The 72089-nt window shown below is 46.5% G+C and overlaps 1 protein-coding gene across 1 annotated transcript; it reads left to right on the forward strand.

The window, feature by feature from the left end:
• The first annotated feature begins 19157 nt into the window (after nt 1-19157).
• On the forward strand, nt 19158-27504 carry LOC123124612 (uncharacterized). Its single transcript, XM_044545199.1, has 6 exons — nt 19158-19206; nt 19321-19391; nt 20083-20131; nt 20213-20319; nt 27181-27260; nt 27345-27504. The coding sequence occupies exons 1-6, from the start codon at nt 19158-19160 to the stop codon at nt 27502-27504; spliced, it is 516 nt and encodes a 171-aa protein (XP_044401134.1).
• The last annotated feature ends 44585 nt before the right edge of the window (nt 27505-72089 follow it).

Consider the following 72089-nt stretch of genomic DNA (forward strand, 5'->3'; position numbering starts at 1 on the left):
ATCGAAGCATCGTTGTCGTCTCGCCAACTATTGCTTCTATGAATATCACTACCGCTTAGTGATAAAGTAAAGCAATTACATGGCGATTGCATTTCATACAATAAAGCGACAACCATATGGCTCCTGCCAGTTGCCGATAACTGTTACAAAACATGATCATCTCATACAACAATTTATATATCATCACGTCTTGACCATATCACATCACAGCAAGCCCTGCAAAAACAAGTTAGACGTCCTCTACTTTGTAGTTGCAAGTTTTACGTGGCTGCTACGGGCTTCTAGTAAGAACCGTTCTTACCTACGCATCAAAAACCACAATGATTTTTTGTCAAGTGTGTTGTTTTAACCTTCAACAAGGACCGGGCGTAGTCAAACTAGATTCAACTAAAGTTGGAGAAACAGACACCCACTAGCCACCTGTGTGCGAAGCACGGCGGTAAAACCGGTCTCATGAACGCGGTCATGTAATGTAGGTCTGGGCCGCTTCATCCAACAATACCGCCGAATCAAAGTATGACATGCTGGTAAGCAGTATGACTATTATCGCCCGCAACTCTTTGTGTTCTACTCGTGCATTTAACATCTACGCATAGACCTGGCTCGGATGCCACTGTTGGGGAACGTAGTATTTCAAAATTTTCCTATGATCCTGCAAGATCTATGTAGGAGAAGCATAGCAACGAGCATGGAGAGTGTGTCCACATACCCTCGTAGACCGAAAGCAGAAGCGTTTAGTAACGCGGTTGATGTAGTCAAACGTCTTCACGATCCAACCGATCAAAGTATCGAACGCATGGCACCTCTGCGATCAGCACACGTTCAGCTCGGTGACGTCCCTCGAACTCTTGATCCAGTTGAGGCCGAGGGAGAGTTTCATCAGCACGACGGCGTGGTGACGGTGATGATAAAGTTACCGGCGTAGGGCTTCGCCTAAGCACTACGGCGATATGACCGAGGTGTGTAACTGCGGAGGGGGGGTACCGCACATGGCTAAGAGAAACTTTGGTGTGCCTTTGGGGTGCCCCCCTCCCACGTATATAAGGGGGGAGGGAGGAGGAGATCGGCCAAGGTGTGGCGCGCCCAAGGGGGGGAGTCCTACTCCAAGTAGGATTCCCCCCTTTCCTATTCCCACAAGGAGAAGGGGGGAAGGAGGAGGAGAAGAGAAGGAAAGGGGGGCGCCCCCCCCCCCCCCAACCTAGTCCAATTCGGTTTGGGCTAGGGGGGCGCGCGCCACTCCCTGGCCTGCCTCCTCTCTTCCACCACTAGGCCCATGAGGCCCAATAACTTCCCCGGGGGGGGGGGGGTTCCGGTAACCCACGGTACTCCGAAACGACCCGAACCATTTCGGTGTCCGAATGTAACCTTCCAATATATGAATCTTTATGTCTCAACCATTTCGAGACTCCTCGTCATGTCCGTAATCTCATCCGGGACTCCGAACAAACTTCGGTACATCAAATCACATAACTCATAATACAAATCATCATTGAACGTTAAGCGTGTGGACCCTACGGGTTCGAGAACTATGTAGACATGACCGAGACACATCTCCGGTCAATAACCAATAGCGGAACCAGGATGCTCATATTGGCTCCTACATACTCTACGAAGATCTTTATCGGTCAAACCGCATAACAACATACGTTGTTCCCTTTGTCATCGGTATGTTACTTGCCCGAGATTCGATCGTCGGTATCACCATACCTAGTTCAATCTCGTTACCAGAAAGTCTCTTTACTCGTTCCTTAATGCATCATCCCGCAACTAACTCATTAGTCACATTGCTTGCAAAGCTTATAGTGATGAGCATTACAGAGAGGGCCCAGAGATACCTCTCCGATACTCGGAGTGAAAAATCCTAATCTCGATCTATGCCAACTCAACAAACACCATCGGAGACACATGTAGAGCATCTTTATAATCACCCATTTACGTTGTGACGTTTGATAGCACACTAAGTGTTCCTCCGGTATTCGGGAGTTGCATAATCTCATAGTCATAGGAACATGTATAAGTCATGAAGAAATCAATAGCAATAAACTAAACGGTCATAGTGCTAAGCTAACGGATGGGTCTTGTCCATCACATCATTCTCTAATGATGTGATCCCGTTCATCAAATGACAACACATGTCTATGGTTAGGAAACTTAACCATCTTTGATTAACGAGCTAGTCTAGTAGAGGCATACTAGGGACACTCTGTTTGTCTATGTATTCACACATGTACTAAGTTTCCGGTTAATACAATTCTACTATGAATAATAAACATTTATCATGATATAAGTAAATATAAATAACAACTTATTATTGCCTCTAGGGCAGATTTCCTTCATTATGACCCTGGAAAATCACCCTTCTGACATCCCTTCAAATTGCAGAGGCACATTGAACCATTGAAAGCCTGTATAAAGAGAAAAGAAGTAGCAGTGGCTTCGGAGCAAATGGGAATTGGGATCTTAAGGAAAGGAGATTAAGATTTGCATTAGCAACAACAACACGGACAAAATATCCATCAAAATTGGCGTTCTACAAAGCATGATTATCACCATAAGGCCGGTGAGAGTACTATGAGTCGGAACAAATAAAAAAATACAAATGTAGAGTAGTTGAGAGCCTCGTGAGCACAATTGTGCGCATCATCACTAAGAGAATGAGGGATATGAAATATGGAGTGATCATTATGGTTTGAGATACTAAAAAATTAGCAAGATTTGGTCTCATCTCCCAGCGAACAACATCGAATTGACATTCCTGCTTACAATTTCTCTAGCCAAAGAAACATTGTCCATGAGATAAGTTACCTAGTTAAGTTAGATATGGCGACAACCTTGGCACCAAAACACAGGGTTGAAGCTTGAGCTTGCAAGGGGGTGAGAGTGGATGAGCTGCTGCCTGAATCTTAATTCTGCTGAAACTTGCGTCATCAGAGTAATGAATTGAAACACCAATTCCTAGCGCCTATTGAGCCAGCAAATCCAAGGATTTTTGTTTTTCAAAAACCTTCATTCGTGATTTTTTTTGCTCATGCAATTGTAAGATATGAGTTGAGCTATTCCCCTTGAGCAGGGAGTTTATTCCTTTCCATCTCCATTAAATCCTCTGTGTGTTGAGAATGGATAGTGGAATCACCATTAATTGGTCAAGCCCATTGAACAGTACTGCAACTACGATAGCCGCAACAACATCACAAACCTGAGGAGAGAAAGCTTCTTCCTAGCAAAAATAAAATCATTTTTTACTTTCCACATGCACCGCGAGAAGTTGAAAATATTAGAAATAGATGCATGTAATATTAAGCAAAGCATGAATGACAGTTTGCGTGGATTGATGACTTTTCAAGAGCATATCAATCTTGGATCTTGATATCATCTATCTCAAGTTCCCCCTCCTCTATATTGAGGCCATGTTTGGTCTTAAAATCAACTTCAAAATGAGCGAGGTTGTGGTCTTAGGGTAGTCTGAGGCCGACCAGCTGTGGATAGCAGACAAACTGAATTGCACGTTGTCCACTTTCCCCATTGCGTATTTGGGGATGCCGTTTTCTGACTCGTTGGTTCCCTTGAGCGAGTTCAACCCGCTTTTGCGGCGCGTCTAGGGCGGAACCTTGGTGAGGTCGTTTTACATCCAAAGGAAGTAAGACCATCTTGATTGACTCCAACCTCTCTAGTCTCCCCATGTATATGATGTGGTTGTATATCCTTCCCAGGGGTGTATAGCTCGTTTGATAAAGATCTCACCCGTTTCTTCTAGCAGGCGATGGATGGCCAACAAAAATACCATATGGAAAGTGGGATGACATATGCATGCCAAAGGATCTTGGAGGGATAGGCATCTTGGCGTCACGACACATGAACGTGGCCCTTATGCTGCGCTGGGTATGGGATCATCCGAGGGGAAGGGGTTATGGTTGATCATTCGAGGGCTTAGTCACTACTTGCATATTCTTGTATGGAGGGATCGTAGTTTTGGAGATCAATCCAGTCGATCAAGTAGGAGATCCGCCTGGGCTGTCCTCCATTGGCAATGGAGGGTGAACCCTTTTTCGGCCTGACCTGTGGGTAGAGGGAGCCCTGTTATGTACGGGGTTTTCAAACTTGTTTGCCATCTGTTCGGATCCGACGGTGTTGGTCTCCACGGCTTCCCGCAATGGTCATTGGAACATCTTATTCTGACGGTCAGTTGGGCAGGCCGACACCATAGAGTGGGCTAGTTTGTGGGTTGCCCTCCTTCCGGTGCTTGCGGATTATCTGGACACTGTCTCTTGTCGTCTGACCCTTCGAGTGTCTTCTTTGTCAGCTCGACATATCATGCCCTCTGTTGACGGCCGGTTATTGCTTGGGCCTCGCCACACTAGAAAGTGCCCCGACCCTTAAAGATCAATTTTTTTATTCGACAGTTCTGCAGGATCGCCTCCCATCTGGATAGAGGTGATTAAGAAACACAGCCTCGGGAATGGGTTGTGCCCTCTTTGTGGTGCCCCGGAGTCGGGGACCAACATCCTCTTCTTCTGCATGGTGGCAAGAGTTATGTGGACTTTGTGGAAGGAGAAAACGCCTCTTCTGACTGGTGTTTGCGGCGTTATCATGAACTTTGTGGACAACGCAAAATAAGATGTGATTGAGCGGGTCTTTCTTAAGCGGCCCTCTGATTTAATCTTCAAGTTTCTTGTATTTTTGTAGCACCGACACCCGCAATCTAGACAAGGAGATCGTAATCACTTGGGCCTTATGATGGATGCTATGACTTCTACTGCGCGCCGACTTGCCTCATAGTAGCCTCCCCCCCCCCCCCAGACTACAACCACTTGGTGGTATTTCATCATGTTTGTTTTATGCAGGCGTGTTTGTGCTGATGTCCTAACGTCTATTTTACTCTACTGTATCTGAACCTCTTGTATAGATGTGATGGTGGCTTTATATTTATAAAGTGGGGCAAAATACTATCTCGAGAAAATCAGGGAGGAGTGTGTGTGATTAAGTGAGGGAGTAAGCAGAAAAAAAGGAAGAGAGTCAATTGTGCACATCTCCCACGACTCATCTGGTGGGTCCTTCTCCAGGCAGGCCCTCCCGACAAAAGTGGTTGACTATCTGGGACGAAGCGCTCTGCGTGTGGGGATCGCTGGCTCCCGCGAGCGAACACGAAGGAGTTAGAGCATCTACATCTGGACGTCCCATATCCGTTGCAAACGCCCGGGTGGCCTGCCCGGTCACTACCCGATCAAGATTTTGTCACCCAAACGGATTGGGCAAACCCGACCCAAACGCTCGGGCTGACCGGCAACCCCCATATCCAGCCCATATGTGGGGCGGATATGGGGACGCCCGGGCGAAAGCACACGGGAACCTATTGACCGGGCAGGCGTCTGCTCCAATTGTTGGTGAGGACGCATGCTTGTTGCGGTGCGATGCCACCCCACACACAACCCGAGGGACCAAGTCCGGCCATTTAAGCCGGGCAGTGGCAGCCCAACCCTAGCCCGTCCCCATTTCTACACTTTTCCTCCCCTCCACGTCGCATCCTTCTAATCCGATCACCGTCAGACGCTAGCCATGGCTCGCTCAGAGGATCACCACCTACACCGTGCTCACTCTAGAGTAGCGGTTGCAATTGCTGGAGGAGATCCGGGCCAGGCGCGAACCTCGGATCGCAGCCGGCCTGCCTGCGGATTCGCCGAAGTCCGAGGAGAAGGAGGAGGAGGAGCAGCACCAGGACGTGATCATGGAGGACACAAAGCTGAAGGAGGTGGAAGAGGCAGAAGGTTAGGCTGATCCGGTTGTGGGCTTCGCCTTGGCCAACGCGCTGGCAGAGTTCGAGATGGCCCAAGCGGAGGAGGCAATAGAGCAGCAGGCCATCCTCGACTCCATCCAGTCGGAGACGGAGGTGGAGGCCAACCGCTATCCGTGAACGCGTTCGGCCGCATCCGCGTTCATTTGGCAACTCAAAGTCGTTATATGTGGTTGTAAATGCTCTAAAGTCGCTTTCATACCGAACTTCGGCAACTCGCCAAATCTCATCTTGTGGCTAAATTGAGCGTCAGACGTACGTTCAACCTTCCCGATGAAGGAAACCTTTAACCCAAGCCTGGAACAGAGCAGCCCGCCGCACGCTACGCGGCACCGGCCCATCGTCATCCCAGCTTCCTGTGTGATTCGGCAAGGGCGGGAGTTCGATCGAGCAAGTCGGCAATGGCGACGTATTGTACGCATAGGGTTCTAAAACCACACCACGTGGTTCACGGCGCTCAAATCAAGTCTGGCATGCGTGTACTGTGTACACAGCGATCTACGCAAAGCCAGCCGTGTCTCCTCCTCTCGTATCTCGAACCCCGCCATGAGCGACCGGGAGCTTCTTCCCGACGCGCGCGAGCACACTCTCCTCCATTCTCTGCTATACCCACTCCCAGCTCAAATCTTCGCCACTGCACCAAAATGCGCGCACACATGCTGCGCGCCTCCGTCCCCACCGCGGCAACGCCCGCGCACGCGCCGGTGACCGGAGCGGCGGGCAGCGCGCAGGGCCAGCTCGGCTACGGCGTCGCCATCGCCGTCGGCGTCCTCGTGCTCGTCTCCACCGTCATGCTCGCCTCCTACATCTGCTTACGCGCCAAGGCCCGCGCCGCCGGGTCGCTTCATCGACTGGTCGACGCCGGCACCCGCCATCACCAGTCCGCCGCCGTCGTAGTGCAGGCGGGCCTCGACGGCCCCACCATCGACGTGCTCTACCCCAAGTTCTTCCTGCGCGCTGGCTCGCGTGACGGCAAATCGGGCGCGACGGTGGCAGACGGGCCGTGCGCCATCTGCCTCGGGGAGTTCGATGGCGTTGCGGCGCTCCGGCGCGGGTCCCGGTGCGCGCACTGCTTCCACGCGGGGTGCGCCGTGTTGGTGTGGCTCCTTGCCCTAGCTAGCCCTATCGTCTACCTCTCCTTCTGGACTTCTCTCCTTGGCACGCACCAAAGAAGAAACGAGGAGGAAGGAGGAGGAAGAGACACAGTTTTGTCGGCGTATTTTCTCTTGAGCACGAATTCAATCCACAGCTGAACCAGTACACAGGAGGGAGACTTATACGCGTGCGTGCACGCACAACGCCGCGCTCCACTCTCCCACGCCCACGATCCGCAAGCCCGGCGCGCCCACGACGTGCACAAACGCGTCCTACGTAGCCGGCTGCATCCGATCGCCACGCATCCTCCCGCTACTCTCGCCAACAGACTCACGCACGCACGCACACTTGCCATGGACTGGGCGCGGCCACGGACTCGCGTCCAGCACGCTCACCGCACACGCACGCACCCTTACACTAGCTGGACTAAGCCTAGACACAAGTCAGACTAACCCTAGACACCAGTCGGACTATGCCCAGACCATGGCCAAGCCATACACTAGTCGGACACAACCCAGACTATGAGACAAGTGCCCCGCCGTGGCTTATTTGCTAACAGTCACCCCCTAAGCCACGGCCTAGAGGTGGCCGGCGTCCTCGACGCCGACGTCCGCCAGAAGAGCCCGCTCTGCCGCCGCCTTCCTCGGCCTTGTGCAGTCCCGCTTGAAATGGCCGCGCTGCCCGCAGTTGTAGCAGCGGCCTCGCCTCTTCCCGCCACCACCAGATGCCATGCTCGCCGTGCCGTCGTCGTCGTGGTCGTTGAAGCCGCCACCACCCTGCTTGCGCTGCCGTGCCGCCCATTGTGCCGTAGTGTACAGCAGCTCCTCGCCGTCGCACCTGCCGCCGTCCTGCCCGCGACGCCGGGTTCGTTCGTCGAACGTCTTGAGCCGCCCCAAGGCCTCCTCGAACGCCATGTCATCCACGTCGCAGAATTGCTCTATTCCGGCGACGATGGGGTACAAGCGGTCAGGGACCGAGTCCAGCAGCTTCTTCACAAGTGCGGCGTCGTCGAGCACCTCCCCAGGCCTGCGTATCGTGCCGTCATGGCGCCGAGCTTCCCAGCGAAGCTGTCCAAGTCCTCGCCGTCCGCCATCCGCAGCCGATCAAACTCGCCGCGGAGCGACGCGAGCCGGGCCGCCCGCACCCGATCGGCACCGGCGAAGCGCACCTTGAGGGAGTCCCATACCTCCTTCGCGGTGGTCGTCATCGACACCGGCAGCAGCACCTCCTCCGACAGCGCTCCGAGCAGCAATGCCCTCGCCGTCTTGCTCTTGCCGGCGTCCACCGTCGTGCCATCCGCCGGAGCCACCGCACACCACAGCCCCTGGGCATCAAGGAGCGCCTCTACCTTGATCGCCCAGGAGATGTAGTTCGTCGTCGTCAATGGCGGGACCGGCAGCGAGAAACTGCCACCACCACCGCCGTGCGGAACAAGCGCCATGGCCGCCGGCGACCTCTCGAACCGAAGCTCTGATGCCAATTGTTGGTGTGGCTCCTTTCCCTAGCTAGCCCTCTCGTCTACCTCTCCTTCTGGACTTCTCTCCTTGGCACGCACCAAAGAAGAAACGAGGAGGAAGGAGGAAGAAGAGACACAGTTTTTGTCGGTGCACGAACACCACCGCCGCACGAACGGCGTATTTTCTCTTGAGCACGAACTCAATCCACAGCTGAACCAGTACACAGGAGGGAGACTTATACGCGTGCGCGCACGCACGACGCCGCGCTCCACTCTCCCACGCCCATGATCCGCAAGCCCGGCGCGCCCACGACGCGCACAAACGCGTCCTACGCAGCCGGCTGCACCCGATCGCCACGCAACCTCCCGCTACTCTCGCCAACAGACTCACGCACGCACGCACACTTGCCATAGACTGGGCGCGGCCACGGACTCGCGTCCAGCACGCTCACCGCACACGCACGCACCCGTACACTAACTGGACTAAGCCTAGACACAAGTCAGACTAACCCTAGACACCAGTCGGACTATGCCCAGACCATGGCCAAGCCATACACTAGTCGGACACAACCCAGACTATGAGACAAGTGCCCCGCCGTGGCTTATTTGCTAACAGTCACCCCCTAAGCCACGGCCTAGAGGAGGCCGGCGTCCTCGACGCCGACGTCCGCCAGAAGAGCCCGCTCTGCCGCCGCCTTCCTCGGCCTTGTGCAGTCCCGCTTGAAATGGCCGCGCTGCCCGCAGTTGTAGCAGCGGCCTCGCCTCTTCCCGCCACCACCAGATGCCATGCTCGCCGTGCCGTCGTCGTCGTGGTCGTTGAAGCCGCCACCACCCTGCTTGCGCTGCCGTGCCGCCCATTGTGCCGTAGTGTACAGCAGCTCCTCGCCGTCGCGCCTGCCGCCGTCCTGCCCGCGACGCCGGGTTCGTTCGTCGAACGTCTTGAGCCGCCCCAAGGCCTCCTCGAACGCCATGTCATCCACGTCGCAGAATTGCTCTATTCCGGCGACGATGGGGTACAAGCGGTCAGGGACCGAGTCCAGCAGCTTCTTCACAAGTGCGGCGTCGTCGAGCACCTCCCCAGGCCTGCGTATCGTGCCGTCATGGCGCCGAGCTTCCCAGCGAAGCTGTCCAAGTCCTCGCCGTCCGCCATCCGCAGCCGATCAAACTCGCCGCGGAGCGACGCGAGCCGGGCCGCCCGCACCCGATCGGCACCGGCGAAGCGCACCTTGAGGGAGTCCCATACCTCCTTCGCGGTGGTCGTCATCGACACCGGCAGCAGCACCTCCTCCGACAGCGCTCCGAGCAGCAATGCCCTCGCCGTCTTGCTCTTGCCGGCGTCCACCGTCGTGCCATCCGCCGGAGCCACCGCACACCACAGCCCCTGGGCATCAAGGAGCGCCTCTACCTTGATCGCCCAGGAGATGTAGTTCGTCGTCGTCAATGGCGGGACCAGCAGCGAGAAACTGCCACCACCACCGCCGTGCGGAACAAGCGCCATGGCCGCCGGCGACCTCTCGAACCGAAGCTCTGATGCCAATTGTTGGTGTGGCTCCTTTCCCTAGCTAGCCCTCTCGTCTACCTCTCCTTCTGGACTTCTCTCCTTGGCACGCACCAAAGAAGAAACGAGGAGGAAGGAGGAAGAAGAGACACAGTTTTTGTCGGTGCACGAACACCACCGCCGCACGAACGGCGTATTTTCTCTTGAGCACGAACTCAATCCACAGCTGAACCAGTACACAGGAGGGAGACTTATACGCGTGCGCGCACGCACGACGCCGCGCTCCACTCTCCCACGCCCATGATCCGCAAGCCCGGCGCGCCCACGACGCGCACAAACGCGTCCTACGCAGCCGGCTGCACCCGATCGCCACGCAACCTCCCGCTACTCTCGCCAACAGACTCACGCACGCACGCACACTTGCCATAGACTGGGCGCGGCCACGGATTCGCGTCCAGCACGCTCACCGCACACGCACGCACCCGTACACTAGCTGGACTAAGCCTAGACACAAGTCAGACTAACCCTAGACACCAGTCGGACTATGCCCAGACCATGGCCAAGCCATACACTAGTCAGACACAACCCAGACTATGGTCAGACAAGTGCCCCGTCGTGGCTTATTTGCTAACAGTCACCCCCTAAGCCACGGTCTAGAGGAGGCCGGCGTCCTCGACGCCGACGTCCGCCAGAAGAGCCCGCTCTGCCGCCGCCTTCCTCGGCCTTGTGCAGTTCGGCTTGAAATGGCCGCGCTGCCCGCAGTTGTAGCAGCGGCCTCGCCTCTTCCTGCCACCACCAGATGCCATGCTCGCCGTGCCGTCGTCGTCGTGGTCGTTGAAGCCGCCACCACCCTGCTTGCGCTGCCGTGCCGTCCATTGTGCCGCAGTGTACAGCAGCTCGGCTGCGCGTGAGCGCCACCTGCCCCGTGTGCCGCGACTGGCCCGTGCCGTCGCCGGCCGCCACAGCCCTCGCCGCGCACGCTCGGTGACACATGCGTGGCGTGGCGTGGCAGACTCCGTCGTGTGCACCAGGCAGTCCAATCAAGCCAACCCAGCCAATCCGACGGGCTGCTCATGTGTTTTGCGCCATGCGTAGTACTATCCGATCCGAGAAGACAGAAGCATTGGAAGCAGATGATTTCCCCTGTAATTTACTCTTTTTCGTTGGAAGAGTGATCGATCTAGCAAGGACAGTCTGGGGATACATTACTGCATTTGTAGCATATAGTAGGAGTAAATTTCATATTGGTACATCAGCGCGTAACACAACAGCCTCGGGGCTTAAAAAAATGCTTCAGTACAGTCCTAAAAAATACAGCAATACGTAATACATACGGTCCTGCGTAGGCCTCTCTGCAGCTGCCACGTGTCCAGTTTTTTTTCTTTCAAAATGGTCCCTCAAAATCTCATTAATCCCGCCGTGTGCCAATCCTCGTCTGTATGGCCATGAAAAGGTCAAAATGTTTCCCCCAAATCCCCATTGTCTTCCTCTCAAGCTTGAACAAACCCCAAACCCTAGCGACGATGGAAATCACAGCAACGTCGGCGGAGATGCTGCCGCAGGTGGCAGATGACGATGCAGAGAAGCCGACCAGGCTTCGTGAGATCTGTAGCCGCTTTTCGAACTTGGAGATGCTCTATGAGGAATCTGTGGGGATTGCTATGGCGGCCACGAAGGAGGAGAGGATCTGAATGATCGGAGAAGCAGCGTTGTCGGTCGGGTTTATCTATTGGGCGATGTTGGAGGCATGGGAGAGGGGATTCAGTTCAGAGAGCGCGTTGCCCCGCGTACAGGTCTTGCGCTCTGAACCCGCCGGGTCTGAAGGAGGACGCGGCGACGATGGTCATGGCGATGTCGGCGCCAGACAATCAGGCGATGCCCATAGTGTTGGATGAGACGAACCAGCGCTACTGAGAAGGAGGAGAGTGCATGCGAGGGACGTGCAGCTGCCTTGTCACTCTCCCCGCTTCCCCGCCGCTCTCCGAGGATTGTAGCCCTCGGTCGCTTTGTTGGCGAGCAATGGGGGTCACTCTGGCGGACAACCGACACCCAGTTCAAGTTTTTTGTGCTCTCCTTCTCCGTTGGATAGTTTCAAATTCCCTGTTTAGAAGTTCTGATCCAACTCCTTATGTTTACAAACATAGAGCTTGGGTGGAGGCTGTTTCTTGTTGTATTGATCAAGTAAAATATCCTAGCTTGCTCCAGATTAGTACCTTTATTTAGCTACTCCCTCCATCACATAATGTAGGACGCTTTGTGTCAAAAAGCGTCTTATTATGGGACAGAGGGAGTAGTTTTTAGTTGGGCGTAGTCTAGTTTACCCAAGTAGTCTGAAGAGAGGTTCTATATTATGGTTGATCTTGTTGGTGTGTATGACCCAAACATTTGATCTTATTCCCAAGATATACCAGTGACCATATGATGTATTTTGTGAACATGTATACTACAAGTTACGATCAAGTTATCTTGTTGTTGCTGAATTTTTCCAAGGCTGAAACATGAGAGTGATCTAATGCATGTTGTTGTTGTTGTATGACCAAACATGCCTGATATTGTTGTTGCATGACCAAAAGAAATTCAAAAATATGGTGCATATTATCTCTGATCTTCTTGGTGCATGACACAGGTAGTATGAACAATGTCTAGCCAAATAAAATACTCTAGGCCTGTTTGGAGCACATGTCTACAAAAACCAAGGAACATAGAGAAAAAGAGGAACGGGACGGGAAATTGGATGCAAAACATAGGGTTGGAAAAATAGAGGAAAGATGTATGAGGTGGTGTTCGGAACAAAGGTAGAAAGCATACATGAAAACATTCAGAGTTCTACAGGTATGGCCTAATGGGCCTCTACGTTTGTCCATACCCGTAGAACTCTGGATGTTTCCATGCATGCTTTCTACCTTTGTCCTGAACACTACCTCATATATCTTTCCTCTATTTTTTAGAGGAAAAGGGCTCCAGCCCAGGTCCCATTGCATAACAGCAAAACCACGTAGTATGATACAAGGGAGAAACTAAAAAGAATAGTGCAAGGCTGCAGAGGCAGCAAACATGTTGCCTCGGCAGAAGAAAAAAAAATTCTAAGTAGAACTAAGGTTTACACCAAAGATAAAGACAACATAACACACCCCAGCCTCTCGACATCAAAGTAGCAGCACACGTAGGCATCTAGCGACAAAAGAAGGCCGAAGATGAAGGCGCATCCACGACATCATACATGCATCATTCCACCTCCTAGGGAGAGGGAGCAGCACACTAGCTCTAACCTGGATCCAGCCACAGTAGAAGGGGGGGGGGGGGTTCTTGCACAATTTTCTCCAGTCTTGTAAGCATTTCCCTCAGTTTTTCCTTGACGGGTTCTGAGCATAGCACCTCCCATAAGGAAAGCATGTCGGCGGTTTTCCTCAAAATCACCTGCACACCAGACCAGAGCACATGGTTGAAACACATGTCATTTCTAATTTTCTAGAGAGCCCAAAGGATTGTTGTCAGAACTATTTTAGTAGCAGTATTAGAGTTATTATTCTGAAATTGAAGTAAATACATTATATTAGTAATGCCAATACTAGTAGCCAGCTCAACAACAACTCTCTGCGGTTCATTAGAAACAACACAATCAAAAAACAAATGATGCCCACTTGCCTAGTCTCAAGTTCAAAACAAAAGGACAAGTCAAATCAGGAACATTTTGACTTTTGTGCAAATTATCTCTAGTAAGCAGTTTGTTATTAGCAAGCAACTAGAGAAAGATCTGAACCCTAGGGGGGATCTTCACCTTCTAAACAACAAGGCAATTACCATTGAGGAAAACCCCTAAAATTGACAATCTTATAAAATGATTTAACAATATAAATCCCTTTAGGATCATAATTCCAAACAAGGGAATCAGAGGTATCATCAAATTTAAGGTATTAAGTGTCATTAAAGAGGTCATTCCAGGACTGAGGTATATCTAGGGAGAAACATCTCCTAAATTTGATCTTAAGATTAACTCCATCTCAGAGACCTTACTGACTAAGACTTTGGTCAATAGCAATAGAGTAAATCCCCCAATACTGAGTGGCTAGGTTGGGGGATCCACACCAGTGATCTTCCTAAAATATAACCATCTTGCCATTCCAAGTTTTCCAGAAATAGCCAAACTTAGAGGCATTGGTAGCCCACAAAACTCCCTTCCAAAAGAGGGGAGGCACCAACAACAAAGCAAGCAAAAATGTTAGGGTTATGGGTTATATATTTGGCATTAATTTGTCTCCAAATTTTCCGAGTATCTAGATGATATCTCTTAACCCAAGAGAGGCAAGCAAGCAAAGATTAAAATCAGCAATATTAGTGATCCTCAGGCCGCCATATTCTTTGTTAAGAGCCAAAGACCCCCAAGAGGCTAGATGATACTTATGGTGGCCCTCATAATCATCCCAGAAAAAAGGGCTAATTGGGAATTAATCAGGGTAATAGCCCATTTAGGAAACTTAATAATCCCCATAAGGTAGGAGGGGATATCAGCTATACAAGTTTGAACTAAAATCAGCCTTTTGCCAAAAGAAAGGAGTCTAACCCTCCATCTAGCCCCTTTTTTGATTATCTTATGAATGACTGGTTGGAGGTCCTCCTTCCTAAGCTTACAGTGATGAAGTGGAGCTCCAAGATATTTGATAGGAAAGGAGCTAAGTTTACAACCCAGAGACTAAGCAAAAACCTAAGCACTATCTCTCTCAATATTAATAGGAACTAACTCACATTTGTGGAAATTAATCCTCGTGCCTGATATTTTCTCAAAGAAAGACAGAAGCCATTTAAGGTTTTTAGCATGCTGTAAACTATGATCTAGAAAAAGGAGGTCATCTGCATATTGCATACTGACAACAACAGGATTAGATGATGGAAAAAGGCCTTCAATAAGATTGTTATTAGAGGCCTTATGTGATAGCCTGGCTTAATAGGAATGATAGACTACTCATATCAATAAGGAATTCCTTCTTTTCTGGGAGCCCATTCGAAAAGAACTCCTAAGTTAAGCGTGCTTGGCTTGGAGTAATTCTAGGATGGGTGACCGACCGGGAAGTTGGTCCCGGGTGCACACGAGTGAGGACAAAATGCGCAGGAAAGACTAGTATTGATCTATGGGGCCAGTTTCGATCCCGCCAGGGGTAACGGCCATAACCGGCGGGTGTGTCCGTTGATGTCATTTATCCTGCATTATCCAAAAGGGATTCAATTGTATTCATCCACACAGGCATATCGAACAAAAACTCCATGTTAATCATATCATAAGGTTTCTCATAGAGTCATAATCAAGTTTAAACATAAAACCAGACAAATTTTTAGTTGCTACAAAGTGAATAATTCCATGAGCAGCTACCATGCTTTCAACAATAAATCTGGCTTTTATAAAGGCAGTTTGGTTTGGAGCAATGAGATCATTGGAAATAGCATCAAAACTACTAGTAGTGCATTTAGAGAAAATTTTAAAACTACAATTAATCATAGCCAAAGGCCTAAACTTCTCCATTTGAACTGCATCAGACTCCTTGGAAACAAGGGTGAGTAAGGATAAGTTCAATCTAAATAAATCTAGGTCTCCCTTCTCCTATTCTCTAAACATAGCAAACATACAATTTTTATAATGGATCCCGTGCTATACAAGGATCTTTCCTCTATTTTTTTCAATTCTATATTTTGCACCCACTTTCTTGTCCATTCCTCTGTTTCTTTATGTTCCTTGGTTTCATAAACATGTACTCCTGCAATGTCGATCCGGGTACTAGCCACAATTTTCTTTTGAGCTAACATTCTAAACCAGCCTACATGCAAGAGGGGTCACGTATGGAAAAAGCCAGAAACGGGAGTTCTAAAAATAAATGTTGATGCATCATTTTATGCAGATAACTTCACAGGTGCTAGCGGTGTTATTAAGCGTGATGATCGTGGCAAGTTCCTGCGTGCAATAACTCATTTGATACCCCATGTGGCCAGTGTAGAATCAACAATATTGTGGCAGCTATCTTGTGTGGGCTAAACTTAGCAGCAAACCTGGGATGCGCGAAGCTGGCAATCGAGTCTAATAGTATCAACGGACTGGAGGCCATCTTTGATCCAAACACACATATGGGAACGGATGTGCCTATAATAGTTGAATGTTCCCTTTTGACATTGGAGTTTGCTAGTATCACTTTTGATCATTGTAGTAGAGAAGCTAATATGGTGGTGGATGGAGATAATTGCATCTATCATCCTTATATTTGCTGGCTAGGTCCAAAACGGTCCTCATACTCTGGAAGTGCTTCAGTACGATCCTCATACTTGAAAATATGTTGTGTATACAATCCTCAAACTTGGGAGAGCAGTCCCGAGCTTCATCGCCATGTACATATCGTGTATAGCAAGAACAACTCTCTCTCCGTCTGAGCGGGGCCCACTTGTCAGTGGGTGGCTGAAAAGAAATAAAAATGTTACTATAGCATGGAGGTTTCAAACCTGCGACCACCGGATAGAGCACGAGCAAGCTAGCCAACAAGTTTGAGGACCACCGGATAGAGCACGACCACAAGGATGGAGAGAGACTTGACTCAGCTGGCAGGTTGCGCTATACACGATGCGTACATGGCGATGAAGCTCAGGACTGCCCTTCCAAGTTTGAGGACCATATACACAACGTATTTTTAAGTACGAGGATCATATTGAAACACTTCCAAGGTATGAGGACTGTTTTGGACATAGCCACCAAGTATGAGGACGATACATGCTATTATCTCATGGTGGATGCATTAGCTAATCATTGCATTAGTATTAGCAAGTCTGAAGTGTGGGAGACAAACATCCCTGACTTTATTCTTCATCATTATGTAAACGATCTGGCCATTATTCGATGAATAAAGTTATTATGCCGAAAGAAACATGTGTTCCGAACTCCGAAGAGGTCTTTTTTTAGAGAAAAGGTCGAGACCGGACTTTAAATTAATAAAGCCATCATGGAACGAGAGTCACAACATAGCAAACATACAATTTTTATAATGGATCCCGTGCTATACAAGGATCTTTCCTCTATTTTTTTCAATTCTATATTTTGCACCCACTTTCTTGTCCATTCCTCTGTTTCTTTATGTTCCTTGGTTTCATAAACATGTACTCCTGCAATGTCGATCCGGGTACTAGCCACAATTTTCTTTTGAGCTAACATTCTAAACCAGCCTACATGCAAGAGGGGTCACGTATGGAAAAAGCCAGAAACGGGAGTTCTAAAAATAAATGTTGATGCATCATTTTATGCAGATAACTTCACAGGTGCTAGCGGTGTTATTAAGCGTGATGATCGTGGCAAGTTCCTGCGTGCAATAACTCATTTGATACCCCATGTGGCCAGTGTAGAATCAACAATATTGTGGCAGCTATCTTGTGTGGGCTAAACTTAGCAGCAAACCTGGGATGCGCGAAGCTGGCAATCGAGTCTAATAGTATCAACGGACTGGAGGCCATCTTTGATCCAAACACACATATGGGAACGGATGTGCCTATAATAGTTGAATGTTCCCTTTTGACATTGGAGTTTGCTAGTATCACTTTTGATCATTGTAGTAGAGAAGCTAATATGGTGGTGGATGGAGATAATTGCATCTATCATCCTTATATTTGCTGGCTAGGTCCAAAACGGTCCTCATACTCTGGAAGTGCTTCAGTACGATCCTCATACTTGAAAATATGTTGTGTATACAATCCTCAAACTTGGGAGAGCAGTCCCGAGCTTCATCGCCATGTACATATCGTGTATAGCAAGAACAACTCTCTCTCCGTCTGAGCGGGGCCCACTTGTCAGTGGGTGGCTGAAAAGAAATAAAAATGTTACTATAGCATGGAGGTTTCAAACCTGCGACCACCGGATAGAGCACGAGCAAGCTAGCCAACAAGTTTGAGGACCACCGGATAGAGCACGACCACAAGGATGGAGAGAGACTTGACTCAGCTGGCAGGTTGCGCTATACACGATGCGTACATGGCGATGAAGCTCAGGACTGCCCTTCCAAGTTTGAGGACCATATACACAACGTATTTTTAAGTACAAGGATCATATTGAAACACTTCCAAGGTATGAGGACTGTTTTGGACATAGCCACCAAGTATGAGGACGATACATGCTATTATCTCGTGGTGGATGCATTAGCTAATCATTGCATTAGTATTAGCAAGTCTGAAGTGTGGGAGACAAACATCCCTGACTTTATTCTTCATCATTATGTAAACGATCTGGCCATTATTCTATGAATAAAGTTATTATGCCGAAAGAAACATGTGTTCCGAACTCCGAAGAGGTCTTTTTTTAGAGAAATGGTCGAGACCGGACTTTAAATTAATAAAGCCATCATGGAACGAGAGTCACAACCAATCTAACCATACACCAACAGTATCAACCTACGGGCAAAAGAGGACGGCCACAACCGGCAACAAGGCACGCATGCCTAAGAATAACCCAAAAGGACAATCTAACTGGGGAAGACATTTTAAAAGGAAGCAACATCAGCCATGATACCCTGGCCCGATCCCTTCCAGAGAGAAAGATAGCAGTTGCACGCACATGGTAGATGAGGGCCTCCAATGCCGCCTTGTCATCCTCCTTAATCAGATATTTCCACTACTGCAAAAACATGGATAATTTGAAAATAACATTAGCCGCCGAGTTAGGGAACACCTTTTCAATAGTAAATTTGTTTCTAGTAGTCCACATGGTCTAGCACATTTTGGCAGCCATGAGAAGACTACTGCTCTTGTTGTTTTGCACATTTCATTAATACGTTCACATATGCATAGATTTTTTTGGTGTATGTACGTATGCAAGAGTATGTTTACAGATGATACATTTATGCTTTTACAATTTATATTGGCACAAAAACACCCGAACATTGCTCTTATTTGACGTGCCACTACAAAATTATTTTAATTTAGCACTTTTTTGCACTAAGATACTATCTGGCCATGTTCGGTTAATCCTCTTGCCACAGGGATTGAAGGGGATTGGGGAGGTTTGAGAAGGATTTTGACTTGCAAGGGATTTAATCCCCTTCAATCTCTTTCAAACCTCTTCAAACCCTGCCAAACCGAACAAGGCCTCTAGGGCTAGGGTTAGTATTTTAGCTGTTGGTCACCCTGGTGAGGTACACCATTTGTCTTTAAAGGGCAGTATAATTTTTGTACCAATACGATTACTAAGCTAGTAGTTTTCATTTATGCTTTTTACTGGCTTATTGATTTGGTAAGAAAAGCATTGGCGAAAGTGTATCTGATGTTGGATCTGGATCTAAATAGGGCCCAGCTGAGCTTTCGACATGTCTGGACGTGAGGTCCGTGAGTATACCAATCTCAGCGATCCTAAAGGTTCTTGATTCATCACTCTCCTGTAGCCAACAAGTTCTTACCCTTCCTTGTCTGTTAGGCATTTAAATTGGGATCATTTTGATGACATTTGGGATTTGTGCTGTGGATGTGCAGATAGGAAGTCAGGGAAGGGGAAGGACAAGATCGATGATGAGGACGTCACCTTTCAGCGCATGGTTGCAAAGGTTATCTGGATTGTATTGTTAGTTTAGTACTGTACTGCATTTGATGTATGTCTAAACACATTATTTTAAATATCTGCATATAAGATGTTATTATATCAAGTCTTACTTTTCTGCCATTTATCCTATTTTTGTAAGAGACAATTTCATTAGCTGCTAAAATATAATTTAAAATTCAACAAAGAAGAGGTTAAATTTGGCCAAAATAATACTTTTGATGTCTGAATGAATGGATTTGCTAAGTTTTGCACTTATGTGGTGTCAATCTGGCATAGCGTTGAATGTGCTGGAGTGGTGATTTTCTTCTTACATGTTGCTGTGCTAGAATATGCATTATATATGGCTTGGTGCTGCTGATATAGAGTAGTACATTTGATGTTATCAGAATAAGTAAAAAAAATAATGTAGACTGAATTTCATAATTTTCTCTACACTGTGATAGATCATCCAATGTGGTCAGAAATATTTAACGGGCTGCCTTAGGTTGAGGTTGCGTGTATACTCTGCTGAGATCATTGGTTTGTTGGTAGAATAACATTTATATTACTTGGTAGCTGGGGCTGTGAGATGTCACAACATTTCCTTGCAAGCTCGATTCCCTTACTACTGCTACCAGTTGAGTTTTACACGCAATGTTCTGATAACATGCCCTCACAGAAATTTTGGCTCTGTACTGGGCGGTTGATGCCAACAGATGCAGGATGTTGCCGGTGAGAGGGGAGGCTACCTTCATGGACGAGGAGGTATTTCATGCTTCTTCAAGGAGGGCTCCATGCCGGTTGCTTGTTAACCATTTTTTTTTGTATTACTTTTATGTTTTTCAGCATTGGACAGTGATGATTTGCTTTACCTCAAAGAGCAAATGGAGGCCGAGGAAGATGCAGAGCGTCTTCTTCGCCGTACAGAGAAGCGGGCATTTGCTGCTTTTAAGATATCCTCTCTTTATATTTAATGAAACAGCGTAGCTTGCATTTTATAAAATAATATTGGGTTTTTATCAGTTTTGCCATCGGCTGTCTAACGCTACTCAGTTTTGCCACTAAATGTTTTCACTAATAAAAAATGCCACTGTTCCGTTAGACACAAACTCAGAAATGCCATTTTTCACCGTTACCGTCTGGTCAATACACGTTGACTGGAGGTAGATGACAAAAATACCCCTGTCCGTTTATGAACCCCCCGTCTCTCTGTGTTGACTTGTGGGACCATTTGTAAGGGGTGCATGAAAATAGAATAAAAATTGTCGTCTTGGGGTTTCGAACCCAAGACCAGAACCTCCAGTAAGGAGCGAGCAAACCAACTGATCTAAGGAGATGTTATGATGCAGAAGGAGATATATCCATTATATGTTATATGGAATAATATTCCAACACAGCAACGCCTCATATATTTTCCTGTTGCTAGATAGTTGAACTTCGGTTTGAAAGTTAGTATGGACAACAGATCCGCACGAGCGGCTGGCCGGCTAGAAGAAACTGTTTGGTACTAGTAGACATAAACAAATGAGGTAGACCGCCACGCCCAAATTTTTTGATGGTCACACACTAATCGACAGAAACAACACATATGACAGCACGATCACATGGTATTCTATATTTCTATGAAAATTTCAGCATGGTTGCTGCCCATTTTTCTGAAAACGACACAAACACAAAGTGGTTCACAGACATAAATAAGGTTGTTTTTTCAGCACACACAAATCAGGTTCACAAACATAAATAAGGTTCAATAACATCCACTTGTTGGTCGAAATATAAAGGTCCAAATTCTCAAACATGCATAAGGTTGAAAGGAAACATGTCCAGGTTCACAAGCAAAAGGTCACGATCACACAAACTTCACATATGTAGCTTCTTTTTGCTTCTTGTGTTTTTAGCAGGACTGTCTGGTGGTTCCGCATTTGCAATTCGAATATGCATGGGAGACGAAACAAATCCACTTGCAGGTCCATCGGTTGTGGTACAAACTTCATTTTGCATGTGCTTCCTTTTCCTAGTGTTCTTCACACTTTTTTTTTCGAAACAGAGGCAAAAGTTTTGCCTCATCGACTAATTAAGAAGAAGAGAATTGCCCAGTTATTTACGGAAAACCGGGCGAAAACCAATACAAATGGAGCATGGACTAACTCCTCACATGGCAAGAAACCCCACAACAGCACATGCGGCCCCTCCCAGACTCTCCGAATACACAACGTCCACAAACCCCGATATTGCTACTACGCCAAGAGACCCCCGACAAGAACAGCTCGACACAAGACATCAGGCACCTCCCAACCCTCAACGACAACCCAATCAAAGCGGACAAGCCGAGAGATCGAAGGTCATCCATCAAGCAGCGAGAGACGCCTTGCCCATGGCGCCACTCTTTCCTTTGCCCACCTTCTTTTGTTTGCCCCTTATTGGTGTCCCCGTCAAGAGGCAAGCAATCGACCTGCCCAAACCAGGTCTAGCAACCTCCACACTGGCGAGCAAGTCACAAAGTTCCTTCGCGAAGAGAGCATCTGGATTTGGAGTAGGTGCCAACACACTTGGCTCAATGGTCATGTCACTCACAGGCATCACCTGCTCCATGGTCGCAAACGAGGGAACATCAGCAACATCTAGAACTCCATGCTCCATGACACCAAGAGGTAAACTGGTTGACGCCTGACACCCAATGGACTTAGGAGATGGAGAGATTGAAACATCCAAATCACCACACTCCTCAGCATCAAGTATCTGGCTAGAATCCAGGGGTGACGTTGGCGATAAAGCCACAATTGAGATCTCAGGAGGGTCTACCTTCGGTTGTTCGACGGACAGAGGCAGAACCGAGCCTCCACACAGCTCCCGAAGCTCAGGCATGATCTGCAGCACCGGAGTCACAACCACATCATTGCCTAGACCCTCATAGGCCGACGGTGGCGAGCTGGCTCTAGCACGAGGGGAGAAACAACCATGAAGCTCGTCTCCCCTCTCGACCTCGAAGCTGCCATCAGGCACAATCAAAGGGCGCAACACATGAGCACTCTGCAACACAGGCGGCGCCAGGGAGAGCCCTCCTAGTGCAGCCTCAACTCGCTCCATGAAGCTCTCCATCCGCAACATCCAACCTTGCATGGAGTCAACGACATCACGCAGAGGTTGGACCGTCTCCTCAAACCGGAAGGAAGCCATATCAAGGAGCTCAGAGCACAACAACTCGGCCTGCCTCTCCAAGGCAGGCCGCACTGGGATATCCGCCGAGGCCATAGAGCTAGCAGGAGCAGCAACGATCGATGCCCAAGAATCGCGACCAAACGTCTTCGAGAGGGGCGTGGCTTCTTTCCGGACCTTGCAAGGAACTGAAGCTTGTTGGTGTCCGACAGGGAGGCGGGGCAATGCTGACAAAGTAGGGCTTCCCAAAAAGCTGAGGGGACGCCAGGCATTGCGGCACCCACGCGCTCGATGACCATTCTCAAGGCATCGAGAACACCTAAAAGGATCTCGACACTCCGCTGCACGGTGTCCAGGATAGAGGCATCTGCAACATCTACCATGAAGCCAAGCGGGGATAGGACGGGGAGCCAGTGCAGGGCCTAGTGATACAGGGCATTGCACGTTGCGTCGCGGCATCACCTTTTGCCAACCACCGCATGAATCCGCATCGCACGCCATGCCCGGCTGAGCTGCCGGAACTGAGGATTTGGTAGCCGGCGGCAGCGTCGGCGGGGCCAGCACATCGTCATCCTCTTCATCTTCATTGTCGGTAAGGGAGCTCCACGAGACATATCGCGCCTTGTTCAGACCCGGCTCAGCGCCGACAGGCGTTGAGGATGGCGCCACTTCTACAGGAGTCAGGGACGGTCCGGTGGTGCCAGCAGGAGTCGTGGACGATGCGGTGTTGCCAGCTGGAGTCGTGGACGGCGCTTCAGCAACAGCAGCCGGGGGTGGCGGCGGGGCTTCCACAGGAGTCGAGGACACCGTAGCAGCGCATGCAAGAGTTGGGGACGACGTGCACACAGTAGAAGTCGGGGCTGACAGCGTGGTGCTGCCAGGAGCAGAGTCAGCGGAGGCAGGGGGTCCAAGCCCTCCAACCACCAGGACAGGAGCATGATCTGGAGCATCACGCGCCGCGTCCAGGGCGGAAAACGCGGCGACGCCGCTCGGAGGAGGCCCGGGGCGAGGCAGGGAGCGCTTGCCCGACTGCGCCATCGGAGGTGCTGCCACATCTGGCCTTGGCGGGAGTCCAGCACGGGACAGACGACCTCCAGCTGCCGGGGCGGCCATGCGGGAGGCAAGAGCAGCCGCGGCCAGCGCGGCGGCAGCAGCTGAGGCTTCCGACGGAGTCGGAGATGACGACGCAGACGCGAGGGCCATGAGCAGCACCTCAAGAGCATGAAGGGGAGAGGGAGTGCAGCTGGGAGAGGACGCGGAGAGCAGCCCGGATCTGGTCTCGGCGGCTGAAATGACGGCCGGAGGAGGGAGATCAACGCGGCGCCGCCGGCCGCGGCCGCGGGGTCGCGAGAGCCATGGATTCCGCCTCGACCATGGGCGTCTCGCTCGACTTTTAAGACAAAACGGAATTTAGAGGGGAACAGTGACTACACTTTTCTTTGAGCTGTACAGAAGTTAGTCATGTTGCAAAAAAGAATGAAAATAGATGTTGAAAATACATATAGAAAAGCACATGTTCTTTTGATGTTACCTAGCAGAACTTGCAACCATTGATAGTTCAGGGTCGCCTTCTCCTGCCACAAAAGGGGCTTCCCTAGCTTGGAGGTCAGCCTCATCTTCTCCAAATGCTGGGTCAACTGGATTTGTGCACAATCTGGCAATGCGCCCGAAGCCTCCGCATCGCTTGCACTTCCTTTTCCTAGCGCCCACGCCAGCACCTTCAGCACTAGATCTAATTCTAGTCTTCCTTGGTCGGCCTTTTGGCCTCCTCAACACTGGAGCATGTAGTTTGAAGCCAGGGTCAACAATGTCCCATTGTTGCTTGCCTACCATTGCAGGTATGTTGTCCGCATACGCAGCCTTAAATTTTGCAACGGAGTAGAACTCATGTACATATGGTTCAATTTCTGATACTGGACCTCGTAGTGAAGTAATAAAGTACATGGCATGGATACATGGCAAACCCTTGACCTGCCATTGCCTACAGCTACATGTTTCCTTTGCGATGTCAACAGGGTAATCTCCATTCCCTATTCTCTTTGTCCACTGCAGTAATTTCTGCCTCAACATCACTGTGTCTAATTACCATCATCTCTTTTGTCCTTACCACGAGATACACGCATGTATGGCACCGTGAAGTGGTACTTCTCATGGATCTTCTCTTGAAGAGCAGTAGGGCCAATATCTGGGTTCTTTCTCACCCACTGCCAGCACAACATCAGCAACCCACCTGCTCTTTGCCGGCTTGAACTTCTCACTTCTCAGCTTAGTTGGGCATGTATGAGAGAAAGGACACACCTTGATCTGTAGGAAACAACAAAATCAGTTAGTAGGTTGCTAGTATGTTAAACTTGCCACATTTGTATAGTTACCAGTTCCACAAAATAAAGGGTACAATAAACAAATCAATTAGATGTTAGCAAGTTATACCTGAAATACTGTGCTATTCCTCATATAAGAGCCATGAATTCTCCACTTACACCTCTTATATGCACAACTTGCTCTCAGCCTCTTAGAATCACTCTTTTCGACTGTATAGTCAAATTCACGTTTAATTGTAAAAGTAGAAAGTGCATTCTTGCAGTCCAACAAAGAGGGGAATACCGAGCCTTCTGCAAATAATGGATTCTCCTTGTTATATACTACAACAGGTCTGTCCTCCTCCTCCTCTTCCTCTTCATCAACTAAACCCATGTCTCTATTCTCTTCTTCCTCTTCAGTGTCAGTGGATTCATATGCTGGAGGATTATCTTCCTCTTCCATATCTGCCGAATCATCTTCTTTGGTAGACTTCTTGACTAAGTCTGGATACTGCCGCTCATCATCATTATCCGAGAGAATAGCATCATCAGGTATAGCATCATCGGTTATGTCTCTATTAGCATCGTCAACACTATTAGACTGCCTGACCCTTTGACTTCAACAACTGCCTGCCCTATGTTGACTCTCACTGTAACAAGGTTGTGTAGGTGGATTATGGCTAGGTGTGCTAGGAGTTTGGGATTTTTGAAGAACCTCAATTTGCATAGATATTTTCTTTGAATCTTGATGTTTTCCAAACATCAAAGCTGCATCATCATCACATACAACAGCAACCCATTTATTCTGCTCCCTGTCATAGTACTTCAACTCAACGTAATCACGCCACCCCATGGATAGGTATCACACAGTTTGTGCAGCAATGTTTGTGTGTGATACTAGGTTCTACGAATAGATGAAAATCAAAGCCGCCAACATATCGCTTGAGACCATCGCTATTCTCACGGCTTGTTTCCATCCTAACTGTCAGCATACAAGCAGTATCCGCATCCATCCTGACCATCAGGAACACAAGTACCAAATTGCACGCGATTATCAGTAAGGCAAAGTCAGCTACTACAAATTCTATGTACAAATTTCGACCTCTACAAGTTATATTCAACCACACACGCACACTGAGAATTAGTATACTCACAATGCAGGAATTTCAGAGCCTATGTCATGTTGGGGCGTCCTGTGGCCGATGCAAGCCTCCGATTCGGTCCTGCTGTCCGTCGCCATCGCCGTGGAACAATTGCACTTCAAGACTTGGGAGGAGCTGCGGAGTCAGCCGGGAGAAGCGCCGGAGCTGCCTGCCTCCGGTGGCGGTGCCGGGCGGGAGGAAGAGCCGAAGCTGCGATGCGTGGCGGCACTTGGCGGGAGGCGCCGCAGCTGTGGCGAGTGGGGGCGCGCCGGAGCTGGGCGGGCAGCCCGGCGACCGGCGGTGCCAGGTGAGGAGTTTGGCAGGCGGCGGCGATGACCGGGGATATTGGTTCCGGCTGGGGAAAGGGAAACTGCCACGAACAGATCGGGTCAAGGATTAGATAAGATTTTGTTTAGTTAGGTTAAGACATCTGTATATAAGGACTGTATCTCCTCACAAAACAAATCGTTACCATGGTTCAGTTGGTTAGCTCGCGAGCTTGTGTAGCCCGTGGTCTTGGGTTCAAATCCCAGCCTCTCAATTTTTTTTCTCTTTTTCTCATGCGGCCCTTACAAATGGGATAGGGGTAATTTCGTCATCTAACTTTAGTCAACGTGTATTGACCAAACGGTAACAGTGAAAAATGGTCTTTTTGAGCTTGATATAACAGAACAGTGGTCTTGGGTTCAAACCCCAGCCTCTCAATTTTTTTTCTCTTTTTCTCATGCGGCCCTTACAAATGGGATAGGGGTAATTTCGTCATCTAACTTTAGTCAACGTGTATTGACCAAACGGTAACAGTGAAAAATGGTCTTTTTGAGCTTGATATAACAGAACAGTGGCATTTTTGAGTAGTGAAAATGTTTAATGGCAAAACTGAGTAGCTTTATACAACCGATGGCAAAACTGATAAAAACCCAATAATATTTGGTCAACACCATCCAAGCGTTCCTCTAGCTCCTGGTATGCCAATTTGCGATAGTACACATATTTACTACTTGATCTATTATTCATCATGTGGAATAGCACAGTAGAGACATGCTTTGCCAGGGGTGATTTCTCATTTAACTTGTCGTGCAATTTTCCACATCTTTATTATGTGATTTGTTTCCATTAGTTGGAATAGCAGAACAGAGGAACATGCCTAGCCAGGGGTAGTTTCTCATTTAGATTTGTGTAGCTATAGTCTGTTTGATTTCTTTAACCCTCGCCTTACAAAGCAGCGACTTTAGCTGATTCTGCACCTGCTCTACCCGCCGCTCTTTGTGTCGACGCCAGGCCAAAAAGCGACATAAGGTATGCTACTAAGCTGTGCGCAGCAAACATTAGGTTTCCATCCACCGCGCCCTGTCGTAACATTGGGGCATACCTAATTGGCAGGCAACGGGATCTCTTGAAGAACATTGTTGGGATCAAACCGAAGCGACCCAAGGTTTGCAGCTCTCCGCAAGCGGCAGAGAACGACGGACCTAAGCTGAACCAGGAAGTTTCTGTCAGCAAAAGCCAGCTGAAGCAACGGAGTCTAGGCCACAAAATGTGACTGGAAGCTTGCTTGGCCTGGCGTACGAGAGCTCGGACGAAGAATGACCAGTGGTGTAGGGAGTCACTGTAGGGCTGTAGGCTGCGTGTTAGCTCGCGGCTTTAGTTTCTGGAACCAGTATATTGTGCAATAGTGTGAGTGATTCTGCGTACAGAATCTCTAAAGGTGCTATCAGGTGAATGATTCTGCGTGCAAAATCTTTAAAGGTGCTATCAGCCTCCTCGACAGCCGTCATTTGCACGTCATCACAGCCGTTGCTCATCCTTTCGCCTCTCCACCCGCGAAGGCCAGACCTCCATCCGGGCATATCCCGATCATTAAAAGAACGGCAGTTCTCAAAAGAAAAAGAAAAACATCTGGACTGCATGGTCGGTCTGAACACTTTATGTCATCTAATGGCTTGCATCAAACGGCCATGGACTAGTCTGCACGTTCGAATTTCGCCGCCGAGGAATCTTTGGGGAAGTCCGTGCAACCGCCACATTGGACTCTGACACATCCCGAATTTCGCCGAGGAATCTTTGGGCGTGTCCGTGCAACCGCCACGTCGGACTCTGACACATCCGGCCCACACAAAACCTTCCTCCCGGAGCCCTTTTCTCCCATCCACCCCCCTTTTCTCTGTATCCACACCTGCCAAGATCAATGCCGCCTCTACTCCACTCCGGCCGTTGCCCACTTCTTGCCGGACCACCGCTGCTCCACCCAGGCGCCTTATACTTCGCCCTCGCAGCCAAGGTATCGTCCGCTCTATTTCGACGCCGTCCATGGCGGACGCCATGTCTAGCAAGTGTTCCGCCAAATGTCGTTGCGATTATTTTGACTTTCTTTTTGTTTAACATGAAGTAAGCACGATGGCAAGGTACTCTATGAGGGAGGATGCGTTATTGTGCAACGCGTAGTTGGCCACAAGTGCGGGGTTTGTGGGCATGAAACAAAAGTGCATGGTATTTTGGGGCATGTGCATTCTTGGTTTCATTAGCACAACTAATACACACCCTACAATTTGGATGCGATCCATGATCGCAATGGAAAGTCACTACTCCATCGCTGATACACCATTTTAAACATCATCATGAAGTATTGCACTGCGATTGCACAAGTTGAAAGAATGATGTCAATGGGTGCACCAATCATGGAGATCATAAATTTTTGCTTCTTGTTGGTCAATTCATTGATTCACTCAACGTTGCAATTTGAAGATCATGTCATTGTATAGCCCGGATGCGTTGCCGTGATGTACTACAAGACAGAGGGCAAGCCCTTCAGATTGATACATTGTTGGATAAAACTCAAGGGGCAACCCACTTGAGAGAACATGTGTCGATGAAGAAGTCAAGTTCCAGGAGAGAAACCTTGAGATAAACGCCACTTTCAAAGTTTCGAGGAGTATGGTTGAATTTGGGACCAAAGAATTAAAAAAAACATGTTGAACATCAGGCACTTTATCTACATATATGCTTGAATTGATATCGATCAATGGCTCAAAGCGCGGCTACATGTCGGACATTTCACTTAGGTTTATTCTATTCTTTTAAAGGATGGACATTTGATGTATAGGCTAGATGGCCGGCACCACTAGCACTTAATAAAACACGTACCGCTGAACCCATCCTAGGTGTATCATCCAGTTCTTCTTAGGAGTGCGAGTGACCAGAGGCTCAAGCTTGCGCTCATACCATAACGAAGCACGATGACCCCTATCAATGTCCCCATTCAGCTACCACATTCCCGCCATTCCTGCACATACCAATTTCAAACATAGTTGCCACACTTAATACAAATGTAGAACATAGTGTCACATTTAATACAAATTTCAAACATAGTTGCCACACTTAATACAAATTCAGAACATAGTGCCACACTTAATACAAATTCAGAACATGGTGCCACACTTAATACAAATTCAGAACATGGTGCCACACTTAATAAAAAATTAGAACATAGTACTACTAGCTTAGCTTCTTTCTCTCACTCTTACTCCTCTACCTCCTCTTCGTCCCCGGTTGCCTCGTCCACGCCCAGCACCATTAGCAGTGACGAAAGTGGGACAATTAGTGTCCCTATGGCCAAATTCATTGCATAGAATGCATTGTCTAGGCGGACCTCCCGCTTCAGATTCATCCATATCCTTCCGGATGTGCTGACACTGCCGTCTGCCGCTACTTGTACGCATATGCTTTGGATTTGGAATGTAACGCCTTTCAGCGGGGTTGACGTTGTTGAAGTTACCCATTGATCGAAAACCCATCAGCTCACCTGTCCAGGTATTGAGGACAGACTCTTTAAGAAAAAATGGAGACACAAACGATATTGCGTCCATTCCAAGCTACCCGCAGGAAGCAAGTACATGTGAGCAAGGTAGGTGAAACAATTTCGGTTTGTTGCATGTGCACTCACACGTCGGCCAGGCTTCATTTCCAATTTTCACCTCATGCGTCCTCAACTCATTTGCACATCCGAATTTGTTGTTGGATAAGCGGACCTCAAACCTTCTTTCTTGATTACCGTTGGCGACTATAGTGTGTGACCTAGATTTTTGCATCTTGTTGTCCATGTACTTCGTGACTCTTTCATAGTAACTTGTATTCGGGTTGTTCAAGATATGTTGCTCTGCTTTCTGACGTCTATCTCTGAAATACTTCGCGGTGCCATAGAAAATACCCTCAATGATGGCTGTAAGTGGCAATGCCTGGTTTCCTCTGAGGACAAAGTTGTATGTTTTCGCGAGGTTGGTTGTCATGACACCGTACCTTGCTCCATGTGTGTCATGTAGCAAAGACCACCTCTCCAGAGGCTCATGCTCTATCCACTGCTGGAAGGTTTTACTCAACCTCACGAGCCTTCTCCTAGTACTAGGTGGGTCAAAGCCTGGCAAGTCACATAGCCCAACAGGCTCCTCCTCCACGGCCGCTGTTCCTGTTGCCAACTGTGCAGCTACTGCTTCAACATGTGCCCTCACTGCAGTTTTTCTGTCCCCAACGTGTCTCTGCGTGCACACATTAAGTCTGTCACGTATCAAATTATACTTCCATAACTGGTTCTGCTCGCAGAGTTTTTTGAATAGATTCATTAGGTTCTTATTTCCGAACTGCGAGAAGAAATTAGCCCCCAGATGGCGCATGCACCAATGACTCTGCAAGTCCTGCCATGGAGTTTGTTCCTCAGGGCCTGGGTTTGTCTGTCCTTATCGCACTGAGTATACCTGCATGCCTATCATGAAGGATGCACACATTGGGCTTCTCCTTCACAACTGATATTTTTCAACCGCCTGAAGAACCATGTCCAACTTTCAATGTTCTCACTCTCCACAAAAGCAAATGCGAGTGGGACAACTTGATTTTGTCTGTCTTGACCTATGGCTATTAGGATCTGACCCTTGTACTTGCTTGTGAGAAAAGTACCATCTACACATATCACCGGTCAGCAATGCCTAAAAGCTTCGATGCATACACCGAAAGAGAAGAAGAGACGATGCAACACCCTCACAGTTGGGAACTCTGGCATGAAGAGGTCTTGGATATCGATATAGGTGTCTGGATCCCGCTGCTGCAGTGTGTGGAGGAGCTGGACAACAGTCATATGCATCAAATTAAGAACCAAATCTCCTCTCAAGCGTCGTATGCTTAGCCCTCCAGGCCTTGCCATAAGTAATTCTGTACTTGAACCCGGCGAAGACTTTTGTCTGGATTGCCTTCACTTCCATAGCTTTGCCCTCCACCATCTCATTGTAAAACAACCGAGCAATAAGCGTCGATGAAAGGTCGGCATGATCTTGAGGGATGCATGGAATAAGACAAGTGTGATTAACTAAGTCACTGATCACCCAACTTGTGCCATACTTAGGGAGATAGCCGTGCACCCTAGTCGGACAATCTGCGTTCTTGCATAACATTGTCAGGTATTTCTGACTTGACACCTGAGCTGTGAAAACCCTTTGCATGGACATTGCCCATTTAATTATTGCATCCTTCAGAGCTTCCTTGTTGGGATACATAGCACCCGTCGCAATATTGTTCTGGTGATATTGCCAGGTAGAATCATGTCCATCGTTCACGATCATCGCAGATGAGAAGTCATGATTCCATGATGCAGGATTCAGGACCTCCTCCACATCTTCTTCATTCGACTCCCCAGAATCATCGGCATGACCCTTCTCAAAATCGGTGTCTTCTTCCATCACATTCTGCATGTGCCCATCTACCTCGTCAGCGTCCACCTCGCGACTGTAATCACCATCGGCATTTCCTCCTTTTGCCTACCTTCTCTGCCCTGGTTCGTAACCACCGGCATTTCCTCCTTCTACATGACTGCTCTGCCCTGGTGCGTAACCACCGACATTTCCTCCTTCTACCTGACTGCTCTGCCCTGGTTCATAACCATCATGTCCAGCATTTGACATAGATAACTGCATCCCTTCACTCCTCTGGCCTGGATCATAGCCACCCGCACCTTCATATGCACTCACCGCCTTCACGACGGGAAGCACTAACGGAACAGGATTGCATCCCCTGCGTTCACAACCTTGTAACAACCGCACCCACTCAGAGTCTCGCTCTATTGGCCTCAGATGAAAATAAACGATTGAACTTGACCGTGTCCACAATGCATGAACACCGATGATAACCCACAAGTATAGGGGATCGCAACAGTTTTTGAGGGTAGAGTATTCAACCCAAATTTATTGATTCGACACAAGGGGAGCCAAAGAATATTCTCAAGTATTAGCAGTTGAGTTGTCAATTCAACCACACCTGAAATACTTAATATCTGCAGCAAAGTATTTAGTAGCAAAGTAGTATGGAAGTAACGGTAACGGTGGCAAAAGTAACAATAGCAGTTTTTGTAGCAATCGTAACAGTGGCAACGGAAAAGTAACTAAGCAAAGATCAATATGTGAAAAGCTCGTAGGCAATGGATCAATGATGGATAATTATGCATGCAACAGTTATAACATAGGGTGACACAGAACTAGCTCCAGTTCATCAATGTAATGTAGGCATGTATTCCAAATATAGTCATGCGTGCTTATGGAAAAGAACTTGCATGACATCTTTTGTCCTACCCTCCCATGGCAGCGGGGTCCTATTGGAAACTAAGGGATATTAAGGCCTCCTTTTAATAGAGTACCAGACCAAAGCATTAACACTTAGTGAATACATGAACTCCTCAAACTACGGTCATCACCGGGAGTGGTCCCGATTATTGTCACTTCGGGGTTGCCGGATCATAACACATAGTAGGTGACTATTGACTTGCAAGATAGGATCAAGAACTCACATATATTCATGAAAACATAATAGGTTCAGATCTGAAATCATGGCACTCGGGCCCTAGTGACAAGCATTAAGCATAGCAAAGTCATAGCAACATCAATCTTAGAACATAATGGATACTAGGGATCAAACCCTAACAAAACTAACTCAATTACATGGTAAATCTTCTAAGTCCATGGTATATGATTTATCATAAAGATCAAATAAAACAGTGTGAGAATTGTGCGAGGCTGTAGATTTAAGCCTCCTCACAAAGGAATCAGTTAGGTAGCGGTGCTGTAGGCACTTATCTGACATGAAGTCCTCAAGATCTGCATTACGAACATACGCATCAAATTCATCCTTGATGCCTGCCTAGACCATAAACTCCTCTGCCTCAGTGGTTCATCGTCCGTCTCACGTATCGCGAGCCTTGGTCCTTGCTTCCTTGAGGAACCACCTTGGTACATTTTCCTATGCATTTTTCTTTCTCTGAAAAATTTCTGAAATTTTAGTGACTCAAAATAAAAGTGAACCAAACTCAACAAGATTGATAGCAACTACTCCCACAAGTGCCTAGAGGCTATATCATGCATTAAAGCTACTTTAGACCATATAAAGTTGGCATGCAAGCTCAAGAACAGGGTCCTCTAAGCAGCAAAAAATTGCAATAAATAAAGCACTAGAACAAAAACTAATTGGACCATTGGAGGAGTCACATACCGAAGAATAATCTCCCCAAACAGTTTTGTGAATGGAGATTTGAGCAAAGAGATCGAAAATGGCAGCAAGATGAGCTAGAACACGGGTTTGAGCTATGGGAGGATTTTTTCTGGAGGAAGACGAAGTGAGTGGGTGCTGGAATAAGTGGAGGGGGTCCACGTGGGGCCCACGAGGCAGGGGGCGCGCCCTAGGGGGGTGGGCGCGCCCTATGCCCTCGTGGCCAAATGGTGGCCCCCCTGGTGTGTTCTCAGTGCCAGAAATTCTTACATATTCTACAAAAAATCATATTTCATTTTCAGGACATTTGGAGAACTTTTATTTTTGGGGTATTTTTATTGCAAGGATAATTCAGAAATCAGACAAAAAATACTATTTTTTCTTTATTTAATCTAAATAACAGAAAGTAAAAGGAGGGTACAGAGAGTTGTGCTTTCTAACTTCATCCATCTCGTGCTCATCAAAAGGAATCCACTAACAAGGTTTATCAAGTCTTGTTAACAAACTCTTTCCGAATCGCATGAAACCGGAGAATTTTTGAATAACACTAGGTTACCTCAACGGGGATATGCATGTCCCCAACAATAAGAATATCATATTTCTTCTTGACAGTAGGAAGAGGGAATTCAAAACCTCCAATAGTAATCATTGAAAATTTTCCAATAGAATTGATACTGTGGACTTGAGGTTGTTTCCTCGGAAAGTGTACCGTATGCTCATTACCATTAACATGAAAAGTGACATTGCCTTTGTTGCAATCAATAACAGCTCCTGCAGTACTCAACAAGGATAATAGACATACTATCGTCCTCGGGAATATCAAGAATAACAAAGTCCGTTAAAATAGTATCGTTTGCAACCACAACAGGCACATCCTCACAAATACCGACAGGTATAGCAGTTGATTTATCAGCCATTTGCAAAGATATTTCAGTAGGTGTCAACTTATTCAAATCAAGTCTACGATATAAAGAGAGAGGCATAACACTGACACTGGCTCCAAGATCACATAAAGCAGTTTTTAACATAGTTTCTTTTAATGGGGCATGGTATAGTTGGTACTCCTGGATCTCCTAGTTTCTTAGGCATTCCACCTTTAAAAGTGTAATTGACAAGCATGGTGGAAATTTCAGCTTCCGGTATTTTTCTTTTATTTGTAACAATATCTTTCATATACTTAGCATAAGGATTCATTTTAAGCATATCAGTCATACACATACGCAAAAAGATAGGTCTAATCATTTCAGCAAAGCGCTCAAAATCCTCATCATCCTTTTTCTTGGATGGTTTAGGAGGAAAAGGCATGGGTTTCTGAACCCATGGTTCTCTTTCTTTATCGTGCTTCCTAGCAACGAAGTCTCTCTTATCATAACGTTGATTCTTTGATTGTGGGTTATCAAGATCAACTGCAGGTTCAATCTCTACATCATTGTTATTGCTAGGTTGAGCATCAACATGAACATCATCATTAACATTATCACTAGGTTCATGTTCATTACCAGATTGGGTTTCAACATCAGAAATAGAAATATCATTTGGATTCTCAGGTGTGTCAACAACAGGTTCACTAGAAGCATGCAAAGTCCTATCATTTTTCTTTTTCTTCTTCTTAGAAGGACTAGGTGTATCAACATTAATTCTCTGAGAATCTTGCTCAACTCTCTTAGGGTGGCCCTCAGGATACAAAGGTTCCTAAGTCATTCTACCCCCTCTAGTCATAACCTAATAACATTATCATTTTTCTTATTATTTAATTCATTGAGTAAATCATCTTGAGCTCTAAGCACTTGTTCTACCTGAGTGGTAACCATAGAAGCATGTTTACTAATAAGTTTAAGGTCACCTTTAACTCTAGACATATAATCACTCAAGTGTTCAACCATCTAAGCATTACGTTTCAATTGTCTACCAACATAAGCATTGAAGTTTTCTTGTTTAACAATAAAATTATCAAACTCATCCAAGCATTGGCTAGCAAACTTATAACGAGGAATATCACCTTCATCAAATCTATAGAGAGAACTTACCTTTACTACATGTGTCCGGTTATTAAGACCATGCATTTCTTCAATAGGCGGTAAATTCTTAACATCTTCAGCTTTAATACCCTTTTCTTTCATAGATTTCTTTGCCTCTTGCATATCTTCAGGACTGAGAAATAGAATACCCCTTTTCTTTGGAGTTGGCTTAGGAGTTGGTTCAGGAAGTGTCCAATCATTATCATTACTCAATATATTATTCAATAGCAATTCAGCTTGCTCAACAGTTCTTTCCCTGAAAACACAACCAGCACAACTATCCAGGTGGTCTCTCGAAGCATCGGTTAGTCCATTATAAAAGATATCAAGTATTTCATTTCTCTTGAGAGGATGATCAGGCAAAGCATTAAGTAATCAGAGAAGCCTCCCCCAAGCTTGTGGGAGACTCTCTTCTTCAATTTGCACAAAATTATATATTTCCCTCAAGGCAGCTTGTTTCTTATGAGCGGGGAAATATTTAGCAGAGAAATAATAAATCATATCCTGGGGACTACGCGCACAACCAGGAGCAAGAGAATTAAACCATGTTTTAGCATCACCCTTTAGTGAGAACGGAAATAACTTAAGGATATAGTAGTAACGATTTTTTCCTCATGAGTGAATAGGGTGGCTATATCATTCTATTTAGTAAGATGTGCCACAACAGTTTCAGATTCATAGCCATAAAAAGGATCAGATTCAACCAAAGTAATTAACTCAGGATCGACAGAGAAATCATAATCCTTATCAGAAATACAGATAGGTAAAGTAGCAAAAGCAGGGTCATATTTTATTCTAGCATTCAAAGGTTTTTCTTTTAGCTTAGCTAACAGTTTCTTAAGATCATATCTATCTTTGCAAGCAAAAAGGACTCTAGCAGTTTCTTCATCCATAACATAACCCTCAGGCACATCAGGCAATTCATATCTAGGGGGAGAATCTTCATCATCACTTTCATCAATATTATCTGTTTCAATAATTTCATTCTCTCTAACCCTAGCAAGTTGTTCATCAAGAAATTCACCTAATGACACAGTATTATCAAGCATAGAAGTAGTTTCATCATAAGCATCATGCATAGCAGAAGTGGCATCATCAATAACATGCGACATATCAGAATCAATAACAGGTGTAGGTGTCACAAATTTACTCATAACAGAAGGTGAATCAAGTGCAGAGCTAGATGGCAGTTCCTTACCCCCCTCATAGTTGAGGGAAAAATCTTGGTTCTTTCATCTTTCAAGTTCCTCATAGTGTTCAACAGATATAAATTCCAAGTGACTCAAAGAATAGAGCTATGCTCCCCTGCAACGGCGCCAGAAAATAGTCTTGATAACCCACAAGTATAGGGGATCACAACAGTTTTCGAGGGTAGAGTATTCAACCCAAATTTACTGATTCGACACAAGGGGAGCCAAAGAATATTCTCAAGTATTAGCAGTTGAGTTTTCAATTCAACCACACCTGAAAGACTTAATATCTGCAGCAAAGTATTTAGTAGCAAAGTAGTATGGAAGTAACGGTAACGGTGGCAAAAGTGACAGTAGCAATTTTTGTAGCAATCGTAACAGTGGCAACGGAAAAGTAACTAAGCAAAGATCAATATGTGAAAAGCTTGTAGGAAATGGATCAATGATGGATAACTATGCCGGATGCGATTCCTCATGCAACAGTTATAACATAGGGTGACACAGAACTAGCTCCAGTTCATCAATGTAATGTAGGCATATATTCCGAATATAGTCATACGTGCTTATGGAAAAGAACTTGCATGACATCTTTTGTCCTACCCTCCCGTGGCAGCGGGGTCCTATTGGAAACTAAGGGATATTAAGGCCTCCTTTTAATAGAGTACCGGACCAAAGCATTAACACTTAGTGAATACATGAACTCAAACTACGGTCATCACCGGGAGTGGTCCCGATTATTGTCACTTCGGGGTTGCCGGATCATAACACATAGTAGGTGACTATTGACTTGCAAGATAGGATCAAGAACTCACATATATTCATGAAAACATAATAAGTTCAGATCTGATATCATGGCACTCGGGCCCTAGTGACAAGCATTAAGCATAGCAAAGTCATAGCAACATCAATCTTAGAACATAATGGATACTAGGGATCAAACCCTAACAAAACTAACTCGATTACATGGTAAATCTCATCCAACCCATCACCGTCCAGCAAGCCTACGATGGGATTACTCACGCACGGCGGTGAGCATCATGAAATTGGTGATGGAGGATGGTTGATGATGACGATGGCGACGGATTCCCCTCTCCGGAGCCCCGAACGGACTCCAGATCAGCCCTCCCGAGAAGATTGGGGCTTGGCGGCGGCTCCGTATCGTAAAACGCGATGAATCCTTCTCTCTGATTTTTCTCTCCCCGAACGTGAATATATGGAGTTGGGGTTGAGGTCGGTGGAGTCCCAGGGGGCCCACGAGGCAGGGGCGCTCCCTGCACCCTCGTGGACAGGGTGTGGGGCCCCTGATGCTGATTCTTTCGCCGATATTTTTCATTAATTCCAAAACGTGTCTCCATGGATTTTCAGGTCATTCCGAGAACTTTTATTTCTGCACAAAAATAACACCATGGCAGTTCAGCTGAAAACAACGTCAGTCTGGATTAGTTCCATTCAAATCATGCAAGTTAGAGTCCAAAACAAGGGCAAAAGTGTTTGGAAAAGTAGATACGTGGGAGACGTATCAACCGACGGTGTGTGTGTTTTAGTATCAAGACCTAAACTTGCTGTCAACCATTCTTTCAACTGACAGACAGACCATGTTTGAGGGGCGGTCAGTGGCACCTCTATGTCATCAAATTCACTCAGATCAGCTCCCATCTCAGTTGTTTGGACAATACCAGGACTGTAGTAAAATACGAACTTCACTATATCAGACATCTCGGCTCACCTAATTTTTTTTCCAACAACGATAGACAAATATTACGAAGCATGACGTGTATATATATTACGAAACATTATCGGAGCAACTAAAAAAATTCACACAACTACAAGCGTGAACTCTAAACATATTACGGAACACTACCGGAGCAACTAAAAAAATCCAGACACCTACAAACTTGAACTCTAAATATATTATGAACATTACAGGAGCAACTAAAAAATTATAACACCTACCATTTGAACTCTACGGGAGGAACTACAAATATTGACATAACTAAATATTTAACACCTAAATAAATTACGGAACTACAAAGACTAACACACCTAAATATTTGACAACCACATATAGTACCAAATACTACCCGGAGCAACTACGAGAGATAGATGTGTGTTGAAATATACCCTTGAAGTATGCACACGAACGACGAACGGCGGCCTTGAATCACCAGAACCGGAGCTGGAAACTCCGCCACACTGCCGGAGCTTCACCTCCACCACCTCCACCACACTACCCGAGCTTCACCACCACCACCTCCACCTACACCGCCGCCACAACCTCCACCATTGTGCTCAAAGAAAGCTCCGAGAAAATGCTCACCACGAACACCACGAGCTACCCCATCAGTAGATCGAGGTTTCCCTTGGCTCCCCTAACTGTCTAGAACGCATCCACGGTGCCAAATCCGCAAAAAACGGCTCAGATAGGTGTACAAATTAGAGGATGTTCGTGGAAGAAAAAGGAGAAAGAAGAACAGAGAAGAGCACGCACGAGCTGGAGAAAGGAGGAAGAGAAGGGGAGAAGGAGTCGGCCGCGCGATGAGGTCCGCACCCTGTCGGCTTGCAGCAAGCCGATCGGCCCACCGTCACCTGACAGGGGCGCCCTGATACGCCCATTTGCATCTTGCTTTTATATTGATATTTATTGCATTATGGGCTGTTATTACACATTATATCACAATAGTTATGCCTTTTCTCTCTTATTTTATAAGGTTTACATGAAGAGGGAGAATGCCGGCAGCTAGAATTCTGGACTACAAAAGGAGCAAATATTAGAGACCTATTCTGCACAACTCCAAAAGTCCTGAAACTTCACGGAGAATTATTTTGGAATATATAAAAAATACTGGGCGAAGAAAGCACTAGAGGGGGGACACCAGCCATCCACAAGGGTGGGGGCGCGCCCTACCCCCTAGGCGGCCCCCTACCTTGTGGGCCCCCTGTCAGGCCTCCGGTGCCCATCCTCTGCTATATGGTGTGTTTTTACCTAGAAAAAATGAAGAGGAAGCTTTCGGGATGAAGCGCCGCCGTCTCGAGGCAGAACCTGGGCAGAACCAATCTAGGGCTCCGGCGGAGCTGTTCTGCCGGGGAAGCTTCCCTCCGGGAGGGGGAAATCAAAGTCATCGTCATCACCAACGATCCTCTCATTGAGAGGGGGTCAATCTTCATCAACATCTTCACCAGCACCATCTCCTCTCAAACCCTAGTTCATCTATTGTATCCGATCTTTGTCTCAAAACCTCAGATTGGTACATGTGGGTTGCTAGTAGTGTTGATTACTCCTTGTAATTGATGCTAGTTGGTTTATTCGTTGGAAGATCATATGTTCAGATCCTTAATGATAATTAATACTTCTATGATTATGAACATGAATATGCTTTGTAGAGTAGTTACGTTTGTTCCCGAGGACATGTGAGAAGTCTTGTTATAAGTAATCATGTGAATTTGGTATTCGTTCGATATTTTGATGAGATGTATGTTGTCTCTCCTGTAGTGGTGTTATGTGAACGTCGACTACATGACACTTCATCATTGTTTGGGCCTAGGGGAAGGCATTGGGAAGTAATAAGTAGATGATGGGTTGCTAGAGTCACAGAAGCTTAAACCCTAGTTTATGCGTTGCTTCGTAAGGGGCTGATTTGGATCCATATGTTTCATGCTATGGTTAGATTTATCTTAATTCTTCTTTCATAGTTGCGGATGCTTGCGAGAAGGGTTAACCATAAGTGGGAGGCTTGTCCAAGGAAGGGCAGCACCCAAGCACCGGTCCACCCACATATCAAATTATCAAAGTAATGAACGCGAATCATATGAGCATGCTGAAAACTAACTTGACAGTAATTGCCATGTGTCCTCGGGAGCGCTTTGCTTTATATAAGAGTTTGTCCAGGCTTGTCCTTTGCTACAAAAAGGCTAGGGCCACATTGCTGCACCTTATTTACTCTTGTTACTTTTTACTTGTTACCCGTTACGAATTATCTTATCACACAACTATTTGTTACCGATAATTTCATTGCTTGCAGAGAATACCTTGTTGAAAACCGCTTGTCGTTTCCTTTTTCTCCTCGTTGGGTTCGACACTCTTACTTATCGAAAGAACTACGATAGATCCCCTGTACTTGTGGGTCATCAAGACTCTTTTCTGGCGCCGTTGCCGGGGAGTGAAGCGCCTTTGGTGAGTGGAATTTGGTAAGGAAACATTTATATAGTGTCCTGAAATTTACTGTCACTTGTCACTATGAAAAATAATCCTTTGAGGGGATTGTTCGGGGTATCTTCACCTCCATCGGAAGAGCAAAGAGTTGCTCCTCAACCTAATGCACCTACTAAAAATATTTATTATGAAATTCCTTCGGGTATGATAGAGAAACTGCTAGCTAATCCTTATGCAGGAGACGGAACATTACATCCTGATATGCATCTAATCTATGTGGATGAAGTTTGTGGATTATTTAAGCTTGCAGCTTTGCCCGAGGATGATGTCAAGAAGAAGGTCTTCCCTTTATCTTTGAAGGGAAAGACATTGACATGGTATAGGCTATGTGATGATATCGGATCTAGTAACTACAACCGATTGAAATTGGAATTTCATCAGAAGTTTTATCCTATGCATCTGGTTCATTGTGATCGGAACTATATATATATAATTTTTGGCCTCGTGTAGCAGAAAGTATCGCTCAATCTTGGGGGAGGCTTAAGTCAATGTTATATTCATTCCCCAATCATGAGCTCTCAAGAGAAATTATTATTCAGGATTTTTATGCTCAACTTTCTCGTAATGATCAATCCATGCTCGATACTTCTTGTACTGGTTCTTTTATGAAGAAGACTATTAAGTTCAAATGGGATTTATTGGAAAGAATTAAATGCAACTCTAAAGATTGGGAACTCGACGAAGGTAAGGAGTCAGGTATAAACCTTAAGTTTGATTGTGTTAAATCTTTCATGGATACCGATGCTTTTCGTGATTTTAGCACTAAATATGGACTTGACTATGAGATAGTAGCTTCTTTCTGTGAATCTTTTGCTACTCATGTTGATCTCCCTAAGGATAAGTGGTTTAAATATCATCCTCCCATTGAAGTGAAAGTAGTAGAACCTATTAAAGTTGAAGAAGAAACTGTTACTTATAATGTTGATCCTATTGTTCCTACTGCTTATATTGAGAAACCACCTTTTCCCTTTAGGATAAAGGATCATGCTAAAGCTTCAACTGTGGTTCGTAAGAGTTATACTAGAACACCTACACCCCCTGAACAAATTAAAGTAGAACCTAGTATTGCTATGGTTAAAGATCTCTTGGTTGATAATATTGTTGGGCATGTTATTTATTTCTGTGATGAAGGTGCTAGAATTGCTAACCTGATATTAAAGATAAACATAGACCTGTTGTTGGCACACCTGTTGTTTCTATTAAAATAGGAGATCATTGTTATCATGGCTTATGTGATGTGGGTGCTAGTGTGAGTGCAATTCCTTTTACTTTATATAAAGAAATTATGAATGATATTGCACCTGCTGAGATAGAAGATATTGATGTTACTATTAAGCTTGCCAATAGAGATACTATATCACCAATTGGGATTGTTAGAGATGTTGAAGTCTTGTGTGGGAAAATAAAATACCCTACTGATTTCTTGTTCTTGCTTCCCCACAAGATGATTTTGTCCCATTATATTTGTTAGAACTTTCTTGAATATTGTCGATGCTAAGATAGACTGCGAGAAAGATATTGTTACTGTCGGTTTTGGGGATGTGTCTCATGATTTTAATTTCTCTAAATTTCATAGACAACACCATGATAAAGAATTGCCTAGTAAGGATGAAATCATTGGTCTTGCTTCTATTGTTGTGCCTCCTATGGATCCTTTAGAACAATATTTGCTAGACCATGAGAATGATATGTTTATGAATGAATGGAAGGAATTAGATGAAATATTCTTTAATCAAGGGCCTGTTTTGAAACACAATTTTCCTGTTGAAATCCTTGGAGATCCTCCTCCACCCAAGGGTGATCCCATGTTTGAGCTTAAACAATTACCCGATACTCTGAAATATGCTTATCTTGATGAAAAGAAGATATATCCTGTTATTATTAGTGCTAACCTTTCAGAGCATGAAGAAAAGAGATTATTGAAAACTCTGAAGAAGCACCGTGCCGCTATTGGATATACTCTAGATGATCTTAAGGTCATTAGTCCCACTCTATGTGAGCAAAAAAATAAGTTGGAGCCTGATGCTAAACCAGTTGTTGATCATCAACGACGATTAAATCCTAAGATGAAAGAAGTGGTAAGAAATGAAATACTAAAGCTTCTGGAGGTAGGTATAATTTATCCTATTGCTGATAGTAGATGGGTAAGTCCTGTTCATTGTGTCCCGAAGAAGGGAGGTATTACTGTTGTTCCTAATTGTAAGGGCATATTTATCCCTAAGGTGTTTTGGTGATTGATGACAATGCTTTTGCGGACTAATCGTGTGCCTTGAGTGTTTCAGACATTTCATCACTAGGCACAAGACGGTTTGGTGCCCCTCGAAGACTATTGAAGACGGCATTTCTTTCTATGTTTCTTTTCGGTGGATTTGAGTCATAGGAAAGCCGTACTATTAAGAGGGGGTCCGTTTTGGAAAGGTTTGGGTGGAATCTTCACGTACACGTCTACTCCGTTTGCACCTCCTTTCCTTTGGCTCTTTGGAGCATCCTCCGTCGTTTCTCGTCTATGCAAATTGTTTGCTGAGCTTGGCCTTGCGGTAGTACCGCTCCCTGGGGCGGTAGTACCGCAGGCCCTTGCAGTAGTACCGAACCCCGGTGCAGTAGTACCGCAGGAGCACATGGTAGTACCGCTCCTCTGGAGCTGTAGTACCGTGGTCCCCAGGCCAAGTGCTATTGTGGTTGTAGTAGTAGGGGCGGATGTAATTTTTTGCATCCGCGCCCTACGCGGTAGTACCGCGCCTTGTGCGCGGTAGTACCGTGCGCTCTAGCCTGGCCCAGCCACCGCGCGGTAGTACCGCTCCTGACGTGCAGTACTACCGTGTCGGATTTTTGCATTGACCCCAACTCAGCGGAAGTTGCCACGGATGTATTTTTATATGTCCATGCCTTCCCGAAATCTGGAACTTCCCTGCCTTGCGGTAGTACCGCGCCAGCGGTTCTATCGCCCTCCGCTTCAGTGCGTTTGGGCTGTCCAGGTTTGTGCTGCTCGGGCGGTAGTACCGCGGGTCCCTGCGGTAGTACCGCATGCCCTTGCGGTAGTACCGCAGCCCTGGCACGGTAGTACCGCGCTGCGCAGGCTGGGTTGGTGGATAACGGTTGGATTTGTCCCACCACTATATAAGGGGTGTCTTATTCTCCGAGTTGACCATCTCTTCCAACTCTAAGCTCCATTGTTGCTCCAAGCTCCATTTTCGCCCGATCTCTCTCCCTAGCCAATCAAACTTGTTGATTTTCTAGGGATTGGTTGAGAAGGCCCCGATCTACACTTCCACCAAGAGAAATTTGATTCCCCCCACTAATCCCATGCGGATCTTGTTACTCTTGGGTGTTTGAGCACCCTAGACGGTTGAGGTCACCGCGGAGCCATAGTCCATTGTGGTGAAGCTTCATGGTGTCGTTGGGAGCCTCCAATTAAGTTGTGGAGATTTCCCCAACCTTGTTTGTAAAGGTCCGGTCGCCGCCTCCAAGGGCACCAATAGTGGAATCACGGCATCTCGCATTGTGTGAGGGCGTGAGGAGAATATGGTGGCCCTAGTGGCTTCTTGGGGAGCATTGTGCCTCCACACCGCTCCAACGGAGACGTACTTCCCCTCAAAAGGAAGGAACTTCGGTAACACATCCTCGTCTTCACCGGCTCCACTCTTGGTTATCTCGTGCCTTTACTTGTGCAAGCTTATTTGTGTTATATCCCTTCCTTGCTTGTGTGCTTGTTGTTGTTGCATCATATAGGTTGCTCACCTAGTTGCATATCTAGACAACCTACTTTGATGCAAAGTTTAATTTGGTAAAGAAAAGCTAAAAATTGTTAGTTGCCTATTCACCCTCCCCTCTAGTCAACTATATTGATCCTTTCAATTGGTATCAGAGCCTCGTCTCTTTATTAAGGACTTTGCCATCCGAAGAGTATGGTTGACACCATAGACGGTGTGGAGGAGCACTCCGGTGCGAATCTGATCTCGTCTATGGGTGATGGGGGAACCGCGGTCTCTCGTGAGGAATTCAATGTGACTTTGGACACATTGAAAACCTCCATGACGACCGAGGTTGAAAGCATGTTTAATAAATTCATTGAAGGGCTTAAATTATCCACCGCACCGTTGAAAGTGGGTGATCCCACCAACAAGGTGACGGATGCTAACTCCGACAAGGGGGAAGCTACTAGTGACAAGACTCCTTCTTCTAGTGGTAAAAATGGCACCGACATCTTTGCCCATGTGGAACCTCCACTTGTTTATGGTGGACCGATTCCTTCCACTCATTTGAATAAGGCCGGTCCTCCCCCTAAGATTGTGAAAAATGAGGACTTTGATTCTTGGGTTTATCGCTTTAAGCGTCATTTAAATCATGTGAATACTAATCTTTGGAGAATCATTGAAGAAGGGTTCTATCCGCATGACCGAAGCAACTTCACCCCTAGAGAAGCCGCGGATAATCAATTCAATGAGAATGCTCTCTTCATCATCCAAGATGCGATTCCACCCGAAGATCTCCCTCATCTTCGGCCCTTCGCCATGGCCAAAGATGCATGGCATTGTGTTGTCTCCCTCTACCGGGGAAGCGCAAGCATTCAACGCTCCAACTATGAAGTGGTGCAAGATGAAGCCGATGAGTTTGCAATGAAATAAGATGAAGAACCTCGTGAGCTTTATCGGAGAGTAACCAAACTCGCGGTCTCACTCCGAGATCATGGGAGCAAGGACACAGATGACAATTGCATGAAGCGCAAATTTCTCAAGGCAATGATGCCTTACCACAAGGCCATGTCCTCCGTCATTCGTCAAAGGCCGGACTTCCACACCTTGTTCTCAAGTGAAGTGTTGGATGAGTTTGTGGCTATGAGCATCTTGGACAAGACCGCCGACAATGCGGTGCTACGTTCTCAAAGAGCAAAGAAGCCCAACCTTGCATTGAAGGCCAAGGTTAGTGTGGAAGATGTTGGGGAACGTAGCAGAAATTCAAAATTTTCTACGCATCACCAAGATCAATCTATGGAGTAATCTAGCAACGAGGGGAAGGGGAGTGCATCTACATACCCTTGTAGATCGCGATGCGGAAGCGTTGCAAGAACGCGGATGAAGGAGTCGTACTCGTAGCGATTCAGATCGCGGTTGATTCCGATCTAAGCACCGAAGAACGGTGCCTCCGCGTTCAACACACGTGCAGCCCGGTGACGTCTCCCACGCCTTGATCCAGCAAGGAGAGAGGGAGAGGTTGGGGAAGACTCCATCCAGCAGCAGCACGACGGCGTGGTGGTGGTGGAGGAGCGTGGCAATCCCGCAGGGCTTCGCCAAGCACCGCGGGAGAGGAGGAGGAGGAGGAAGGGCTGCGCCAGGGAGAGGAAAACTCATGTGTTTGCAGCCCCCAATGCCTCAACTATATATAGGGGAGAGGGAGGGGGCTGCGCCCCCTCTAGGGTTTCCACCCCAAGGGGTGCGGCAGCCCCAAAACCCATCTAGGGCGGCGGCCAAGGGGGGAGAGGGGGAAACTTGCCCCCCAAGCAAGGTGGAGGCGCCCCCCTCCCCAAACCCTAGGCGCCTTGGGCCCTGGTGGGGGGGCGCACCAGCCCACCTGGGGCTGGTCCCCTCCCACACTTGGCCCATGCTGCCCTCTGGGGCCGGTGGCCCCACTTGGTGGACCCCCGGGACCCTCCCGGTGGTCCCGGTACATTACCGATATTACCCGAAACTTTTCTGGTGACCAAAACAGGACTTCCCATATATAAATCTTTACCTCCGGACCATTCCGGAACTCCTCTTGACGTCCGGGATCTCATCCGGGACTCCGAACAACATTCGGTAACCACGTACATGCTTTCCCTATAACCCTAGCGTCATCGAACCTTAAGCGTGTAGACCCTACGGGTTCGGGAACCATGCAGACATGACCGAGACATTCTCCGGTCAATAACCAACAGCGGGATCTGGATACCCATGTTGGCTCCCACATGTTCCACGATGATCTCATCGGATGAACCACGATGTCGGGGATTCAATCAATCCCGTATGCAATTCCCTTTGTCTATCGATATGTTACTTGCCCGAGATTCGATCTTCGGTATCCCGATACCTTGTTCTATCTCGTTACCGGCAAGTCTCTTTACTCGTTCCGTAAGTCACATCATCCCGTGATCAACTCCTTGGTCACACTGTGCACATTATGATGATGTCCTACCGAGTGGGCCCAGAGATACCTCTCCGTTTACACGGAGTGACAAATCCCAGTCTCGATTCGTGCCAACCCAACAAACACTTTCGGAGATACCTGTAGTGCACCTTTATAGCCACCCAGTTACATTGTGACGTTTGGTACACCCAAAGCATTCCTACGGTATCCGGGAGTTGCACAATCTCATGGTCTAAGGAACTGATACTTGACGTTAGAAAAGCTCTGAGCAAACGAACTACACGATCTTGTGCTAGGCTTAGGATTGGGTCTTGTCCATCACATCATTCTCCTAATGATGTGATCCCGTTATCAACGACATCCAATGTCCATGGTCAGGAAACCGTAACCATCTATTGATCAACGAGCTAGTCAACTAGAGGCTTACTAGGGACATGGTGTTGTCTATGTATCCACACATGTATCTGAGTTTCCTATCAATATAATTGCAGCATGGATAATAAACGATTATCGTGAACAAGGAAATATAATAATAACCAATTTATTATTGCCTCTAGGGCATATTTCCAACAGTCTCCCACTTGCACTAGAGTCAATAATCTAGTCCACATCACCATGTGATTAACACTCATAGGTCACATCACCATGTGACCAACATCCAAAGAGTTTACTAGAGTCAACAATCTAGTTCACATCTCTATGTGGTTAGCACTCAATGAGTTCTGGTTTGATCATGTTATGCTTGTGAGAGAGGTTATTAGTCAACGGGTCTGAACCTTTCAGATCCGTGTGTGCTTTACGAATATCTATGTCATCTTGTGGATGCTACCACGCGCTATTTGGAGCCATTTCAAATAACTGCTCTACTATACGAATCCGGTTTACTACTCAGAGCCATCCGGATTAGTGTCAAAGTTCGCATCGACGTAACCCTTTACGACGAACTCCTTTTCACCTCCATAATCGAGAAAATTCCTTAGTCAACTAGATACTAAGGATAAGTTCGACCGCTGTCATGTGATCCATTCCCGGATCACTATTGTACCCCTTGACCAACTCATGGCAAGGCACACTTCATGTGCGGTACACAGCATAGCATACTATAGAGCCTACGTCTGAAGCATAGGGGACGACCTTCGTCCTTTCTCTCTCTTCTGCTGTGGTCAGGTCTTGAGTCTTACTCAATACTCACACCTTGTAACACAGCCAAGAACTCTTTCTTTGCTGATCTATTTTGAACTCTTTCAAAATCATGTCCAGGTGTGCGTTCTTTGAAAGTATCATCAGGCGTCTTGATCTATCTCTATAGATCTTGATGCCCAATATGCAAGCAGCTTTTATCCAGGTCTTCCTTTGAAAAACTCCTTTCAAACAACCCTTTATGCTTTCCAGAAATTCTACATCATTTCGGATCAACAATATGTCATTCACATATACTTATCAGAAATGTTGTAGCGCTCCCACTCACTTTATTGTAAATACAAGTTTCTAACAAACTTTGTATAAACCCAAAAACTTTGATCACTCCATCAAAGCGTATATTCTGACTCCGAGATGCTTGCTCTAATCCATGGAAGGATCGCTGGAGCTAGCATATATTTTAGCATCCTTAGGATGGACAAAACCTTTCTGATGGTATCACATACAACCTTTCCTTACGAAAATTGGTAAGGAAACTTGTTTTGACATCCATCTGCCAGATTTCATAAATGCAGCTAATGCTAACATGATTCCGACGGACTTAAGCATCGCTACGGATGAGAAAATCTCATCGTAGTCAACTCCTTGAACTTGTGAAAATACCTTTTTTCACAAGTCGAGCTTCATAGACGGTAACATTACCGTCCACGTCCGTCTTCTTCTCAAAGATCCATTTATCTCGGATTTCATGGCTTCTAACCATTTGTCGGAATATGGGCCCACCATCGCTTCTCCATAGCCCATAGGTTCAGTATTGTCCAACAACATGATATCTCAGACAGGATCACGTACCACTCTGAAGTAGCACGCATCCTCGTCGTCCTACGAGGTTTGGTGGTGACTTGGTCCGAAGTTTCATGATCACTATCATAAGCTTCCACTTCAATTGGTATAGGTGCCACAGGAACAACTTCCTGTGCCCTGCTACACACTAGTTGAAGTGACGGTTCAATAACCTTATCAAATCTCCACCATCCTCCCACTCAATTCTTTCGAGAGAAAATTTTCCTCGAGAAAGGACCCGTTTCTAGAAGCAATTACTTTTGCTTCCAGATCTGAAATAGGAGGTATACCCAACTGTTTTGGGTTTTCTATGAAGATGCATTTATCCGCTTTGGGTTCGAGCTTATCAGCCTGAAACTTTTTCACATAAGCATCGCAGCCCCAAACTTTTAAGAAACGACAACTCAGGTTTCTCTAAACGGTGTCGTCTCAACGGAATTGCGTGGTGCCCTATTTAAAGTGAATGCGGTTGTCCCTAATGCCTAACCCATAAACGATAGTGGTAATTCGATAAGAGACATCATGGCATGCACCATATCCAATAGGGTGCAGTTATGATGTTCGGACACACCATCACACTATGGTGTTCCAGGCGGTATTAATTGTGAAACACTTTCCACAATGTCTTAATTGTGTGCAAAACTCGTAAATCAGATATTCATCTCTATGATCATATCACAGACATTTTATCCTCTTGTCACGACGATCTTCAACTTCACTCTGAAATTACTTGAACCTTTCAATAATTCAGACTTGTGTTTCATCAAGTAAATACACTCAGCATCTACTCAAATCATCTGTGAAGTAAGAACATAACGATATCCACTGCATGCCTCAGCAGTCATTGGACTGCATACATCAAAATGTATTACTTCCAATAAGTTGCTCTCTTGTTCCATCTTACTGAAAGCGAGGCCTTTTAGTCATCTTGCCCATGTGGTATGATTTGCATGTCTCAAGTGATTCAAAATCAAGTGAGTCCAAACGATCCATCTGCATGGAGTTTCTTCATGCATATATACCAATAGACATGGTTCGCATGTCTAAATCTTTTCAAAAACGAGTGAGTCCAAAGATCCATCTACATGGAGCTTCTTCATGCGTTCTATACCAATATGACTCAAATGGCAGTGCCACAAGTATGTGGAACTATCATTACTATTTTATATCTTTTGGCACGAACATGTGTATCACTACGATCGAGATTCATTTTAGGTGCAAGACCATTGAAGGTATTATTCAAATAAACAGAGTAACCATTATTCTCCCTAAATGAATAACCGTATTGTGATAAACATAATCCAATCATGCTCAACGCAAACACCAAATCTCGATGGTAGAGGGAGCATGCGATGCTTGATCACATCAACCTTGGAAACACTTCCAACACATATCGTCATCTGACCTTTAGCTAGTCTTCGTTTATTCCGCAGCTTTTATTTCGAGTTACTAACACTTAGCAACCGAACCGGCATCTAACACCCTAGTGCTGCTAGGAGTACTAGTAAAGTACACATTCATATAACGTATATCCAATATACTTCTGTCGACCTTGCCCGCCTTCTCATCTACCAAGTATCTAGGGCAGTACTGCTTCAGTGACCGTTCCCCTCATTACAGAAGCACTTAGTCTCGGGTTTGGGTTCAACCTTGGGATTCTTCACTAGAGCAGCAAACGATTTGTTGTTTCATGAAGTATCCCTTTTGCCCTTGCCCTTCTTAAACTAGTGGTTTTACTAACCATCAACAATTGATGCTCCTTCTTGATTTCTACTCTCGCGGTGTCAAACATCGCGAATAGCTCAAGGATCATCATAACTATCCCTGATATGTTATAGTTCATCACGAAGCTCTACTAGCTTGGTGGCAGTGACTATGGAGAACCATCTCTATCTCATCTGGGAGATTAACTCCCACTCGATTCAAGCGATTGTGGTACTCAGACAATCTGAGCACATGCTCAACGATTGAGCTTTTCTCCCTTAGTTTGCAGGCTTGAGAAACTTGTCAGAGGTCTCATACCTCTTGACGTGGGCACTAGTCTGAAATCCCAATTTCAGTCTTCGGAACATCTCATATGTTCTGCGACGTTTCAAAACCGACGTTTCAAAACCGTCTTTGGTGCCACAATTCTAAACCGTTAGCATTACGCACTGAACTATCACGTAGTTATCAAAACGTGTATGTCAGATGTTCCGCAACATCTACAGACGACGCTGAGGTTCAGCACACCGAGCGGTGCATTAAGGACATAAGCCTTCTGTGCAGCAGTGAGGACAATCCTCAGTTTACGGACCCAGTCCGCATAATTGCTACTACCAACTTTCAACTAAATTTTCTCTAGGAACATATCTTAAACAGTAGAACTAAAGCGTATGACATAATTTGCAAAGACCTTTTGACTATGTTCATGATAATTAAGTTCATCTGTTTATTGAACTCCCACTCAGATAGACATCCCTCTAGTCATCTAAGTGATACATGATCCGAGTCAAACTAGGCCGTGTCCGATCATCACGTGAGACGGACTAGTCATCATCGGTGAACATCTCCATGTTGATCGTATCTACTATACGACTCATGTTCGACCTTTCGGTCTCTTGTGTTCCGAGGCCATGTCTGTACATGCTAGGCTCGTCAAGTCAACCTAAGTGTTTCGCATGTGTTCCGAGGCCATGTCTGTACATGCTAGGCTCGTCAACACCCGTTGTATTCGAACGTTAGAATCTATCACACCCGATCATCACGTGGTGCTTCGAAACAACGAACCTTCGCAACGGTGCACAGTTAGGGGGAACACGTCTCTTGAAATTTTAGTGAGGGATCATCTTACTTACTACCGTCGTTCTAAGCAAATAAGATGCATAACATGATAAACATCACATGCAATCAAATAGTGACATGATATGGCCAATATCATTTTGCCCCTTTGATCTCCATCTTCGGGGCACCATGATCATCTTCGTCACCGGCATGACACCATGATCTCCATCATCATGATCTCCATCATTGTGTCTTTATGAAGTTGTCACGCCAACGATTACTTCTACTTCTATAGCTAACGCGCTTAGCAATAAAGTAAAGTAATTTACATGGCGTTATTCAATGACACGCAGGTCATACAAAAAATAAAGACAACTCCTATGGCTCCTGCCGGTTGTCATACTCATCGACATGCAAGTCGTGATTCCTATTACAAGAACATGATCAATCTCATACATCACATATATCATTCATCACATCCTTTTGGCCATATCACATCACATAGCATACCCCGCAAAAACAAGTTAGACGTCCTCTAATTGTTGTTGCATATTTTACGTGGCTGCTATGGGATTCTAGCAAGAACGTTTCTTACCTACGCAAAAGCCACAACGTGATATGCCAATTTCTATTTACCCTTCATAAGGACCCTTTTCATCGAATCCGTTCCGACTAAAGTGGGAGAGACAGACACCCGCTAGCCACCTTATGCAACTAGTGCATGTCAGTCGGTGGAACCTGTCTCACGTAAGCGTACGTGTAAGGTCGGTCCGGGCCGCTTCATCCCACAATGCCGCCGAAACAAGATAAGACTAGTAGCGGCAAGAAGAATTGACAACATCGACGCCCACAACTACTTTGTGTTCTACTCGTGCATAGAAACAACGCATAGACCTAGCTCATGATGCCACTGTTGGGGAACGTAGCAGAAATTCAAAATTTTCTACGCATCACCAAGATCAATCTATGGAGTAATCTAGCAACGAGGGGAAGGGGAGTGCATCTACATACCCTTGTAGATCGCGATGCGGAAGCGTTGCAAGAACGTGGATGAAGGAGTCGTACTCGTAGCGATTCAGATCGCGGTTGATTCCGATCTAAGCACCGAAGAACGGTGCCTCCGCGTTCAACACATGTGCAGCCCGGTGACGTCTCCCACGCCTTGATCCAGCAAGGAGAGAGGGAGAGGTTGGGGAAGACTCCATCCAGCAGCAGCACGATGGCGTGGTGGTGGTGGAGGAGCGTGGCAATCCCGCAGGGCTTCGCCAAGCACCGCGGGAGAGGAGGAGGAGGAGGAAGGGCTGCGCCAGGGAGAGGAAAACTCATGTGTTTGCAGCCCCCAATGCCTCAACTATATATAGGGGAGAGGGAGGGGGCTGTGCCCCCTCTAGGGTTTCCACCCCAAGGGGTGCGGCAGCCCCAAAACCCATCTAGGGCGGCGGCCAAGGGGGAGAGGGGGAAACTTGCCCCCCAAGCAAGGTGGAGGCGCCCCCTCCCCAAACCCTAGGCGCCTTGGGCCCTGGTGGGGGGGTGCACCAGCCCACCTGGGGCTGGTCCCCTCCCACACTTGGCCCATGCTGCCCTCTGGGGCCGGTGGCCCCACTTGGTGGACCCCCGGGACCTTCCCCGGACCAAAACAGGACTTCCCATATATAAATCTTTACCTCTGGACCATTCCGGAACTCCTCGTGACGTCCGGGATCTCATCCTGGACTCCGAACAACATTCGGTAACCACGTACATGCTTTCCCTATAACCCTAGCGTCATCGAACCTTAAGCGTGTAGACCCTACGGGTTCGGGAACCATGCAGACATGACCGAGACATTCTCCGGTCAATAACCAACAGCGGGATCTGGATACCCATGTTGGCTCCCACATGTTCCACGATGATCTCATCGGATGGGGATTCAATCAATCCCGTATGCAATTCCCTTTGTCTATCGATATGTTACTTGCCCGAGATTCGATCTTCGGTATCCCGATACCTTGTTCTATCTCGTTACCGGCAAGTCTCTTTACTCGTTCCGTAACTCACATCATCCCGTGATCAACTCCTTGGTCACACTGTGCACATTATGATGATGTCCTACCGAGTGGGCCCAGAGATACCTCTCCGTTTACACGGAGTGACAAATCCCAGTCTCGATTCGTGCCAACCCAACAAACACTTTCGGAGATACCTGTAGTGCACCTTTATAGCCACCCAGTTACGTTGTGACGTTTGGTACACCCAAAGCATTCCTACGGTATCCGGGAGTTGCACAATCTCATGGTCTAAGGAACTGATACTTGACGTTAGAAAAGCTCTGAGCAAACGAACTACACGATCTTGTGCTAGGCTTAGGATTGGGTCTTGTCCATCACATCATTCTCCTAATGATGTGATCCCGTTATCAACGACATCCAATGTCCATGGTCAGGAAACCGTAACCATCTATTGATCAACGAGCTAGTCAACTAGAGGCTTACTAGGGACATGGTGTTGTCTATGTATCCACACATGTATCTGAGTTTCCTATCAATATAATTGCAGCATGGATAATAAACGATTATCGTGAACAAGGAAATATAATAATAACCAATTTATTATTGCCTCTAGGGCATATTTCCAACAGAAGAAGCAGAAGAAGAAGAGGAAGAAGAGGAAGAAGAGGAAAGCAACCCCGAAGATACAAAGTATGCCTATCATGAACACATGGCTCTTGCTTCAAGGCAATTTTGGAGCAAGAGGAACACAAGGCCCAACTTCAACAAGAGCAACTCAAGTGGCGTGAAGGTCAAGAAACGAGTGAGGACTTGCTATAATTGTGGCAATGTGAGCCATTTTTTTGCGGAATGTCCTTACGAGAAGAGGGAGGACAATGGTGGCAAGCTCATCCGAAAGGACACGGCCAAGTCTTTCCCCAACAAGAGCAACTTCACCAAGAAGACTCCTCCCAAGGCGTTGGTGGTCCAAGAAGAGTATAATGAGGATGATGATGATGATGATGAAGATGGTGAGTTGGTTGCCATGGCCTCCGTTGCCATTGTGGCAACTCCACGGGTGTCTCTCTTCGACTCACCCAATGAGAGCATCACCGCCAAGTGCCTCATGGCTAAAGCCACCAACAAGGTAACCCCCAACATCAAAACTACCATAATTAATAATCCTTCCTTGACGGATTGCATTGATGAACATGAGGGTTCTAATGTGGAGAAGAATGAGTTTGAGTCTTTTATGAGTAAACTCAAGGGTAAATCCAAGAAGCACTTCGTTGCTCTCTTGGAACAACTTGGTGAAGCCAATGACATGATCGAGGCTCACGAAGATACCATCTCTAAGATGGAGGGGCATAGTCGTGACTATGCCGATGAGATTTCAGATCTTTCCAATGCTCTTGAGGAAGAGCGTGGTCTTCGTTTGGCTCTTGAGGATCACACAACGATGATCATGCTAAATTAAAGAAAGATATTGATCATGCTCTTGTTGTCTCTCGTGTGCTAACCTCCGAAAAGGCCAAGCTTGGGGTTGATCTTGCTAGACTCAAAGAGGAGTTTGATTTACTTGACAAGGCTCACAAGGTCTTGAAGGGTGCTCATGCTAGCCTCAAAGAGTCTCATGATCAACTCCAAGTAAAGCTAACCAAGGAGAAGGCCACATTTCCTCATATGGTCTTAATTTATAATGCAAATGCCACTAAGCCGTGTTGTGAGCATGTGCATCTTGTTGAGGAGAATGCTAAGTTGAAGGAGCAACTTGAGAAAGGCCTTGTGTCTTGCATACAAGGCGAGAAGAACCTCAACGACCTTTTGAGCAATCAAAAGGAAGTTGTGGCCAAGGAAGGGATTGGGTACACGCCCAAGTCCAAGAACAAGAAGAAGAATGACAAGGCCAAACGACCTCCTCCTCTCAAGCAAACCTTTGTGAAGGAGGGAGAGGGTGCTACTAAGGAGAAGAAGAGGAACACCGTGAAGGGTGGCGATGCCAAGAAGGGCAACACTTCCCTTCCCAACAAAGCCGGCGACTTTAACCCTTCTTATGTGTTATGCCGTGCTAGTGATGGACATGTTTATGCCAAATTTGTTGGTTCTTCTTATGAGTACATTGAATGGTCTATTTGGGTTCCTAAGACCCTTGTTACTAACATCAAAGGACGCATTACAAAATGGGTACCTAAAACCAAGCATTGATTTCTTGTAGGTGTTTGCTTCCGGTGGGGGATCACGGTTGCTCGATAGTGGAACAACTAATCATATGACCGGAAGCAAGGACTTGGTGGTGGATGTTCACAAGATTCCATCTATGCCCACCAATGTCGAGTGGGGTGATGCCTTGTCCTCTAAGGTATTGGGACTTGGCAAGGTTGTCATTTCTCATGATCTCACGATCAAGAAGGTCATGCTTGTTGAGTCCCTTGCATACAATTTACTTTCTGTTCGACAACTTGCACTCATGGGTTTTGCCACCTTCTTTGATGTTGATACCGTGGCCCTCTTGTGGAGCAAGACTCTTAAATTAGCCTTTGTTGGGCATGTCGAGAATGGTCTCTATGTGATTAACTTTTCGGAGCGACCCACTAAGACCGCGACATGCCTAATGGCTAAAGTTGACGTGGGATGGCTTTGTCATCGCCGTTTAGCCCATGTCAATATGAGATCTTTGCAAAGTCTTCTCAAGGGGGACCATGTCCGTGGACTAACAAATGTTAGTTTTGCTAAAGATCGTGCTTGCAGTGCTTGTATCGAAGGAAAGCTACACGAGAAGGTTCACCCTCCCACGACTATCATTTACTCGAAGATGCCTTTGGAGCTCCTTCATTTGGATCTCTTTGGGCCTCCATCCTTTGATAGTCTTGGGGGTAGAAAGTATTGCTTGGTGATCGTGGATGACTATTCAAGATACACTTGGGTTTATTTCTTCAAGAGGAAGAGCGAGACCCAACAAACCGTCATTGATTTTGCAAATGAAGCCCAACGTCAACACAATGCAAAGATCTTGACAATAAGAAGTGACAACAACACCGAGTTCAAGAACTACACCTTGGATGAGTTTCTTAGTGATGAGGGGATCAAGCATCAATATTACGCACCTTACACCCTTCAACAAAATGGTGTAGTGGAGAGGAAGAACCGGACGTTGATGGATGCGGCAAGGACCATGATGGCGGAGTTCAAGTCTCCATTCAACTTTTGAGCCAAAGCCATCAACACCGCATGTCATGCATCAAATCGGCTCTATCTCCGCAAAGGCTTGAACAAGACTCCATATGAGATACTCACCGGTAACAAGCCCAACCTCAAGTACTTTCGGGTGTTCGGGTGTAAGTGTTTCATTCTCAAGAAAGTTGTTCGTTTGTCTAAATTTGAGGCTAGAGCTTATGAGGGCATATTTGTTGGTTATGCTACAAACTCTCATGCTTACCGTGTTCTCAATAAGTCCACGGGACTTATTGAGGAGACGTGTAACGTGGAGTTTGATGAGAGTAACGGCTCCCAAGTGGAGCAAAGTGGCACTTGTGATGTAGGTGATGAAATTCCTCCTCAAGCCATAAGAAGAATGGGAGTTGGTTTTATCCTACCCATTGAGGAACCCCTTGTGGTCAAAGGAGAAGGACAATGCTCCACTCAAGGGGAGCCATCACCAACCCAAGGCTCACACGCTTCCGAACAACAAAGTGAAGGCCCTCAACCTCATGAACAAGACCAAGGGCAAGATCAATCTCAAGATGGTGTTGAAACATCAAGTGATGCCCAAGATCAAGTTCTCTCCTCTGAGCAAGTTCAAGATCAAGAGCTTCCTCGAGATCAAGAACAAGCTCAAGACGGCGCTCAAGATGATCAAGTGATCGCTCCTCAACTCACCCCCAAGGAGGAATTGGAGCGTCGTGCCGCCAAGATTGCATCCAAGCTCTCCACCAAGGGTCATCTCATGAAGAATGTGCTTGGAAGCATTCAAAAGGGGGTAAGCACTCATAGACAATTGGCAAACTATTGTGAACATCACGCGTTTGTCTCTTGTGTTGAACCCCAAAAGGTCTATGAGGCGCTCGAAGATCCGGATTGGCTCAATGCCATGCATGAAGAACTCAACAACTTCGAGTACAACAAGGTGTGGAGATTGGTGCCAAGGCCAACGGGGAACCACAATGTCATTGGAACCAAGTGGATATTTAAGAACAAGCAAGATGCTCATGGGACCATAATTCGCAACAAGGCACGATTGGTAGCACAAGGCTGCTCCCAAGTCGAGGGTATCGACTACGGTGAAACCTTTGCTCCCGTTGCTCGCCTTGAATCCATTCGTTTGTTGATTTCTTATGCTTCCCATCATAACTTTAAGTTACAACAAATGGATGTGAAGAGTGCTTTTATTAATGGTCCTATTAATGAGTTGGTATATGTCAAGCAACCCCCCGGGTTCGAGGATCCCTACTTCCCTGATCATGTGTATCAACTCGATAAGGCACTCTATGGCCTTAAGCAAGCCCCACGTGCGTGGTATGACCACCTTACCGAGTTGTTGCAAGATCGTGGATTTGTAGTTGGGCTAATCGATCCCACTCTTTTTACTAAGAAGGTCAAAGGGGAGTTGTTTGTGTGCCAACTATATGTTGATGATATTATATTTGGTTCCTGTCGTGGTTTTGTCACGGCAGATGTCCTAGAGAAAGGACTTAGTCGTGGAGCCATCGCTACGGGTTAACTTAAAGGGGTTAAAGCGGACAAGGGACGCAAGAGAATTTATACTAGTTTGGCCCCTTACGATGAAGGTAAAAGCCTACGTCTAGTTGTGATGGAATTGCTGGGGTTTCGATGACCAGGGAGCGAATACGCTTTGCCTGAGTCTCAAGTTGTTGTCTGTTGTCCTTGAACTGCCGCCGGGTCGTCCCCTTATATACATGGGTTGACGCCCGTCGGTTTACAGAATCCCGAGGCCGGCTCATAATCGTGTCCGGCTCGGTCTCTGCTACTTCTATCTTACAACACAAGTTTACATATCAATGCCGGTTTACGTCTACAAGCCTTAAACCGGCTTTGGGCCCTGAGCCTCCATAAAGCATCACCGTCTGTCTTCATGGACTTCAGATACAGCTGAACTACTTATGGGGTTAACCCGGCCTCTCCTGACCAGTTTACGCCCAGTGGTAATATCCCCAACATTAGGCCCCAGATTGATTTGAACTGGTTCATGTCAATCCTCAATAAAAAAAAATTCTTCTTCAACATCTTCACATAATCTTGTAAACTGCCGTGACATCATCTTCTAGGACCATGGTAAACCGCCGTGACGTCACTTGTTATTTAAAACTGTGTATAATCCACCTTCATTAATGAACCTTCCGACAATCGAGGCGGCAGCTCCGCCTCATATCCAAAATTTAGGCTCCTCGATTTTCGCGCTTGACACTTATCTTTCTGCCCATATAAATAGGGCCAGGGGGTATTTCCATTTCCCCCCTCGTGCCTCTTCGCATCGTCGTGTTCCTCGCGCCGACCGACCCTCAAGCTCTGCCGCCACCGTCGTCCTTCGCCTCTGCTTCGTCAAAGGCCGCTGCATCAACCTGATCGGATCAGAGAAAAGCGGTGATCCTTCGCTGCTTCCTCCTGCACCAGTAAGTCCCTCTTCTTCTCGCCCTAGATCCGCCATTAGGGTTCGGTGTTCTTCATAGCTTGAAGCTGTTCTTCCTTCGGTAGCACCAATGGCCGGTTAGATCTGACTATTTTCAGCGCCTTTTGTAGTTTAGACTCCTTTCTTCCTTGTTAGAACATCTGCCTTGTATAAAACTCATCTCAACTTGGTGAACCTTTAACACGCTGGAAATTAGGTCAGAATATATTTTGCTTTTCCAACGCGCGGTAGATCTGAAATTACCATCGCAAGATGTGAAACTTGTTTCTTCCTTCACTTATACACTTTTAATACCAGATTGGGCGGTTTAACTTCATATACAAAATGATGATCCAGTAGATACCATTAGTCCCCTATTGAACCGCCAATGCATTCATCATTGTACTGTTTCCATTGTCAGACTCCGGTTTACGAATAACCAATTCCGGTTTAACAATATGCTTACATCCTTATACCGCTGTATAGTTGTCCATTGTAAATGTTAAACCGGCAATACTCATGTTTCAGATCTTCCATTGCCATGGCCAAGCAAGTCTACGAATGCAACTGGGCTCCTTCTCGAGTAACCGAAGAACAGTTAAACAATCTTGTTAAAACAGGCGCTTTAGCCAAGAAAGATGTCATCCACTGGAGGGTCCCTGGCCTGGAAAATCCTCCTACACCCAAGGATGGAGAGGTATTCGTGTTTGCTGACCATCTGAGTCGAGGTTTTAGCCCTCCCAGTTCGATTTTTTTTCGAGATGTACTAGCCAATTTTCAGCTACGCCCTCAAGACATCGGTCCCAATTCTGTGACCAACATCTGCCACTTCCAAGTCTTCTGTGAGGTTTACCTGCAAGAGGAACCTACAGTCGAACTGTTTAGGGATTTCTTTCACTTAAACCGTCGCACAGAGTTCTCGGATGGACCCAATACGGAACTGGGCGGAATGTCGGTTCAGAAAAGGAAAGAAGTCACCTTCCCTCATCCCAAACTCCACAGTCAGCCCAAAGAGTGGAACCAGACTTGGTTTTATTGCATGGATACATCTCCATCTGATGAAAACCCCCTGCCGGGTTACCGCCCTGAACTCCTGAGCAACACACATCCTTTTCCTCAGAGGTTGACTGCAAGAGAAAGGGCCAACTATGCTCCTCAATTATCAAAGCTCAGAGCCTTCATGGCAAACGGTTTGACAGGAGTTGATCTTGCTCGTTGTTGGATAAGCTGGAGTATTCTACCCTTAAGCCGGCGCTCCGGTTTGATGTGTGAGTATACAGGGAGTTTGAAGGATGCTTAGCGGCACATTGACATTCAGCTTACAGATGCAGAAGTCACTGAGGCTGTAAAAAAGATACTGAACGAACTGGAGGCTGTCTGTGCCCAAACCGGACTACTCCCTTTCTGCACTTTCAACAAACCACCAGCTGTAAGAATCATATAATCTTTTTATCTGAAGTTGCTTCTGTCCAAATATTCTCTGAAAGTGTGATTATTTTCTGACAGGGTGATGATCCGTTCTGGAACAAGAAACCATCACAAGGCAAACCGGCGAAGCCGCAAGACAAACCGGTCAAGCCAGTTTGTCCAAAGACCAAGGTTGTTAAAAAACCTGCCAAGAAAAGGACCACTGCATCCTCCGATCTACCAGCTGATGACGATGTGGGTACTCCGGAACCAGAGGTAGAACTTGACTCTCTTGGTTCATTTTTCGTACACCTCATTGACAATGATTATTATCAGGACGACGCTGAAGGCAATCATGTTGATGATGTAGAGGTAATCATTCTTTCCTCCGATTCAGATCCTCTGCCGACATCAAAAATCCGTCGAGCAAACCAGAAAGTAAAATTTTCTCACCCCCTTGCTTACTTGGACCCAAACTTTCTTTTGAAGACACAACAACACGAGGCTCGCCGCATGTAACATCCCAAATTTTCAATTTGGTATGTTATACATAGATCATCATTGCATATCATGTTTTATTGCATTTTGACAAATCCTCGATAAATCCTAAGCAACTCAAGGACCCTCAGAGAGAGTTGGGGATTTTCTCGAATTTTCATATTTGATTTTCATCAAATAATAAGACGAGGATTTTGGTTTTAATTATTTTCTCTCCGGAAAAATATTTCATTAAACAAAATAAATGAGAGGAGAAAATATGACTTCTCCAAAACAATTGAAATACTCGAGGAAAAATGTTAAAATCATTTATTGGATTTTATTCGGATTTACTTGAAATTTTTATTGCATTAAAAATATTGCATATTTTCAAAATATTTATTTTGTGTTAAAATAATGTTCACCCTATTCTAGATTTTCTAACTAGACGGGGAAAATTTATTTTATATTTTTTTGGACTTTTATTTATTTTTCTACGAATTATTTTCCGCGGAACGTATTTAAAAAAAAACTGCGCCGCGCCGACTGGGCCGAGCCCAGCCGAGCCGCAGGCCGGCCCGCCCGTGCCGTCCTCCTCGCGCACGAGCGCGCGCCGCCGCGCCGTGTCCGCCATGGACACGGGAGCCGCCCCGCCCGGCTTGCCCCTCCCCCAAGCCACCGAAGCCCCCCTCCCCTCCTATATAAACCCCCGCACCCCCCTCCTCTCACCTCACCCCCGCCGCCGCTGCACTTGCCCGCCGCCGCCGCACGGGAGCCGTCGCCGCCGCCGTTTGCCGCCGCCCCTCGCCCTTCCCCGAGCACCCCGCACCCCGCCGCCCTCGCCGCCGCTCGCCGGAGCCGGCCAAGCCCCGCCGGAGCCCCGCCCCGACGAGGTACTGCGTCGCTTCATTTTGCCGGTTTTCTTAAATAAAAAACCATTCGTTTAAAAAAAACCCTAGATTGGTTTTTTTCGGTTTTATTATTTTGCGAGCGTTCACCGAACCGTTCGTTTTAACGAACGCGTTCGTCGGTTTTTCTCTGTTAACGAACGTCCGTTCTTTAACCGTTCGTCCGTTTTTCTTTTTCGTCGGATTTTTCCGCTATTTTTCTCAGATTCGATTTCTGATCGAATCTTCGTTTCTGTTTAACTTCTCGCTCGTTTATCGGAATCAGGCGATTCAAGCGCCTAGAGTTTCGTCTCGAAATTCTCTTTCCGTTTAACCCACTCAAACAAGTTTTTGCTACTGTAAAATTTGACCTAGATCCAGATTAGTAAACGGAGCTTCTTTCTTTCGCAGTTTGACTTTCGTTGCTTCTTTCGAGTTGATTCTTTTTGCAAACCGGAGTTCTTAAGTTGAACTATCTGGTTGGATCTTTCATTCGAGTTTTACCTGTGCATTAGATGAGTACTGATTGTATGCTTGTTTGTTTGCGATAGAGTACCCGGAGTGTGCCGCTTGTTACTTCGAATCGCTAGGTTTTGCGGATCATCAGCAAGGCAAGTAACACTTTGATCATATACCTTCCATACCCAGTTTCTATTGCATTAGATCTATTTTCCTCAAACACTTGCATGATTAGGATCTAATTAAATTGTGGGTTTTGGGAAGTAGTTGAGGTAGTACCTATTACCTGTTTATTATCAAACCTTTGGGAGTTACTTCTACGTTTGCTATTATATTGCCATGCTATGCTCGTAGACGTGGATTGGGTTTGAGATATTTCCATGACAGATGTGAGATTGTTAATTAATGGTTTACTTAAGGTGGCAACTAAAACTCACATCTGGGTGGATTGAGGTACCTTGGTATTCCAGGATTGCCTGTTTTTCTTTTGGACCGCCACCCAGGTTCAAAGGGATCATAAGATTATTCATGCTGGAAACTTCCGTGTGCAGCCGCAAGCTATTATGGGCTCTAGCATAGTTGACTAAGTTGTGTGAACTCTTACAGTGGTAGACTAGCAGATGTAGGGGAAAGTAGGTGTAACTGTCTACCCATACGTAAGGTGCAAACACTTCTGAAAGACTGTGTCTCGGTCATCTGTTACTCAAACACCATGTAGTGCGAGTAATCCAACGGAGGAGATCGAGTCTTGTGGGGAAAAGTGCACAAACCTCTGCAGAGTGTACAAACTAATCATGGTTAGCTGTGTCCCCGGTTATGGACAACTTGAGTATCTAGTACTTGGATTATCATGTGAATCTCATCACCATGTTACTTCTAATTAATTTTGTTGGATTATTGATGACATTTAATTGGGATTGAGATGCTGTCAACCATCTCAATGTTTCACAACCACCATGATAGTTAAATAAAATTTATTCCTTTGAAGTAGGATAAAATTGGCTTTTCGCAAAACTGTAACCATAGAGCTTTCCACCAGCCATATATGCATGTAGTATAGCATTATTTTTGTTCATTATTCTCTATGTGTTACATTGCCAGCATATTCTATGTGCTGACCCATTCTCGGGCTGCAACGTTTCATGTTGCAGACTTTTCAGACGACGAGTAAGGTGCGTTAGGTCGTGGTCTTATACTCAGTGATGCCGCTGGAGTTGATGGACTCACTTATCTTCCAAGTCTTCCGCTGTTATCGTTTTTAGATGGCCTTAAGCCATGTTTATCATACTTAATCTCTCGGAGATATTCGATGTAATAAGTGTGTGATTGCTACTCTGTTATAAATCCTCCGTTTGTACTGTGCGTGTCAGCATTACTGATCCAGGGATGACACTGGTGCACAGCAGCACAGACCATTTGAGGTCTGGTCGCTACACCCCACAACCCGGCACAGCGACCAGGTAGTTACCTCCGCCGGTTTACCGAACAATGCGGTTCGGAAACGCCGATCAGAGGTCTCTTATCCCATTGATACTTCATGCCCCAAAGCAGGTTGTTTTCGCCAGCCTCTTAACCCGTCTGATTCAAATTATCAGGGTACTTCTCACTCATCTTCTGGCGAGTCGTCAGCCACAAAACTTCCACCCCTCAAAATGGTTCTTGGGTGAGCTATACACTTGTTGTTATCCTTAATGTTGCTTTTTTGATATACTGTACTGATCCTCATGTTTATTTTTCTCAGCGCCAAGCCCAGACCCAGCAAGAAAGCTCGGTTGAATAAACCGGCTGATGAAGACGTGGCTGTTGAACCGGAGAAAACTCCAGATCCTGAAGAGACCAACATTGATGCCATACTGAATGACCCACCGCCTCAAGATCATGACTTCGTTGCTGAGCAGGCAGAATAGATAAGTAGAATCAACGGATAGATATTGCAACATATAGTCTTCACAATAAACATTCGAACGAAGATGAACGAATGAATTCCGTAGTAAATCATCACACTTCCATAAGTTGAGAAGCCACTTGAAAAAGATATGGAATCAACATCTGACTTCGAAGCAACTCGAATACCACAATACAAAACAAAATAAAGTATTGGCTTGCAGAATAAGCCGGAACAAACATATGATAGATATTTCGTCTGAAGTTTTCGTGGTGGGGCCCACACGGGCTCAATCGTACATCACCATCATGTACAAGGCTGTGCACATGACATACGAAGCGTCCCTGAGTCGGCATAGCCATGGACTCTTTAAGACACTACGAGACCACTGTAAAACCAACCGTGTACAGGCGGACCACTAGACGTCGAACCCCAATCTCATATCATGCGTCTGTCGGAAAGATATCCTAAGGCTACTTGAATTCCCACTTATAAATTCCCGAAACTTTCTGGTTATGCAATCTGGTGTAGGGGATACAGGGGACACAAAATATATCACACAAACTAGCAATCCCTAGATCCAGCTGTATCCATCCGTCAACACATAACCAAGAAACCTTCAGAAATCGTTTACCTCAACCTTCGAAAAACATCCGTTATACAAGTTATGGCAATACTCCCGAACTCCCGCCCCAGTACTGGGTGGCGTCGAGGTGATCTCACCAACAACTGCATAAAAGAGATTTCGATGTCGGCGAAACTCAGGTATTCCAGAACTGCAACGATAAAATTGTGACGACAACACCTCGGAGCTCATCTCCCCGGGACACTGCCACAACCCCTAAATGACAGGAGGCAGCAAGAACAATGTTCTCATCACAAAACCATCAGAACGATTCCAATATACCCGCGTGATCCTAAATTTTTTTTAGTGAAATTTGAGGAGAGAATAGTCAAAACTTCTACGTCAGGAGACCTCACCAGAGCGACGAAGGGACTGAGGAGTAAAAAGAATCCTACTCTCCGATATATATAATCCTAAGACTCAAAACATTTTTGTTCTAGACTCAACAACGCCAGCGATTCGATCAAGCAGGGGCTCCTAAGTCGGGGATGGCTCGAATTACCAGCTTGTAACGCCCACGATGCGGCTATATCTCCCACGTGTCGAGGCACGACTTAGAGGCATAACCGCATAGTGGTTTTGTCGCAAAAGGGTCATCTTCACACAATCCCATGTAATGAACAAGAATGGGATAAAGAGTTGGCTTACAATCGCCACTTCACACAATACATAAATATAATCATACATCATCCAAATACAAACATATAGACCGACTACGGTCAAAATCCAGATGAAAATAAGACAACCCCAAATGCTAGATCCCCGATCGTCCCAACTGGGCTCCACTACTGATCATCAGGAAAAGACACATAGTAACGACCACGTTCCTCGTCGAACTCCCACTTGAGATCGACCCCATCATCTGCACTGGCATCGTCGGCACCTGCAACTGTTTTGGTAGAATCTGTGAGTCACGGGGACTCAGCAATCTCACACCCGCGAGATCAAGACTATTTAAGCTTATAGGAAAGGATGGTGTAATGAGGTGGAGCTGCAGCGGCAATAAGCATATATGGTGGCTAACATACGCAAGAGAGAGCGAGAAGAGAAGCAACGGAGCGGTCGTCATCTAGCAATGACCAAGAAGTGATCCTGAACTCCTACTTACGTCATACATAACTCAGACCGTGTTCACTTCCCGGACTCCGCCGAGAAGAGACCATCACGGCTACACACGCAGTTGATGTATTTTAATTGGGTCAAGTGACAAGTTCTCTACAACCGGACATTAACAAATTCCCATCTGCCTCATAACCGCGGGCACGGCTTTCGAAAGATAATACCCTGCAGGGGTGTCCCAACTTAGCCCATCATAAGCTCTCACGGTCAACGAAGGATAAACCTTCTCCCGGAAAGACCCGATCAGTCTCGGAATCCCGGTTTACAAGACATTTCGACAATGGTAAAACAAGACCAGCAAAGCCGCCCGATGCGCCGACAAATCCCGATAGGAGCTGCACATATCTCGTTCTCAGGGCACACCGGATGAGACATCCTACGAGTAAAACCAGACCTCGAGTTTCCAGGAGGGGGCCCCGCAGTCTACTCAGTTCGGACCAACACTCGAAGGAGCACTGGCCCGGGGGGGGGGGTTAAAATAAAGATGACCCTCGGGCTCGCGAAAACCCGGGGGAAAAGGCTTAGGTGGCAAATGGTAAAACCAAGGTTGGGCCTTGCTGGAGGAGTTTTATTCAAGGCGAACTGTCAAGGGGGTCCCATAAATCACCCGACCGCGTAAGGAACGCAAACTCAAGGAACATAATCCCGGTATATCAGTAACTAGGGCGGCAAGAGTGGAACAAAACACCAGGCATAAGGCCGAGCCTTCCACCCTTTACCAAATATATATAGATGCATTAATTAAATAAGAGATATTGTGATATCCCAACATATCCATGTTCCAACATGGAACAAACTTCAACTTCACCTGCAACTAGCAACGCTATAAGAAGGGCTGAGCAAAAGCGGTAACTTAGCCAAACAACGGTTTGCTAGGAAAGGATGGTTAGAGGCTGACATGGCAATATGGGAGACATGATATAGCAAGTGATAGGTAGCGTAGCATGGCAATAGAGCGAACAACTAGCAAAGCAAAGATAGAAGTGATTTCGAGGGGTGGTCATCTTGCCTGCAAGGTTCTCAGAGTTGTCGAAAGCTTGATCCTCGTAAGCGTACTCAACAGGTTCCTCGTTCACGAACTCGTCTCCCGGCTCTACCCAATACAAGAACACAAGCAACGGAACCACAATCAACCACGAGAAATGCACAAGCAACATGATGCAAAACATGTATGATATGCGAGATATGATATGCGATGCATATGCGTGCTCCGGAAGGAAAAAGATGAACATGGCAGTAACTTGTCAAACCAAGCATGCCACTGGAAAGATGAGATGATTTCGGTCGAAATCGATATAAAGATCACCGGAAACGGATGCACGGTTTGCAAATGGCAAGCAAAACAAGGACACGAATCTGCGATTAACAGCATGATAGCACTTAAAATGCAACAAGCAACAATGCTACAGCACTCCAACATAGCAACAAAGCATATGCAAGTAATCTACAGGAGATGCTTGACAAAAGATGAACACTGAGCTACGGCTAGTTCACAACATATCAAGCTCAAACAAGCATGGCAAAAGTGAAAAAGATAACAGGTTCACAGACTTGGTGAAAAACTGGACATGGCAGAAAACAGCATCAGGTAGCAATGTTCAGAGCACGAAATCAACATGCTACAGGAACTTAACATAGCACAACAAGGCATGGAAGTGTTCTACTAAATGCATATAACAAAAGTACCTTACTGACCATAAGCCAAAAAGGACAAGAAGATATGATGGCAAGCATGTAAACATAGCAAGTTTCGTTATCAGGTTTCAGACTTGGCAGAAAACAGAGCATGGCAGAAATAATAATATGTAGGCCTCTTTGTGAGCTTGATGTACTCACTACAGAGCAATGCACTACAAACCAAGCACACCTAGAGCAAGATGGCATGTTTATGAAGCTATCCATGGTAAGAACAATTGCATAGCATGTATGGATCAACTACAATAAGCTTGGCAAAATTGCATATCATGTTAAGAATCTGCCAGAAATATTTTATACTAAAAGTAGAGTAAGATTGAGTCATGCTATGGTACTCCATAATTGCAAACAAGGGTAGCAATGGATCATTTACAACTATAGCTACAAAACATCCTTACTGAACATCTCCAAAATATGCATGGATCTCTCTGTAGCATCAAGTTTACATGGCAACAAAATAACAGCAGACAAGGACTTAGAGAAATCACTAAGTCCCTGAAATCAGAAACATTACGGAGCCTACTTTGCATGCTTGTGCTAGTCACCACAGAGATCACAAAAATACATGGACTACACCACTGGCAAGATGGCATGACATACTTCAAAACACATGTAGAGTTCATGCCCATAAGATGCACAGAATAAAAGATACAAAAATGACAAATCTCCAAGTTCTGATAAGAACCAGCAGATAACAGCAACTAGCCCTCTTCCAACAGAGATTTGGGCATCAAGATGACCTCTAAAGAACATGGTGCAATTGAACAAAATTAAGAGCATCACGAGACGAACAATTTTACATATTATACGCGCGAAACGGAGCTACATGCAAGAAGTTACGCACTGAGAAACATGAGCATATGCTGTGAAAACTTGAGGACTTTGCAGTTTCGGGGGGGGGGGAGAGAAAAGTCAACGCTCGAGATTTACCAGATCCGATCGGAACAGGGGCCGAGCGGCGCTTGTCGGCGACGGGGAAGAAGACGGAGAGGAGGCCGGCGCGGAGGGGAGGCGAGGACGGCGGCGCGGGGCAGAGGGGCGGCGCCGGCGGCGGGAGGCGGAGGCGGCGGCCGCGGGCGGCGGGACCGAGGTCGGCGGGGCCAGCCGGCGAGCACGGCGGCGGAGAGCGCGGCGCCTGCGGCGGCGGCGACCGGAGGCGCGCGGCCTCGGGCGCGAGGAGGAGGGCGGCGGCGGGCGCGCGGGCCGCGCGGGCCAGCTGCGGGCCGAGCGGGCCGCGGCGTACGGCAACACGTGGCGGCGGCGGACTCGCGGGAATTTCGTCCGGCGCCGGGCGGACGTGTCCGGCGCGCAGAGGGACGAAGCTAGGGTTTGGACTGAGATGTATATGGGAGGGGATGGAGTTTTATAGGTAGAGGGAGCTAGGAGAGTCCAAATGAGGTGCGGTTTTCGCCCACACGATCGTGATCGAACGACCTAGAGCATGGAAGAGAGTTTGGTGGGTTTTGGGCTGGTTTTTGAGGGGGTTTTTGCTGGACACTCAAATGGACTTTGCGGATGCCTGGTTAACCGTTGGAGTACCAAACGACCTCCAAATGGAACGAAACTTGACCGGTAGTCTCCGGGTGGTATATTAAGGCCACTTGACAAGCCTCGGTCCATTCCGAAAAAGTTTGACACCCGCACACGAAATAAAACAAGAGGGGTGCACCGGAGGAGATAGGAGCGCCGGATTGCAAAACGGACAACGGGGAAAATGCTCGGATGCATGAGACGAACACGTATGCAAATGCAATGCACATGATGACATGATATGAAAATGCATGACATGACAAAATGCAAAACGAAAAACAAAACCCGACCACGGAGGGAATATCATAACACATAGCCGAAAATGGCAAGAGTCGGAGTTACAAATATGGCAAGTTACATGCGGGGTGTTACAACACTCCACCACTACGAGAGGATCTCGTCCCGAGATCTAGGACTGAAAGAACTCCGGATATTCGGAACGGAGATGGTCCTCGCGTTCCCAGGTGGCTTCCCGGTCGGAATGGTGCGACCACTTCACTTTCAGGAATTTGATTGACTTGTTGCGAGTCTTGCGCTCAGTTTCTTCAAGAATAGCAACGGGGTGCTCATGATAAGACAAATCTTCTTGGAGGTCAATCTCTTCGAAGTTGATAGTGCGCTCAGGCGTCTTGAAGCACTTGCGGAGCTGTGACACGTGGAACACATCGTGCACGTTCGCGAAGTTGGAAGGAAGCTCAAGTTGATAGGCGAGGTCGCCTCTTTTGCCAATGATCTTGAAAGGACCCACGTATCTAGGGGCAAGCTTCCCTTTGATACCGAAGCGACGAGTGCCTTTCATTGGAGAGACGCGGAGGTAGACATGGTCTCCGATCTCGAAAGCCAAATCACGATGCTTACTATCATAGTAACTCTTCTGGCGCGATTGCGCGGCTTTGAGATTATCACGGATGACTTTACACATTTCTTCAGCTTCAGTGATTAAGTCATTGCCAAGAAGTTGGCGTTCACCAGTCTCTGACCAATTGAGAGGAGTACGGCACTTTCTGCCATAGAGAATCTCGAATGGGGCCTTGCCCGAACTCGCTTGGAAGCTGTTGTTGTAGGAGAATTCAGCATATGGAAGACAATCTTCCCATTTCATGCCAAAGGAAATGACACAAGCCCTGAGCATATCTTCAAGAATTTGATTGACTCGCTCGACTTGGCCACTAGTTTGAGGATGGAAAGCTGTGCTGAAGCGAATGTTTGTGCCCATGGCCTTCTGGAAGGAGTCCCAGAACTTAGAGGTGAAGATGCTTCCACGATCTGAAGAAATCAATTGTGGAATGCCGTGCAAGGAGACAATTCTGGAGGTGTAAAGCTCTGCCAGCTGAGCTGCTGTGATGGATTCTTTGATTGGAAGGAAATGAGCCACTTTAGAAAGCTTGTCAATGACAACGAAGATAGCATCATTTCCGCGCTTGGACTTTGGAAAACCAGTCACGAAGTCCATTTCGATATGATCAAACTTCCATTCTGGGATAGCAAGAGGTTGGAGGAGACCAGCTGGTCGTTGGTGTTCTGCTTTCACTCTTCGACAGACATCACATTCATTCACGAATTGAGCAATTTCTCGCTTCATTCGAGTCCACCAATACGACTGCTTGAGGTCATGATACATCTTCGTACTTCCAGGATGAATGGACAGGAGAGAATTGTGCGCCTCGTTCATTATGACTTTCCTTAGATCACCTTTAGGAACCACAATCCGGTCCTCGAAGAATAAAGTGTCTCTGTCATCAATGCGATAGCACTTGTATTTGGAAAGACCCTTGTCGATACCACGTTTCACCTTCTTCACCATGGCATCAAGGAGTTGTGCCTCACGAATTTGATCTTCCAAAGTAGGAGAGACTATGAGGTTGGCAAGAAAGCCTTGAGGAACAACTTGGAGATTCAGCTTGCGGAAAGCTTCACAAAGATCCGGTTGGAAAGGCTTGAGAATTAAGCTGTTGCAATAAGCCTTCCTGCTTAAAGCATCTGCAATGACATTGCCTTGCCTGGAGTATATTCAATACTCGGATTGTACTCTTGAATCATTTCGACCCATCGAGTCTGCCTGAGGTTGAGGTTGGGCTGAGTGAAGATATACTTGAGACTCTTGTGATCGGTGAAAATGTCCACTTGTCTTCCCAACAAGAGATGTCTCCACGTTATTAATGCATGGACAACTGCCGCCAACTCAAGATCGTGAGTGGGGTAGTTCTTCTCGTTGGGCTTCAACTGACGAGAGGTATAGGCCACAACTTTCTTCTCTTGCATTAACACAGCACCGAGACCTTGGAGAGAAGCATCACAGAAAACTTCAAACGGCTTGGATTCATCAGGAGGAGTCAAGACAGGAGCTGTGACTAGTTTCTCTTTGAGAGTGTTGAAAGCAACGTCACACTCAGGAGACCAGACATACTTCACATGCTTCTGGAGGAGGTTGGAAAGAGGCTTTGCAATCTTGGAGAAATTCTCAACGAATCTTCGGCAATAGCTTGCAAGACCAAGAAAACTGCGGAGCTGCTTGACATTCTGAGGAGGTTCCCAATTCACAATTGCGGACACCTTCTCGGGGTTAACAGCGATGCCCTTGGCAGAGATGATGTGACCAAGGAAAAGAACTTCATCGAGCCAAAACTCACATTTGGAGAACTTCGCATA

The sequence above is a fragment of the Triticum aestivum genome, chromosome 5D (assembly GCF_018294505.1).
Source record: "Triticum aestivum cultivar Chinese Spring chromosome 5D, IWGSC CS RefSeq v2.1, whole genome shotgun sequence".
Taxonomy (NCBI): domain Eukaryota; kingdom Viridiplantae; phylum Streptophyta; class Magnoliopsida; order Poales; family Poaceae; genus Triticum; species Triticum aestivum.

Bases quoted from the DNA above. Each gene is read 5' to 3' on its own strand.
- LOC123124612 (XM_044545199.1), top strand. From the start codon at position 19,158: ATGTCTGGACGTGAGGTCCGTGAGTATACCAATCTCAGCGATCCTAAA. The intron at 20,132-20,212 runs GTATTTCATGCT...TATGTTTTTCAG, and splicing joins CTACCTTCATGGACGAGGAG to CATTGGACAGTGATGATTTG. The intron at 20,320-27,180 runs ATATCCTCTCTT...CCCTCGCCTTAC, and splicing joins GGGCATTTGCTGCTTTTAAG to AAAGCAGCGACTTTAGCTGA.